This window comes from Talpa occidentalis, unplaced genomic scaffold, assembly GCF_014898055.3.
Source record: "Talpa occidentalis isolate TD23 unplaced genomic scaffold, MPIMG_talOcc4v2.1 talOcc4.7, whole genome shotgun sequence".
Classification (NCBI taxonomy): Eukaryota; Metazoa; Chordata; class Mammalia; order Eulipotyphla; family Talpidae; genus Talpa; species Talpa occidentalis.
The window spans coordinates 127,923,668-127,994,618 of record NW_023605083.1 but is presented as its reverse complement, the minus strand read 5'-3'; the positions used below and the strand labels follow the sequence as shown (position 1 = coordinate 127,994,618).

General features: G+C 47.3%; 1 protein-coding gene and 1 long non-coding RNA gene across 2 annotated transcripts; one reads left to right on the top strand and one right to left on the bottom strand.

Moving 5' to 3' along the window:
- Positions 1–40,174: 40,174 nt before the first annotated feature.
- Positions 40,175–44,694, bottom strand: LOC129144884 (uncharacterized). Its single transcript, XR_008549685.1, has 3 exons — positions 44,665–44,694; positions 43,761–43,880; positions 40,175–40,496 (listed from the first exon to the last, which is right to left on the bottom strand). It is a non-coding gene; the product is annotated as an uncharacterized LOC129144884 (long non-coding RNA).
- Positions 44,695–44,716: 22 nt separating this feature from the next.
- LOC119231036 (uncharacterized) lies at positions 44,717–66,571 on the top strand. The gene is made up of 5 exons (XM_037492659.2): positions 44,717–44,944; positions 50,646–50,836; positions 60,507–60,628; positions 63,916–64,089; positions 66,327–66,571. The coding sequence occupies exons 1-5, from the start codon at positions 44,877–44,879 to the stop codon at positions 66,555–66,557; spliced, it is 786 nt and encodes a 261-aa protein (XP_037348556.1). The 5' UTR covers positions 44,717–44,876; the 3' UTR covers positions 66,558–66,571.
- The last annotated feature ends 4,380 nt before the right edge of the window (positions 66,572–70,951 follow it).

Sequence of the window (70,951 nt, the reverse complement as noted above, 5' to 3'; positions counted from 1 at the left end):
GAGAGAGAATTCTATCAGTCTGGAACATTCCACAAAACAATGGGGAAATGAAAAATAGTCCTGTAGAAAGAAAGGTAAGAAAATAATGCCGTAACCATGACATTTTATGGAGACAAACCATTTTTCTGTAAAAAGCATAAATGCTGCTGTATGAGAAGCTGAAATCACATAAAATTGTATTTGTCTTGCTGCACAAACTGAAGAGCAATTTTGAGAATACCAGTGAGAGCAGCATGGGGGTGAGTGGGTCACATCATTCTGCTTCTAGAAAACAAGTATAAAATTGGACAAAAGCATAAAAACAGCCATTTTGAGATACTGTGTCTGGTAGAACAGTGCAAGTGTGTTACATTCCAACTGGAAACACCCCCTCCCTTCTGCCTGCAGCTTCAGCAGTGACAGAAGATGGTGAGGTCAGTTTGGAGCTGACAGCAAACACTCTGCACTCTTCTGCGGGAAGCAGGGGGCAAACTAGGGTGGCTAGAACTTTGATGGGGAAGGCCTAGAAGTCAGCTGGCCATAGAAGGATCAAGAAAATAAACACACCCTACGTGCAATGACTATCTACAAAGCCAGAAACACACAGGAGAAACCCACGATGGCCAGGCAAAACCTTGAAAGCTAAAGGGAGACTCCAGAGCTTGCTAGAACAGTGAATTCATTCCTCAACCACCTGCAGCATCAGTTCAGACTACAGAAGGAGCAAAAGTTCACCAGCTCAAAGTGTCTGGAGCATAATACCTGCCCAAGTCATTGAGTGATCCTCCCAGGTGCAGCAAAATTAAGGAGACCCCCAAGAAGCCAGAGTCAGTCTTCACATGGCTTTCCCCAGAACTGTGACCCACAATTCCTTCTAGTGTAACACACATGGTGTTCAGGTAGCTTTGGGGCACTTGGAAATAAGAGACAGAGCACTTATTATGAATCACAGTGACCTGAGAAGGAGGAAACTATGGGTGGGCATGGCCACAGACAATATAGCCACTAGAAGCACACAGAACAAGGAAAGACATGGTTCTCACCCAAAAGAGAGGGATTTGGAACCGTGTATGACATGGAAAGGGACCTTGAGGAAAACAGGAGTGCTTCAAGCTGAAGATCTCCTGGCTGGAGTCAGACACAGCAAGAGACATTTGACAAATATTGTTCTGACTTTTGATCTCCCAATGCCCTCTAACCAAAACAGTGCCATTCTGTGAAAAAGGACCTAGTTCGAAATGGTGGATCACAGCATACTGGACCTTCCTTCTTCCCTGTCACCTCTGTAGAGATAAGCCAACTAATCCATATGATGAGCCATGATAAGCAAGCAGAAGCAGAGTGTTCTGCCACCATGAGAAACTCAAGAAGGGTGCCATTCACAAGCCACAGCCTCAGAGAATTGTTTTGTAGATAATGTAACAAGCTTGGCTGAAGTGATGGAAGTCAAATCTGGCAGCTATAAAAGGCTCCTCTGGAAAAATATTGAGGCCTTCACAGAAATACTGCAATTGGCTAAAGACCTGGTTTTAGAATGCAGTCAGGGGCCAGAAGAAGGTAGCCAGCAGGAAAGCCCAGCTATTGTCACAGCTCAGGGACAATGTTGTTCAAGGGAAACACCAGCACCAATCCTGTCCACACCAACTCTCCACACACCAACAGCCATGGCCCCGCTGCTGAGCTCTCTTGCTGTCACAGCTGCTGGACTCCCAGCTGTGCCCCATGAAGACCACATCGACCATCCTTGTCACAACTCACCTTCTCCACGTTCACAGACTCCACTCGTGTGACTTCCACTCATGAGATGAGAGGGATGATTGGTCCACGGGCTTTCTCATGGGGCAGCCAAATTCTGCCTTCCCCAAGGCTTCCTCTGTATAAGTGATCTTACTTAGTGTCTGAAAGAGTTGTACTAAATTTAAGAAAACTTATATTACAATTGAAAAAATGGCTTGTTTTGAGCAAGTGAATGCTTCAGGGACTGCAAAAAAATGGAAGAAACATAAACACTAAAAAGACAAAGCTTCTTGGGAGAGAAGACATGGAAGATCACACTTGTGAAAGTAGGAGAGGATGAAGATCACTCAAAGACCACACAAAGCAGATTGATCACAGGCTTTTCTCGTTCTATTCTTTGTTGTGAATAAGGTATAAGACATTTTTCTGCTCTGTCCTCCAGGATCTCTGTTCTCCTCTTGATACTTGTCAATTATTATCTAGCTTAAATTTAAATATTTTGAAGATTCAGATTCTATTGAGATTTCCTTCTCTATATGAATAAACTATCCTGCACCAACATAAATTCACTAGACACAGTTTAATCTCAGATATTTTCTAAAGTGCCATTATGTATGTTTTTATGAAGGGACAATGAAATCACTCTGGTGGTTGATTCCATGAGTTCACTGATAGGTTCCATTGTGATGATGGAAGGATCTGAGTGAATAGTTGGTTGTATCTACTTTGTGGTAGTTGTAAACCACATCACTACTCACTTTGGAAGATCTCAAAGGACTTCCTGTACGCTGACAAGATTCATGTCCACTTTGTTCTAGTTCGAGCCACTTTTTAAGGGCACTGTGATACAGAGTTATGACGCTCAAGAATCAACAAAAACAAAAAATTATTGGATTTCAACTTTCTCTTTCAGCCTTTCTTGGAGGCTTTTGTCTCTTGTTTTCTCAGATCCAAACTTACAGTGTTTGTCTCTTTTCCAAGCACTTTCCTGAACAAGGGGCAGTCTACAATTTGGATCATTTGTCAAGTGAAGCTATTCAGTATCAAGAGCGAAATCTGAAATTTCACAAACATTGGCTTAAAAATTAGACACCAGGGGCCTCCCCGGTGGTGCATGGGGTTCAGCACCGCACTATGAAGCAATCCGCAGCCTCTGCAGCACAAGTTCAATCCCTGGCCTCCCAGGGAGCAACTCACATGGGGAGGCAGACCTCTCCTGTCTCGCCCGCTGCTCCCTCAGCAGTGCATTTCAGTCAGACTGTTCTGCTCCCCACTCTGTCTCTGGTGAATCCTCTCACTCTCTACACCTCTGGCCTGTACCCCAGCTCTTGTATGCATAAATAAATAAATCTTAAAAAAAAAAACTGAGATGGAGAGAGAGATAGAAACTGAATCTGCATTTCTGCACCAATCTTGAATCTATCTTCCTGCAGACTAGTCATCTCGTCTGGTACTTCCTTAAAGGAAGCCACATCTGTTCCCCACATTAGCAGGGTTTTTATGCTTCGCTACTGGTAAATTCTGCATTGAGTCACTAAGCTTCCTCACCCATTCTTCTCACCAGCCTGAACCTCTGTCCTTTCATCTAAGTCAGGTCTAACTTAGCCAGGGTTGTTTGCTTGTCCAGGGATGATTTCCCTGTGGAAAAAACTCCAGAAGCATCACCCCTGAGCTGGGCATGTTGACCAGGCATGTGGTCTGTCTCAGCCACCAGTATCTCTGGGATCCCTCTTGGTTCATACCTTCTGCCGCAGATCCACCCGCCCTTTTAATCCCAAAGGATTTCCAGAAAATTCCTCATTGCCAGAATTCTTCATGCCTAATGGACTCAACTAATACAAGGGCACATATCTGAGCACAGAGTCTACTGGATGTGCAGACAGGTGGGGGAGCTGGCAGACCCAGTGATGGGGTATTTCCGAAGCAGTGAATACGATTTGAAAGTTGTTTGTTTTTTAAAAAAAGTTCCTTCCATTGGACACAATATTTTGACATGGTCATTTTGCTTAGTAAACATCTCAATTGTGACATTTAAAAGAATTAAAGCGGCTTGAAACTCATAATAAACACAATCTATACTACTATGTAATCAGAAAATAAATAATTTTAATAGCTGCTTTTTCTGACATGAGCATGGCTCCTGATCAGGAAAATTGATTTCTGAAATTAGAGCAACTAGAGGAAAATTCTATTTTTTTAAATTAAACTCATGTTATGTGTCCACACAGATATGATCTAAGCATTGTGTCAGCTTCATCAAAAATTTGAACTCTTTATTTATTTTGAAATAATTTGGCTTCTGGCATATTAAGTGCCCACTTTCGCACAATCAGTTATTGGGCTAGTTCTTTTGGTTTTATTTTTTAAAAAAGATTTATCTATCTATGCTTACAAGAACTGGGTGTAGGCCAGAGGTGTGGTGGTGAAAGGACTCACCAGAGACAAAGCGGGGAGCAGAACAGGCAGACTGACTGAAATACACTGCTGAGAGGAGCAGCGGGCGAGACAGGAGAGGTCTGCCAGGCCATGTGGGTTGCTCCCTGGCCGGCCAGGGATCGAACTCACGCTGAAGAGGCTGTGCGTAGTTTCATAGTGCTATGCTTAACCCCTTGCACCTCTAGCGAGGCCCTTCTTTTGGTTTTAATGATTTTACCCTGGGTCATTTTTAGTGTGTGGCTTACAAAGGAAGTTTATTTTCAGTAAAATGTAAGTTACATTTGAAAATATCTGTATTAGCTAAGTATCTGAAAACCACCAAAAGTTCTTGGGCCCCTCCCTTAAGACACATTATCATTTTGTCTTTTCAGTTATGAATACTCTAAGATTATTTTCTTTACAATAGCAAAGAAAATTTTATCATCATAACATTTGAAATTTTGGTCAGAGGAGAAAAAAATAACACACGCATACACAGAAAATACCTACCATCCACTCAATCCACGGTATTCTCTATAAAATCTGAATCCAGTTATATTTGAGATTTGGAGTAATTGAGTATGTGCTTAGGTGGAGCAAGGAGGGCATAAGTCAAGACTGTCTTATTGAATTCAGAATTCAATTGTGTTGAAATACCATCTCTCCACCTTACAAGACGTAAATGAAAAAAGGGTTCTGACAAGTGGCTCCTCCTGGCACTCAACCCTACATATCTGGATTGATCTGGAAGGATGAAGCTAGCATCTGCTTAGATTCATGTTGCTTGAATCAGAACATATTTTGTTCATCTCCTGTTGTTGTGGGAATTTAGTGTTGTGGTCGCCCTGTAGAGATTAAGTATTTATGATGTTTCTTATTAAGTTGTTGACTTCCTGCAGCTGTTGAAAATTCTCTAATTAACATTGTCTAGAAACATTTGCCAAGTCTGATCCTCCTTTTGCTTCTCAGTGCTGCATAGAAATGATCAGCAAATCCATAACTCCGGCCAGTTTGGCAATTTAAAAGCGTGCAAATCCAAATTTATATCACTGCCATGAGTCAGAGCAATTGAACAACATGATCATCCCATTTTGTTTCAAAATTAGCTTTGAGAAAATTCTTGTTTTAAGAATAAGAAAATATGGCCTATCTGACCTTCTGGAAATGTGAGAAAATTAAAAGGTGTTGAGTTGTAATACAACTTGGCATGAGTGGAGCTGGGAAACACCATCACAGCACCTCAAACCAGGTCCAAGGAGAATCTCGTGTGTGGGTGAAGACTCAGAGCCCCCCCCTGGAGACCCAGCTGCAGTGCAAAGCAGTGCAAAGCTGTCCAAATACCACTACCCAGCAGGGAGAGCCCATCGGTCAGCACTCACAGCTAAGAGGTCTTCTCCAGGATCCATTCCAAGTGCCAGCCTGCCATTGTGTTCATGAAACCTAGTATGGCCTTGTTAACAGTTGTCAAGTGCACCGCCAGAGACTCTCAGCGAGTCAGGACTCAAACAACAGGCCACAAGGAAAACTGAAACCGAGCTTCATTTTTCCTTGTATTTGGAGGTACGCATCTTACCTCAAGGGGACACGCTGCATGATCAAGACCGAGTACAGAGAGTGTGATAGCATCTGGGACATAGAATCTCTTATTGGGGTTCCTGGGTGCAGTGCTTTGGGGTTTCCCAGGTAGGTTAATTCAAGCCAAAAATGGGGGAGAGGGATTTCGTCAGTTTCATGGTGTGGGACGTGTGGGGAATCCTTACTAAGAGGAAGGCCCGCAAGGCAGGGGAGACAGTTGCCCTCAAGGGGAAGTCGTCTCGGGAACTTTCATTGGCAGGCAGCTCTGTGGGCTGTTAACTAGGTCATGCACTTGCATGGGGGTGGGGGGTAGTGTCAAGCTGAGATGCCCACAGGCATCTGGGCCAAAAGTTAGCCAGGCAAGGAGTAGCTTAGCTGGGTGGGTAGGGATGTGGGGGAGGAGCAAGGCCAGGCAGGCAGACAAAGAAAGGCATGGCCTGGGCTGGAGAATGGCCCCATGACTTCCCTGGGAGCTCTGGGGAGTGGAAAGCCCCGCGAGTTGGTCCCCTTTGAGGCAGGTTTCTGTACCCGGTCAGTGGTGACTGGCTGTCTGCGGGTGGGCACAAGGCTCCTATTTGGCCAAAGGTAACTCTTGGGAGGAAAGAGCAGCTGTGAACCGGTAGCCAGCAAAAGCCCCGGCGGCCAGGATCTGCGTGCAGGGGCTCAGGGAAGTGGTCGGGGGCGCCAACAGCATCCACCGCAACGTTCGCAGGTACAGAGCCGGGAGTCCAGGCAGGTTGATTCACGTGGCTTCATGTGACAGCAGGGGGTGGGATGGTGACCTTGATCTTGACATTGAAGAAACCACTGTTCCTACCTCTGAGTTCATTTTCAGTTCAGACCCGCTCACAGAGCGATTTTGCATCTTGGGCAAAATGACACTTGGTAGCTGAGGCCTGAGAGGCTCGCTCCTCTTCTGGCCGGCCTCATTTTTCACTATTCGGGGATTCTGCCAAGTCAGAGAACACTTTTCCTGTTTATCATTGTGTAAAACAAGTCTGGGCCGTGGGTCCCCTTGTAAACATGTAAAGACACATAAGCTTCAAATACAAGTTATCAGATTGCCTGAACGTGTTCGTTCCAGTACAACAACAAATAATAACCCCTCCTGTGAGAGAATACACAATACATCTATTGTTCTGTGCCCCCAGTTCCTGGCACGGAGCCCTAAAACTGATGGATTTCCTCAGTGATTTCTTTTAATATTTGGTTGCTAACCCTGGTTGCTAACAGAGCCTCTAAATCTCCCAGAGTTTCTTTAGGGGACAGGCGCACCCTTTCTTTTATAGAGATAACTCTGGGTGGGCAACCATCGTTAAGGAAGCTTGGAGACATCAGATTCCCTAGATTTAAAAATGAAAAGGGGGGCCTCCCTGGTGGCGCAAGGAGTTAAGCACAGCACTATGGAGCTATCCGCAGCCTCTGCAGCATGAATTCGATCCCCGGGCAGGGAGCTACCCACATGGCACAGCAGACCTCTCCTGACTCGCCCGCTGCTCCCCTCAGCAGTGTATTTCGGTCAATCTGCCTGTTCTGCTCCCCACTCTGTCTCTGGTGAATCCTCTCACCCCCACACCTCTGGCCTGTACCCCAGTTCTTGTATGCATAAATAAATAAATCTTCAAAAAAAATGAAAAGGGGCCAATATTAAATACTCTTCTGTTCATACGTGAATGCAACTGAAAATTCCTTTGCAGGAAGGAATTTGTTAGTCTTTGCTCACTCCCCTGCCCACATTCTGCTGGAAAGAAAATCTTGAAGTGAATCAATTTATAGGCAAGAGTTTTCTCTCCATAGCTGAGTATCACTTTCTCAACAGGACAGCAGTTTCCTGAGATTTCTGTGAAAAGATCCTGCTTCTTCCCTTGTGTTTTCTCTTCAGGGTTTGAAGACTCTGTGTTTGAGGTAACATAAAAGCTGCTTGATGCAAAATCTTTGATCTTTAGATCTCAAGAGGTGATCCCTGTACTTTAAATATATCCCTGTCGCTTGGACCTTGGGTGGGCTTTATTCATGTGAAGGGAGCAAGTTTGGATTCCAGTAAAAGCTAAAAATACATGAGAAATTGGCTCTGGCAAATCCATGAGTTGTTACAACACCCACTTAGTATTCAACTCAGAATTTAAATTCAGCTTCAATTTTTTTTTTCCTGAAATAGTAGTCTGTGCAACTCAACTTAAAAAAAATCACCAGTTTTAAAAATCACTTCTAATCCTGATACTCCTGAATTCCATAACGGTCTAAGCACCCCAAGAGTTTACCATTGATGGGGCAGTCTATTAATAGTCATATCCCCTTGAGATCCCCCAAAATAAATGAAAACTGAATAGCCTTGTTTCTAGAATCTAAACATACCTCATAAACTCCATGTTGCCCCTCCAAATAGGAGGCCAAGCATTTCAACAACCTAAATCCAGTTCAAATAAATGAATGTCCCCCAAACCCTATGAGGTTATACCTGGTTCATTACTATGATCATTTCCAAGCCTCAATGCTTTAAATATGAAAACCACAAGCAGGAAGCTTTTGGTGTTGTCCTTTGTGAGATTCCTTTCACCTCTGTAATTCTAGAATTGTAGAATCATGACAAAAGGCAGAGAATTATATTTATGCATTCAGATGCCTTTAAGCTGTCTCCATACCAAGAAGGTAGTGTTTATTGGACAGAGGTTTAGGACTTCAGAAATTTGGATTCAGCTATTCACCCAATGAAGAACAAATACTTCCTCACTGTCAGTGTCGAAGATGTCATTGATTCACCAATATTTGTAAATGCTTGGGAAACATCAGCAAACAAAATACAGTCCCTGCTGTCTTGAAGCTTTAAATGGAAGGAGACGGTGAGTGAACAATAAGATACCATGTGAGGGATAAGTCAGATGGTGATGCCAGTGAAAGATGAAGCAGAATAAGAGGGATTGACAACAAAAGGCAAAAAGACAGCACATCACTCTTGAGTAGAGTGGTTAGAACAGACCCCACCAAGTGAAATCTGAGCAGAGACTTGAAAAAGATAAAAACTTAACCACATGGAAGAGTCTTCCAGAAAGAAGAAACAGGAGACAAGGAAGAGCATTGTCATAGGAGCATGGCTGGCACATACAAAGAACAAAATGGAACTTAAGTGGAGCGAGCGAAGGAGGAAGGAGTAAGAGGTGAGGTCAGGAAAATTCCAGAATAGTAATGCCATCACAAGCATTTTGACGCCTGCTCTGAGTGGCTTGGGGAATCACTGAAGACTTTGAACTAAGGCGGCACCCTGGCATAGTTGTGAAAGGGGCACTCTCATCGAGGTATGAGCCTAAACTCTAATTCTCTAGTATGAAAAATTGAATTCCTTTGATATCTGAGCAAAAATTGTTTGAAGTGATTAGACAGTCACCAGGGACTCAGAAAACTGCCTGATATTCATTGAAAAGAAAAGATATAGTCACAGGCCTCTTCCCCAGTAAGTCCCATCTTTACAATAAACCCATGGTAAGATTTGGATACGAACCGACCTAGTCATCCTACTGCAACTTTGCCACCTCGGAACAAACAGGAGTCCTTAAGACTCCCTTCCTGGGCCTCCCTGGTGGCGCAGTGGTTGAGCACTGGGCTGCGAAGCTGCCCTCAGCTTCTGCAGCACCGGTTCGATCCCCGGCCACCGGCGAGGATCCCACATGACCTCTCCTGCCGCCCGCTGCTCCCCTCAGCAATGTCCTACGTCTGTCTGCCTGTTCTGTTCCCTGCTCTGGCTCTGGTGAATTCTCTCACCCTCCCTCACTTCTGACTGTACCCAGTGCTTGTATAAATAAATAAACAAACAAATAAATAGACAAATAAATATATAAATGAATAAATGAATAAATGAATGAATGAATGAACAAATCTTAAAAAAAAAAAAAAAAGAAGACCCTTCCTGTATGTCAGACTCTTGGCAACACATAAAACCTATAAAGTGTTCCTCTACCCCAGAGAATTCCTCGAAGCTCTGACTTCTACTATCAACTCTGAATGGTCTTTTATCTGCTAACTATTTTCCTTCTCAACCTAGTCCTTTGAAATCAGTGATGAAGTTGCTTTCCACATTGTTTCTGGAATTAACATCAAGGACACCTTTCTGTATTCTTTCTTCCAGTTGCCATACTAAATTTGTAAAGGGTGCCATCTTTTGGTCTGATGTTTAAAATTTCCATGAACCTTCAATTCCACAATGCTTCTAGAAGCTCACTCTTCAGTGGCCCTGCACTAATAGAGAAGTATTGACTTTCTACCCCAGCCACCGGGGTGGCATTGAAGGTCTCAATCTTCCGAGAATCTGACCCAAGCATCTTGGAAGACACTGCTTGGACATGCATTCCAACAGGATGAGTTTTGCAAAAATGTAATGCCTGCAGATTGTAAGGCAGCTTTTCAGAGTCAACATTGTCTCTTATAAATATATTTAGTCTCTACACTGGGGACAGGTTCTACCCCAAGTGCTGTTTTTGCCAAGCGAACCAGAAGTCCAAAGTCTAGTTTTCAGCCTTTTGTACATAGTCCAAATGACATCAGTCTTGGAGTCTAAAGCTTATTCCACCACACAAGACTATAATTTTCCTCACTTATTTGAGCCACTACATAATTTAGCGTGTTCAATTTTAGTCTTGTCTTACTCTTCTAAGTGCAATGCATACTTGAAATCCTTTTCTGCATGTGCCAGATCCAATCAAGACTAAATAGCTTTATGTCAGAGTAACACTGATAATAAGATTTTATAGAATTTGGAAGAAAGTGTTCAAAGGCTGTGGAGAACAGCCAAAACACACAAAAGTTGGACAAGATGACCCATGAAGGCAGGGACATACATGAAGCAGACTCCTCATTTATCCAACTTTTTCCCTTAGGGAAATTTCTAGTACTTTCCAATTCTGGGAATAGAGTCTAAGCAGAAAGTAGCAGTTACAATGAATTTAGAAGACAAACTCAACCTTCAGGGCTTCAATGGTGCCTGCATATTAATCCTGCTTTAATGTCTAACACACAGTTCATTCTCAATAGAGACTGCGTTGTTATTATCAGAAGAGCAAAAAATAAAATAAGACGGCATAAAGCCACCTGGGTGCTGGATGCTTCTGGGGATTCTATATCTGTCAAGTGTCAGATCATAAATATTTTAGGCTTTACAGACCACAAATGACCTTGGTTGCACATTCTTTTTTCCATAACCTTATCAAAATATTAAAAACCACTCTTAGCTCATGAGCAATGCAAAACCAAGCCAGATTTGACCCAGACGTCAAGCGATCACCTTCCTTATGATATTAACCAGAAAGAAGTTCATTGGTGTCATAACCAAAGTGGTTAGGATCAGTTGAGACAGGTGTAACCACCCCTCCACATCCTCATACCCAGCCTTGTCTTGTCTCTCTCACAAATACGTTACGTTGAACCACGTGAAATAGCCTTTCGGTCATCCAAACCAGTGGAACGGTAGCAATTTCATGTGGCTGGATCTAATAGTCAAGACACACCACTGGAGACCCGAACCCCTGACTGTCTTACTGCCTTTCTGTTTACATCCATGAGATGAAAATACGTAGCTTTGATGGAAATACAAGGCTTGGCAAACCCAGTGTTTTGCATCATGGAAACAAAATGCATGAATAGTTAGAATTGGGGCGGGCCAGGTGCTTTTTCATTTATTTTTTCTTTTCAGCCAATGACCTTCACAAAGTATAGATGCTTCCTCCTGCTTATTTTCTTTCTTTTTTTTTTTTAAGATTTATTTATTTATACAAGAAACAGGGTACAGGCCAGATGCGCGGGAGGGTGAGAGGATTCACCAGAGACAGCGGGGGAACAGAACAGGCAGACTGATGAAATACACTGCTGAGGGGAGCAGCAGTGGAGTCAGGAGAGGTATGCTGTGCCATGTGGGACCCTCGCCGGCCGGCTGGGATCGAACCAGCACTACAGAGGTTTTCCAGGTTCTTCCCAGCTTCTTTCCTTTGCAGCTTTTTACCAGCTCTTTACCATGTCCCCATCATGTTCTCTCTAGCTTGCACGTGTTTGTTTTTAATTCCCTGAAGGGATGACACAGATGTCCACATTGCATGGTGCTAAGAATAATGGATCGCTCTGTGTAAACCCTCTGGAGCAGGAGAGAGCAGGTGGCATTCTGGAAACAACGTCAACTTGGGGCCAAGGAGTGCTTTCTCTGCCCAAACCTCACAGCGAGAACATCTGGAGCCACACACAGCTGTGGAAAGGGCTGGTTTGTAAAAATAGACAAAGCCCTATTGTATAATGGGGAAGCCGTGGGTTTTGTTATTGCAAAGTTACAAGTGCTCCCTCTTTTGTCATCCTTTTACGCAAGAAACTGGGGGAGAGCAACCAATGAACTCTCTTTGCATCTGCTTACCAGGGTCTACCATGCTGCCCAGCTGAGAAGTTAGCTTTTGGGGCAATCCTCCTACCTGGACATTTCAGGCGTCTGTGACATTCAACATCAGCTGCTGAATTCCTGCAACTGTTGATACATTTTTAGACATTAGAGAGAAGTAGCCAAAAGGCATTTATTTCTTCTCCTCCCTTAATGATCTATTTTACCACGTGCAGCCCAATGGTCCATGTGCCATTGTTATAGAACAAGAGTCTCTGGCCCATTTGGAACCGTAAAGGAAGCAGCGGGAAAGCTAATTCATTCTAGAGATCATTCTAGAATTGCTGGTAGATTGGGAGATGCTCTGTCCAGAGTGCCCAGGATAGAGGATGTCCCGAGGATACAGCACTTTATGTTTTGGACATACTGGGATGGATCTGTCCCCACTGGATCCTCCAGCAGCATCCCCATCTCTGGCATTTGGGGGTGTCCTGGGCCTGACACAGCAGTCCCATTTGCTGTCTCTCACCCTTGTCTAACTTATTCCCCCATTTCAATATGAACTCCTCTGTCTCATCCTTTTCTTTCATGCGCTTTAGCCTCTTTGATCCCAAATGCAAGAATGACCCACGACTCTGATTGCCCCAAGTGGGCGTGATGCTCAGTTGCACCCTCGATCCCCTCCTGTGTGACCGACCGCAGCTGGAGAGCTCGCCCAGGTGACACATTTCTCGCCACCCCCGCTGGTCCACGTTGCTGTCTGCGAGCTCCCAAAGGCCGGGCCTCTTCTGCAGGATCATGAGTTCCTTGCAGGACGCCCCCTTGGCCCACTTTCCTATCACAGGAGCTACAACTTCAACCCGGTTTCTGCCAGGACTGCTCATCTCACAGCTGGGAGCTGCCGGTGACCCTCCTCCCGAGGGCAGTCGAGACACTGTCCCGGGGCTCACAGCGTGACTGGCAGAAACTGTGCTGATTTGACCCAAAATGGCCGGGCTGCAGCTGCTCCTCACTCAGACTCTCTCCAGCTCTCCTCTCCCCGAGGAGCAGGAGCTAAACGGAAATCCAGTCAGGGATGGGGCACAAGTGCCCCCCTTCTTGTCGCATCCCCCCATTCTGTCATCATCTTAACATTCTCTTGAGACGCTCTCTCGTTCTTGACTTTAATGAGGGAAGGAAAATGCAGACGCCCTCGCGGAGGACTGCCTCCACCCCCCAGACCTGGACAGACTCCCCACTTCCTGAGAGCATGGAGCTGGTAATGGGGCTGGCCCTGCTACATCTTGGGGCTCCTTGGGGCAGGAGTTTGGGGTCTTTTGAGACCTACTTTTCATTTGTTTGCTTGTGCCGAGCTCCAGGCCGCCACAGCTGATATTTCAGCTCTAAGAACGAATCCCCACGTGCAACATGAGGTGATGAAACTTGATTTGTTGGGCATCATGGCTACCGTTTTGGGGTGTACTTCGGCCTGGGACCAGCTTCCACCCCCTGCAAACCTGCATGTCCCACACCCTGTATTTGCTTTGCATAAGCTCTGCCTCTTTCTCTCTGACGAGGCCCCGTCCCCTACACGTCACTTCCAGCCGAAGAGTCACTTTTCTGTGTTGTCTGATCTCTGTCCTTCTGTCTTGTATTATTATCTTTCAGGATTATTTTGCTCTGGGGGTGGTATTTTCTATTCTTTTCTCTTTTTTTTTAAAGAATTATCTATTTATGCATGCAAGAACTGGGGTACAGGCCAGAGGTGTGGGAGGGTGAGAGGATTCCCCAGAGACAGAGTGGGGAACAGAACAGGCAGACTGACCGAAATCCACTGCTGAGGGGAGCAGCGGGGAGACAGGAGAGGTCTGCCGCGCCATGTGGGTTGCTCCCTGGCCAGGGATGGATCTCGTGCTGCAGAGGCTGCGGACAGCTTCATAGGCTGCGTCTCAACCCTTCACGCCACCAGGGAGGCCCCTCCGTCCCCACCACCCTCCCCCTCAGGTGGCCTCGGCTGTCTTCACTGTGATGACGTTTGCCTCCAGCTGCCACAGTCCCCCCCACATGTTGTCCATGTGTTCCTGCCCATCCCCTCCAACTCCATCTTCTTCTCCAGCCTCCCGCCAACTCTGACTTGCTCTGAAGGAGGCACCCCCGACCCCTCAGGAGCTGTTGAGAAACTGCATCCTACCCCCCCCAACACACACACACACACACAAACACACACACAAACACACACACACACACACGCTCCTGCTGCCCCTCGTGCCGTGGGAGGTGACCGGCACTACCCCACCGTGTCCCGCTCAGCTGACCGTCCCCGCCTCTGTGACTCTAGCACCCGACACAGCAAAGGTCGGCGTACATGTCCTCTGTTGAAAGAAACAGGTTTCTGTGTAGTTTGGGTTTGTCATCAATCGTCTTGTTCAGGAAGAGCAGGCGCAGGGCCCCAGGGAAGCCCCCAGAGTCGTGCCGGCCCTTGATCCTCCGATGGCTCGGGGAGGGGGCCGGGGCCTTCCTGGTTTGCAAGCCAGGACCCCGAGCCCCCGAGACAGGAAGCAGAGGGCCCTCAGGTGTCCGGCTGGATGCGAACGGAGGTGGCTCGGAGCTCTGCGTCTCGCTGCTGAGCCGTTCGAGCAAGCAAAGGGGGTAGGTTTTGAGGGAGGGAGAAAGGAACATGGATGGGGAGAGAGAAGGCTGTCTGCCTGTGCATGGAGGGCATCGGGGCCTGCTTTAGTTGCCATCAAAATACCAAAAAGAACGTGACCCGGGACATGGGCCAGCTGCGGGCCCGCCTGGGCTCTCAGGAGACGCGGGAGCCGGGGGCGGTGTCCTCTCTGGACGCCTGGACCAGCATCCGAGCGTGGTGCCGCTTGACCCGGCCTCGCCTGCCCACGCCCTCCCCAGACGCCCACCCGCGGCCTCCCCTGAGGCCCACAGAGCATCATCCACAGGCACTGCTGGCCTCGCGCTGTCCCGCTTCGGTCAACCATGAGCCTTCACCGTCGGGGCAGAGGCAGCCCCAGACCGTGTGCCTCAAGGTTGCTGGCCGGCGGCTCCTGGGCCTGGTCCCCGCGGGGACGGTCTCTAGGCACAGCCAGACGCGAGCTGGGTGATTCCTTCCCTGTCAGGGTTTGATGGTAAACACGTATGTGGTTTCTGGACTCCAATAGTTGCTTACGAGAGGCCAAGCATCGTCCTTCTTGACGTGCATCCTCCAGAAGGGGACTTTAGAAGTGATAGAGGGGGGCGCAGACTTGAGGAATGAATGGTTAAGAGGCCACAGGCTGTGACGCCAGAACTCCTGCCCGTCTACTCCCTGGGCCCTTCGGGTCAAGCTCCCCCAGCCGTCCAGCCTCCTGCTCCTCGGTGCAGCCTTTGGCTGATGGAGGCGCCCCCTGACAGGCAGCTTCACACTGATGGGGAAAGCCAGCGACCAGAAAATCTCTGGTTCTTGGTAAGTATCGCTAAGTGTCGGGGAACGTGTCCCCGTCATGTCACCATCACCAATGTGAAGAACAATTCGGGGACACGTAGAGCTTTTCCTCCAGAAACACGATTCTTACTGACCCACTGTGTTGAATGACCAGCTGCTTGTAATTGTCAGGTGCTTTTAATTCACTTTGATTTAATGGACTACATTCATTTGCGTTCAATGGTGGAAACGAGAGCCAAGAAGAGGGAGAAAACTATCTCAAGCTGTGTCAGAAGCTGACCCCCAAGTGGCAGTGAATATAAAATCATAGCATATAAAATATAAAATCACAGAGCACGGAATACACAACCACAAAGTTTAGAGAAACTGAGGAAGTCAGAAGATCGCCTGACTCCTCTGATTCAGGTGTGCAAATCCGCTCTGATATCCAGAAGCTCATCGACGCTGGCGGCCGGGTAAAGCTCCCGCGTGGCCGGCAGGGCCAGAGCAGGCTGGTGTTTCCGTCGGCTCCGCAAGCGTCCAGGCCGCACACTGGTTGTCAGGGACGGAGATCAGCCTCATCCCAGTGCCGCTGTAAGTGTGTGTTTATGTTTTTATCTCTGGGTGTCCTATTTCTTGAACAGCCAGATGTTCAGAGCACAGCTGTTTCTTGAGTAACCTCCCTGGTTGCAGGCAGGAGGCGAAGGCCATTCTCCCCCAGTGCCTGCTGGCTGTGTTTATCCCCCGCGTCCTGTCCACGCTCAGAGCGGAGCTGTAACGCCTGTTGCTTTAAGGCCCAGCGCCGGTCTTAGGGCACCTTGAGTCAAGATAATGAATATTATTCCTCAGCAGGGGGTGACTGGGGCTGTAGTTCTGTGCTTTCTACCAGGAACTCAAAGCTGTAATCAGAATAAATTCCACTTGTCCTTAAACTACTTGCCATGAGCAAAAGGTGAGCAGGGGAGAGTGGGAAAAAGTTTCAATGCTGGGCCTCCCTGGGGGTCCAGGGGCGCAGTCTCAGTGCTATCAAGCTATCATCAGCCACTGCAGCATGAGTTCAATCCCCGGCCTGGGAGCTACCCACATGGCGCAGCAGACCTCTCCTGACTCGCCCGCTGCTCCCCTCAGCAGGGTATTTCAGTCAGTCTGCCTGTTCTGCTCCCCACTCTGTCTCTGGTGAATCCTCTCACCACCACCACCCCCCACATACACCCACACCTCTGGCCTGCACCCCAGTTCTTGTATGCATAAATAAGAAAAAAAAATTCAATGCCAAGGAAGCAGGGTCTCAGAATGATGGGGGCTTCCCGTGAAGAGGAAAAAAAATTCCCAGTTTCACCTTCCAGTGTAGACGGTCCACCCGGGGTTTAAACCCTTGCGCTCCCAGAACAGTCACACAGCACTGGCGCCTTGAATCATGGCCCCTGCCCCCCCATCTTCCCCTGCCCCCATGGCCCTGCTTACAGCTTTCATCCCCCAGCCCTGCTGGCAACTGGACGCCAGCCCTAGGGACACAGCGGGGCTTTATTCCTGCAAGGGAACAAGCGGCCCCTTCTCCGCAGAGGCTGCATCCTCGTGCTTAGGTCACAGACGGGGGTTCCTTCCACGGAACCCCATCAGCATTCGCCTCCAGACCCTCTGCGGGCTGGGACAATTCACACTTGTTTCCTGTGAAACAGCAGCTCAGGGCAGCACATAACCCCTGAACTGACTCAGAGGCTCTGTCTGTGGGGACCTTTCGGCCTGAACAGCAGGGTCAAGGGAGTCTCCTATTTTAATTGCCATCCGGGGGCAATTTTTTGGCCAGGAGAGATGGTGGATGGTGTCATAAATATTAACCCTAATTAAATCTTTGGATGCTTAATATTAATCAAATCTGAGTGTGCAGAAATGGTTCAAAGACATGCATCACCCCCACAAAATCTCCACGAAGTCTGACTTGTCATGAAGGGTGTAAGAGCCCCCCTGAGTGGGCATTGCTGAGCGGGCATTGCCGAGCGGGCATTGCTGAGCGGGGATACAAATTCTTGGTGCTGCTCATTTTAATCTCTGGTTCCCTTTGTGGGAAGGGTGGGGTTTTTAGCCTAGTTCTGGGTCTGGCATGTCTCATTTTTAGCTGCTCTGCTCTACAGGAAAGAGGAGACATTCCCTAAAGTATTGTGCTCCCTAAAGGTCTGCCCATGTCCTCCCTGAGACTGGGCCACTGGCTGACCCTGTCATTGCCTCATCTGTCATCAGCCCCAGATCTCAATGTTGCAAGATCCCCATGAGCCAAATTCCATGAGCCAGAGGTCGTTGCAGTCAAAGCCTCTGTCTGCATTAGAGATGTCTTCATCCTGCCCCATGCCTCGCTGGGACTTCATCTGGAGCCTCAGAATTCTATGCTGTGGGGCCTCCCTGGTCGTGCAGGGGTTAAAGTCACTGCAATCAAGCTATTGGCAGCCATTGTGACACGAGTTCTATCCCTGGGCAGGGAGCTGACCCACGTGGTACAATGGACCTCTCCTGTGTCCCCCAGTGTATCTTAATAGATCCGCCTGTTCTGCTCCCCACTCTGTCTCTGGTGAATCCTCTCACCCCACCCCACCCACCACTGACCTATACCCCCATTCTTGTATGCACAAATAAATAAAAACAAATCTTTTAAAAAAATATAAACGTGAAAGCTATAAAATTCTCCAAAAGGAACAAGGTATAAATCCTAGTGACCTTGGATCAGGCAATGATTTTAATTTATTTATATTACACCAAAAGTGCAGACAAACACGAAAACGCTACCACTGGACTTCAAAATTACCATTGTTTGTGTGTCAAAGGAGACAATCAAGAAAGTAAAAAGATAATTCACAGAATGGGAGAAAATGTTTGCAAATCAAACATGACTAAGGCCCAGTCCTCAATATATGTATTTTAAAAACCTTGCAACTAAAACAAGAAAAGTAATTTTAAAATAGCAAAAGGTGTTTTAAGCAAGGTAACAGCAGTTTGCAGCACTAGCTGTGATTCATGCACGGGCCCAGGGTCACCCTCCCCTTAGATGCCCATCCCTGCACCACGCCCTCCACCAAGACACCCCCAGGCCTCCATCAGAGTCCATGGGGACCCCTCCCCCCTGTGCTTCCTCGCTCCCCTCCTCATCCTGTCGCCCCAATTCCACAGTCACATTTCTAGGATTTATTGTTGGTTGATTTTGTCTGCCTCTGTGTTCCTCTATATTCTAAATATCATCTAAGATTTGTCTTTCTTGTGACTTGCTTCACTTAGACATTTCTCTAGGTGAGATACGTAGACGGCCACAGGTCCGTGCCTTCGACATGAATGAGCACTCATTGAAAAAGTAGATTGTGAATAAGTCAGCCGGTTAGCATTATCGAGGGGTCACAAGCAAAACAACCACGTCACCTGGGAGTCTAAGGACAAGTGACAAATGTGATCCCTTTGTCCAGCGTGAGCTTTGCAAATAGATGGCATGTCTCCCCTCTGGCAGCGAGATTAGTTCCTGTCCTGGGGAAAGCGTGGACCAAATGTTCTCGAACATCCTTTCCAATTCTTAAATTCCATGAGAATAAAAATTGTCAAATGGTCCAATTGTAGAAGTCAAGAAGTTTTTGTTCCTCTAAGGCCACGTGAAAGGTCATCGAGCCGGAATCATGAAGCTGTTTCTTTCTAGAAATGGAATGAAAAGGCCTCCTCCGGATCCCTACCCCGACTTGTTATTTGCGACAATAAAAGTGCTTTGTGTTCATACCTTTCTCTAAAAGGACATGGGAAACCGTCTCTAAAATTCCCAGAATGCACATACGAGATTTTTTTGGCCTGTTTTTCCCAAAGAAAGACGCGAGTTTTCAGGATGTGAAGGATATGAATTATAGTCTTTTACAATATTTGGTGGTCTTCCAGTTCTGCTTTGGACCTTTGACCTTGATGTGAAAAACAGCCACCCCTTGTTGCCTCTAAGAGGCAGAAATAAGTTTTCAGATTGCACCACCTGCTGGTCAGATGTGGACATCAATGAGGCTCCAAGTCAGCTCCGAGAAGCTGGAAAGGACCAGTCTGTCTCCCAGAATCTCACCGGCCCTTGGGAGGTGACAGCTTGGACTGCATTTGAACTAGACCCTGGGATCCCCACCACTAAATTGAAGTGGGTTAAATCTCTGGAAAGGGAACTGGAATTCTAAGGGGAAAGGTACCCCCTTCTAAAATACTCTTAGCTCCCCACATCATCAGATGTACAAGCCATTTGTAGTTGTTGTGGGTCTGGGTCTGCTATTCCTAAGTGGCCTGTTCGGCCACCATTTTGCCACCTGTAGTTCTAAATCCTAAGCAAGGTCAAAATGGCCTGGTCAGTTAGGTACAGGAACCCAAGCCTGCAAAATGCCTTTCAGATCAAACAAGAGCACAAAGCTGGATCACGCTGGGAAGGCTGTGCATCAAGAGGTATGACCAGAATGCCCGGGGGGCCAAGGACCAATGTATAACAAGGGCCCCCAAAAGCTGATCAGTGGAAAGCCTTGTTGATAAGATTGAAACCATGGCCGGGGGATTAGGGCGTGCTCTCAATGACAATATGGAGTCATCAAGCAGATGAGAAGTGCCTGGAGGGCAGACTCACAATCCCTGACCTTCTACATTCTTCCCCTTTCTTTAATCTCCTTCCCCTGATCTCCTTCCCCTTTCCTCTTGCTCCTCCCCCTTACAACCCATGATACATGTTGTGTATCAATAAAAAGGCCAGGATCTTGCTCTTCGGCAGCATCCTGCATTATGTAGCCTGCTCCACGACTCCCGTTTCTTTATCAGTGCGGTGTTGCCAATGCAACAGTTGTCACTGAACTCAAAACTTTTTTCTGCCTAAGAAAGAAAGAAAGAAAACCAGGAGCCAGAATCTGAAGGGCCCAATCTGTTTATCACATGGCCAGGGACCCAGTACGAGGGAAGGGTTCCTTCCAGAGAAATCCTTCACTTTTCACAGGCTTTGGGCACCCCCCCCTTCCCGTGGTGCGCTTCCTACATGTTCCACCCATCTACCCTGAGCCTAAAAGAAGACTGAGTGACCACCTTGGTTCCCGAATGCCTGCCTCAGTTTCCTCCAGTCAATAAAAGGACACAGTTTGAGGAGAAGAAAAGTCGTTAAATTTGTGGACAAACTGAGGAGGGCGGCAGACTCGTGTCTGAAAGATGCCGTCCTGCTCTTTGGCAGAGGGCAGGGGTGTTTATACAAGGGAGTAAAAAAAGGGGCGTGATGGGCAAGGGTCTGGAGGCGTCTGGAGATTTCTGGGGAGATGTGGGTCGGTGCCAGCTTGCTTTGTTGATAGCTGGTGTTTTCCATATTATCTTCTTAGGAATGTTCTTGCTTTTTAAAGAAAACAAGGTTGTTAAACAAGGAAGGTAAATAAAAGAAACAAGAATGCTTATCTGGTGGGGGAGGGAGGGAGATACGTATCCTTTGATCATGTGTCACCCTCCTGTTTTTCCCTAGACATACATCTTAGTCTAAATCAATATCTGTGTGAAAAGAAGCAGCAAGGAAAAAAGAGTCCCCCAAATAACAAATTTTCTCTTTTTTGTTAAAGATTTATTTATTTATGCATATAAGAGCTGGGGTCACAGGCCAGAGGTCTCGGGGGTAAGAGGATTCACCAGAGACAGAGTGGGGAACAGAACAGGCAGACTGAGTGAAACACACTGCTGAGGGGAGCAGCGGGTGCGGCAGGAGAGGTCTGCCGTGCCATGTGGGTATCTCCACTGCCGGCGGGGAATGAACCAGCAGTGCAGAGGCTGTGGACAGCTTCACAGCGCTGGCTCAACCTCCTGCAGCACCAGAGAGGCCCAATGTCATATGTTTTTTAAAGCTGACCTATAATTGACACATAACACTGTTTTAGTTTCAGGTGTTCTGCATAATTATGTGCCATTTGCATACATTGTAACATGATAATCACGTCAGTCTATTCATCACCTTTTCTCAGCAACTTTCAATTGTGTGATGCAGTATTATTGATTACATTTCCCATGCTCTCCTTGACTTATTTATTTTGTAACTGCAAGTTATATCTCTTGATCCCCTTCACCCATTTTTCCCACCTCCCCCCAAAGATCACCTCTCCTCCAGTCACCACCAATCTGTTTTCTGTCTCTGTGATTTTGGTTTGGTTTGCTTTGTTTTTTAAGACTCCACATAAAGTTGAAATCATATCTCTCTGTGTATATGACTTCTTTTACTTAGCAACAGGCAAGTCTGGAAGGAAAAGAGCAAAATCAAAACCAAGATAAAAAAAAAAAAAAAGCTGCCATGTTAACCCCCCACCCCCAGGTCTCTCACCCACGTCTGTGTCACCCAGCCCAGGACCAAGAAGCAAGCGCAGCTTCTTCACGTGTCTCTCGGCTCCATGTGCCTCCTCCAGGTCTCCTTCTGGCTCTCCATCCTGCTTCCTTCCTTCCCCAGGCTCCTCTGCAGCTTCTTCTCCCTGCTCAGCTCCACCCCCCCTTCCGATGGAGCAGGGAACCTAGAACCTCCCCTTTTCCTGGGCATCCCCCTGTTACAGAATCTCTTTGGTTCCCATACTGCATATGGGTGGGGGGGGGGTGTCTGCTGGTTTTTAATGTCTGGGTTGCTGGCCTGGAATAGTGTGTTCCCTGAAGTGTTTGGGTGGGGAGGATTAGGCGCATTGTAATCAATGTCTGCAGATTTGCAAATTAGTTTCTTTGACACTCCTCCAGGGCTAAGCAATCTTCCTGGAGAAATGCGGTTTTCTTTGCACCTCAAGAGTAGTTCATCTTAAACTGGCCACATTTCTACTTCCTTCCACTTGAACTTCATCTTCCACAGAGAATTCCTCTGCAAGGATTGGGTTCTTTTTATTTTGCTACTTTAAGCGTGAAAAGGATTTAGTACCGAGTCCTGAAAACCTATTCTAACAGCCATGTGGCGCCTCGGAGACGGAGTATAAGGTCAGGAACAGGCCACAGTGCAGGTTTTCTGATCCCATGCAGACCGGGTAAAGGAGGAGTCAGAGTCCTCAGTGGTTTTGCAGGTTTTTATTGGGGTTCAGCAGGTATGTGGCAGGCAGGGGTGCTGGGGGGCTGGCAGTCCTACCAGCCCCCAGCAAATCTTCACTCTATCTGGGCTCTCTGGCATTCTCTGCTTCGGGCTTCTTCTCTTTCGGCTTCTACTGGCGTCCCCGTGACACCACCCTTAAAAAAGCACAGTCTTAGCCCAGGTGAACCCACTTCAGGTGCCCGCCATCAGGCATGCATTCAGGATCACAGGGTTCCCTCATCTATCCTGATGGCGGGAGGGCAGAAAAGCCTGATTTTTTATTTTATCCTACACGGAGACAGTCAGGCTGTTGGGAAAACAAATCCCATCCCCTTCCAATCCAGAAGCTCAACCCAAAGGGCCATCCAGGTGAGGGATAGTTCTGATTGGAAGACTCGTTTCCATAAAGATTTCATACAAGTCTTCATTTTCAGACGAGGATGCTGGGCCGGATTTCCCCAACCCCTTCTCTGCTCTGCTGTGGGTCAAGGAGGTTCCACTGACACTTGTGCCCGCGGTGCTCACCAGAAGGACCAGGTGATTGCCCATCACAAATTGTTAATTACCCTCTAGCAGGACTAGGTCAGACAAGGGCGAGAAGTTAAAAGGCCAAGATGCAACTTAAAGCCTCCTTCATGTTGTGTTGCGTCGGGACAACACCACACTGACAAACAGGAGTCGTGGAGCAGGCTGCACAATGCAGGATGCTGCTGAAGAGCAAGATCCTGGCCCTTTTATTCACACACATAATTGGTTGTAAGGAGATTAAGGAGTTTAAAGAGAGGGGAAGGGTGTAGAAGATTAGGATTGTGAGTCTGCCCTCCAGGCACTTCTAATGTACTTGATGCTACACCCTAATCCCCAGCCATGGTTCTAATCTTATCAACAAGGTGCTCCACTGATCATCTTCTGGGGTCCCTTGTCATACATCGGTCCTCGGCGCCCCTGGGCATTCCCGGTCATACCTCATGATGTATAAGTCGGGAGTAAGTGTTATGCATCGTTCCTCAGCCCCCTGGGCGTTCCGGACATACCTCCTGATGCACATGTTATGCATCAGTCCTCAGCGCCCCCAGACGTTCTGGACATACCTTGTGATGCACAACCTTCCCAGTGTGATCCAGTTTTGTGCTCGTTTGATTTGAAGGGCTTAAGGGTTTGGGCTCCGGTTCCTAACTGGCCGGGCCATTTTGACCTTGTTTAGGTGACAAAATGGCGGCCGAACAGGCTGCCTAGGAGTAGCAGACCCACAATGTTGGACTTTCTACGAAGAGGAAGACGCGTTGCCACCTGTACTCGGTCAGCCTTGGCCGCGTGTATTTAAGACACCCTCTCAAAGGAGTCCCTGCCCAGCTGATGAGTCTGACGTGTCTCCAGGGACTCCACGCATCTTCTCCAAGGTAGATGTGCTGACGGATGATGTCCTCGCTTTCCTTATTCTCATTTTTCTTCATCTAGCTGTTACCAGGTGAAGAGAACAGACCCCAGGGAGGTAGGCCCAAGTGAGCAGTGCTTGGAGGCTGTAGCGTAAGGTAGAAAGGATCAGGCTTTTCTGCCCTCCCGCCATTAGGACTGATGACGGAACCCTGCGGTCCCGAATGCATGCCTGATGGCGGGCGCTTGGAGTAGGGTGTGGGCATATGTAGGTGGGTACACCTGGGCTGAGACTGGGCTTTTAAGGGCAGCGTCAGGGGGACGCCAGCAGGAGTAGAGAAGCAGAAGCAGCAGCCAAGAGAGAAGCAGAGCCAGCAGAGAAGCAGAGCCCACCAGAGAAGGCCGGAGAGCCCAGAGAGAGTGAAGACTTGCTGGGGGCTGGGAGGCCTGCCAGCCTCCCGGCCCCCCAGCACCCCTGCCTGCCGTGTACCCGGTAAATCCCAATAAAAGCCTGCAAAAGCCACCAAGGGCTCCAGGTCTCTCTCCTTTACCCCGTCTGCTGGCTCAGAAAACCTGCTCAGTGGCCTGTCCTGCCCCTTACAGAGGCACTGGTCGCTTTTAGGATTCTGGAAAAAACCCAAGACTAGAAAGCAGAGGGGATCCTCTGGGACAGGATTCCCCCAAGTAAATTTGCCATTTCATTTCTCCTGGAACTTTGGCCTTTCCGGAAGGCCCTGCCTCAGTTATTCAGCAATACTTCATGGGGTCACCAGAGAGTCTTTTCAACCGGCGTTTTCTGTTGTCCTTTATTGGAGTCTGAGTTTGGAGAGCGGGGCCCTTGGGCTCCCTCTGGGAAAGGTTTCCCCAGAGCTCCCCTTTCAGCGACACGCGGCGAGTCCCCCAGGAGAGTTTCTCCACGAGACAGAGACAGGAGATACATGCAAAGAGCAGGTGTATTAGGACAAGGGACAGAAGGATGAAGGACACTGGCATAGACACAAGAGGGCGGGAAGAGCTGCCCCAGAAGGGACAGATTTGCTGAGAGAGACCTGCATGGTTGCAGGCGGGCGGCCTTGAGGGGAGCAGCCTCCACTGAGGGAGGTCCGTGAGGAGAAGTCCCGGCAGGTGCAGGTCACGGGCAGGCAGGAAGCTGCTGCCCTTCAGGAGAGAGTGGGTGAAAATGTATCGGGGTTGCTCTACAACAAAAAGAAACACCTGCATCATCACAGGTGGGCAGTGGGAGGGCTGCCCAGCCGGGGCAGAGACTGCACTGACAGAGTCTTCTTCTGCTTGGGAGGGGTCCCCCCATGTGAGCCTTCGGTTAGTTGCTGATTTTGGATAATTATGCAGAATCTGAAAGGGACTGGAGATTCGACAATGGGCTCAATCTCCATATCTTTACCCTTGGATGTGCCCTGGATACCTGCTTGCGTGTTATGCTTTGTAATCTAGGCGTCTGTGCTTAAGGATCTTAGTGTCCTAAAGATCTTCGGATCTTCATCTTCGATTCTGTCTGCGCCTGAGGGTCCTAGTTTCCATCACTGTGTTGACGGTTATGCTAATCCTTTCTACCCCCACCTGCTGCATGAGCCAGGTTTCTGGTCTGTGGCCTCCTTTCCAGTTGGTTTTCTTTTTCGTTCCTGTCCTCCATCATTCTCCTTCAGACTTATAACCTCACCCTTTGTCGGCACTGCCTACGGGGTGGATCCTCTGGAGGGAGAGAACTCTAGTTCTGCACAGTCCTTATCCAGATAAAAAAAAATGAGCAGGGTAATTTGTGTCAATCCCAAGTAGCCTCTTTCTGTAGTGAGCAGGGAAAGCTGGAGTCGAAGGCAAAAAAAAAAAGGAAGGTTAGAACTTCAGAAATTCTTAAGACATTAATTATCAAATGGATGGAGTATAATTCTTTACTCTCAATGACAAACCTCATGATTGTCGTGGGGAGAAGACTGGGGTGAGGCTGGAGGCATGGGTGGGGGGAGGGGAGAGCAAGGATTCACCAGAGCCAGGGCGGAGACCAGGACAGGGAACCTTAGTGAAATGCACAGCGGAGAGAGCAGCAGGCAGGACAGGAGAGGTCCGCTTGGCGAAGGAGGGTTTGGGGCTCCTTCTTATAACCTGTTCGCTTGGGCTTTTCAGGGCTGGGGAGTCCGATGGGGCTGGTTAGTGGGGGGATGTCTGGTCTTGGGCGCTGACCTTTGACACAGATGTGTCCCGGCCCTGCTTCTGCTTTTAGGGTCAAAGTGAGCTGTGTTCAAGGCCTGGTTCCCATAGCAACCTTATCAATTCTTTTATCTATTCAAGCCTCTCAAACTTCCTGCTGGGCAGGGGTGGGGGCTTAGATTTTAAACTTCTTAAATGATACCACAACATTGTTGTGGCTCCAAATCTTCCCTTGGCCCAGGCTTCTGGGAAAAAGATTTCCTGCGTGTTCTGTGAATTCCAAGAGTCTTTCAGAGGGGCCCCTAACTAGTTCTCATTGAACCCTCAAAAAGGTCAACTTCAGAGGACCAGCTCCTCCTCCCGCCTTTCTTTTTATCCGAGGATCCCATCCAAATCTCAGACACCGACCCAGCATTGCCATGCACCCCAGCGATCCCCCAAGTCCTGTGGCTTACCCTTCCTGAAAATAAATCTCTTAATGGCATACGTACTTACTCTGCTGGTTCTATTTTTCTGGAGAACCCTAATGGATCCACTATCTCTCATTAAAATAATTCAGATGTCATCGAAGTAACCCAGGCCTTGCTGTTCTGCTTAGTTGCAAAGGGGAACCCAACTGGTCCCATTCACCCCATCTCAGAACTGATCGCCCCAGTAGGGGTGCAGTACTCCTATTCACCTCAAGGTGGCGTCCTAGCTCTACTCATAAGAGACCAGCGTTTTTCCCCTGGAATGCACGACAACACCATGACTCAGCAAAGAGGGAGCATAAAATTTGCACCAAGACTTAGCCTACATGCCCGGTGCACATAGTTTGCCATCACTACCAGCACACGCAAAAATCACTTTTGCATGTGTCCTTTGTCGGGGCTCCCATCTCTTTGGTAGGCTGGATGGTGCTCTAATTAAACCAGCAGTTGGGTAGTCCCCGAAACCCCCCCAGTGACTAGGAAAGCCCCTAGGGTAGGAGAGCAGGAGGGCCCCACACTGGTGGAAGGTTGCCTTGCCTTTTGTCTTGCTACATTCTGCCACAGAAGAACGGGCCCTGCTCATTGTTCTAGGTTTTCTTTCTTTTCAAGTTTTGGGGTTGTAAGCACTGGAGGCAAGGGTGCGGCATGCCTGCTGCCTGCCTTGGTGTTCATGCTTGCGGGGTGACTCAGCCGGACCCCAGGATGCCAGCTGCTGCAGCCTGGTGAAGCACCCTCCATCTGTGCCTGCTCAGTGAGCCCCTTGGTTAATCCTCTGCTGGTCAAGACAGTACCCTAGCATGAGTCCCTGTGCCTCACCACAGACCACAAAACATTTCACAGCATGGGGAGGCTCAATCATCATAATACTTGGCAAGAAAAGGTGGAGGTGCCATTACTTTTTAAATGTCTGCCTTGCATGTGAAGAAACAGAACAGGAGCTGAGCTTCAGCCAGCAAGGCATCCGCCTTTTCTCTTAGTCTCGAGCTTTTCCTATTCACCGGGGCTTCTGTGCATATTCACAGCTGTTTATATCAGCTGGCAGCAGCCCTTGGCCAGATTTAGTGCCCTGGTCCTTTGCTCATCCACCTGGTTCGTCCTCATAACACCAGTGCCCTGTGATCGGTTTATTAGAACATGGTGATAATGTAGCTGCGATCCTAGTCTTGTTTCTTAACCATGCTCTGTATTCAAATGTCCTTAAAGAGAGATTTAAAAGTTTGAAAATGAAATCAAGCCAACAAGATATTTTTTAAAAGGTACTGGGTCAGTTGATAAAGATTGGTAACTAATTAATAAAGATCTTTTTCAAGGAAACCCCATAAAAGTTCATCACGGATCAAGGTTTTGCTGTGTTCCAGGCACTGGGCCAAAGCCCTTAGATAGATTTTTCTCATCAAATCTTCTTAAAAACTCTTTGAGAGGGTGTAATCATTTCCCCCAATTAAAATGGAGAAAACATGGAGGGTTCATGGGGCTGAGCAACTCACACAAGAGCACAGTGTTATGTTTGTGGTCCTTGTTCATTTCCTTGAAAACTCTATGTGGATAAGGTCAAGCGTTAACAATCCTGAAAAGGAAGAGAGAAAACCTGATGTCAACATTTCTTGGATGGCCTTTGCAAGCCAAGGCTGTTGCAGGCCGGCCGTGCTGGCTGGTTGACCATCTGCCTTTGCAGCCAACCATGGATTGATGTCACTAAGGAATCCTGAAAAAGATGGTTTTACTAGGGTTCCTAGTCTCACCTTTGAGGCTGGTGCGGTCTTCAAAGGAGGGAGGGGGCAGGTGTCTGAATGGAATCCACAGCTCAGTGACCTTCTGTAGGGTCAATGAAGTCGATCAGGCGTTTTATGCCATCGGCCTCTGTGGCTATCACATGCGGCCTTGGTCTCGTTAATATAAAAGGCACATGGGTGTGGAGCACACGTCCCTGAGGAAGGATGCCTGAGCATGGGTGTGTGTGCATGTGCAAGTGTGCACACCCTAGGAGGGAGGGGATAAAAGGGTGGGGTCACTCTGGGGAAGGGGCCTCAAGTTGTCTCCCTGCTGGCTGCTTTCCCCTGCTCACCATTAAACCCTGTGAAAATGATGCCAAGGACTCCAAAATTCTCTTTCAAATTGCTAGAACCAATAGTGAGCCTACCTGGTCTGGGATGGTTGCAAAACACCTTCCCTTTGGGTCTCCCTGGTGGAGAAGGGGTTAAGTCTCAGCACAATCATCACTATGGCATGAGTTCGATCCCCAGCCAGGGAGCTACCTACTTGGCACAGCAGACCTCTCCTGTCTCACCCGCTGCTCCCCTCAGCAGTGTATTTCAGTGGGTCTGCCTGTTCTGCTCCCCACTCTGTCTATGATGAATCCTCTCACCCCCTGCACCTCTAGTTCTTGTATGCATAAATAAATACATCTTTTTAAAAAAAAAAAAAACTTCCCTTTCCTAAGTTGACCCTGGCCACCGTCCTGTGTGTCTGTTCTCTTATTTGAAGTACAGACATATTCAATAATTACGTCTCTCTAACCAGAGCCCTCAGGGTCTTGTAGATTCCAAAGCAGAGTCCTATTATCAGCGTAAGTTGCAGTCACATGTGTTCCCATTCAAACTAAACCCTTGTGTTTATCCGCTGGGTTTAAGAATCAAGGGTGCCTGTGTTGGTGGTGAGCAAATTGGAGTGATGATGGAAACAAACCTGCTCTTTGCTCAAAAAGTGGAAATACATTGTTGAAAGAGATTCTACCATTAACGAATGTGGCAATTAAAAAAAAATTCCTAAATGTTGCTTAGAAATTCGACAGACCCAAGGGGCTCAGCTTCAACAACAGGGAGACTGGGGTCTACTACTGGGGGTGCCACCAAGTGGGAAAGTAGTTGGAGAAGCTACTCAACTGCCCAAACCTACCTAGCAGGGCTACCGAAGAGAATAACAGCACCTGGAACAGGTTTGATGGCTGCTGCCTTTCACTCTTATAATTACTCTAGATTGAAATATCACAGCTTGCCTTGATCTCAGGTGTATGCAGAATGCTCTTGCCATTGATGACACCACTTTATATTTTTCTAAATGGAAACATCAAATGGGAGTTCAACCAACCAGCTGTCCACCCAGCTATCTCCCTGGCTCAGCTCTTGGCCTTGTCTGTCCAGTAACTGGAATGGGCCTCCCTAGGTCGACATGACGTTACACATCCCCCCTATTTGAATCCACATGGACCATGCTCCAGTCTCCATGTGAAAGCCAAGCTCCTTCTCCTGACCTAAAAGAGGAACACACCCAGCTCCAGCCCCTTCTTCTGCTCCCTCTCTCTTGTTTACCATGTTCCTGTTCTGCTCCTTCAGCTGACCCTTGGACAACCAACATGCCTGCTCTTTCCCCAAATCTCTGCAAGAACAGCCGCTTCTCATCTCTTATCCCTTACCTGGAACACACATCCCTTTTGTCTGACCTACTACCTGATTTATTCTTCAAGTTCTTACCACTATCTAAAAGCAGAGTATTTATTTTTCATTTGTTTACATTTTTAGCATCTGCCCCATAATTATGTTAAAACTAATGTTTTCTAATCATCTACAGTAACAGTTTCTTGTACTCATTGAATATTTGTTGAAATTAATGGATAGGTGATTTCAAAGTCTGATTGTGTGTGTGTGTGTGTGTGTGTGTGTGTGTTTATTTACTAGTCTGGAAAATTGACACTTTCACTTTACAACATTAGAGTGATTAATCGAGAAGTGACACTACCAGTTTCTCAAGACAAGTTTATTGAGTGCCCATTTGTGGAGCAAATAAGTATCAGAAACTAGAGTGAGCGAGTAGCCAGAACAGAGGCAAGTAAGCCAGCAATAAAATGATGTCATTTTGAATGGAATAAATTACAATCAGAAATAATTGGACCGGATAAGAAGGCCCGAACCTAAATAAGAAGACCCCAAACTTTACTGGAGAAGAAATTTCATCTTCTGCCACAGCCCAAGCTGTGAATTCTCTCTCTTGCGCCTTTGCTCACCCTAACTCTATTTCTCCTTCTGTCTTTCCCAACTTAATCCCATCACACATGCTTTCAACCTGCATATTAGCCTAAGAGCCCTTCCTCAAGTTCAGGAATGTCTCGTAGAGTCAACTGAACCCCAAATTAAGTTCCGTTAGATTCACTTTCACATCTTTATCTTAATTCATAAACTCTTAGCTTCCAGTTCTCCACATTGCAAATCTCATTCTATCACTTCCGTCCTTAAAGCCATGCTTTAATGGGGAAAGTCCATATTCTCAAACATGGCTCAAAGGGCTTTTTGCATATCTTTCCTGCTTCAGTATCCACACTCACCCTGACCGACTCCCCCGACGCCAACACACACGTGCATGCAATATCTCCCCCCCCTTCACACTCTCAATTTTTTTTTTAAGATTTATTTATTTATTTATACAAGCACTAGGTACAGTCAGAAGCGCGGGAGGGTGAGAGAATTCACCAGAGCTGGAGCGGGGAACAGAACAGGCAGACTGACGAAATACACCGCTGAGTGGAGCAGCGGGCACGGCAGGAGGGTTCTGCATGTCATGTGGGACCCTCACCCGGTGGCCGGGGATGGAACCTGCACTGCAGAGGCTGCGGGCAGCTTTGCAGCCCAGCGCTCAACCACTGCACCACCAGGGAGGCCCCAAACTCTCAAATATTTTTATTGCCTGGCCTTACCCAGTTACTTCAGTTCCTCAATACATCTTGTCTTTCTCATCATCCTTGCGGCATCCTGTTCCCTCCACGAATCTTACAGACTCAACTCAAGCATCTCTGCATTCAGAGACACAACAATGTCCCGATCTATAAGCAGACTTCATAGCTTCTGTCTCGTTTCTTTCCTAAACCCTCCCATATGACATTTTGACTATTTGATTGTGTCTTTTAAGTTATACTGAGTGTTCCTTGAGGGTAAGGCTCATGTTTTATTTATCTTCTTATTCCCCAGAGCTCTAGTGAGTACTCAATAAATATTTATTAAATGATCTGGACAAAAATAAGATAAAAGTCAATTGTTGATTCTACAAATGCCAGAGACAAGCAAGTGTCTTTCTTTGCACATAGATGAGACAGTGCTCTTCCTGAAACCATTATCCCTGTTCTACAAATAAACCTTGGCCATCAAATTAAAAGGATTATAAATGGAGTGAATCATGGTCAACCTTCTACTGTATATTTAATGTCCAGGTACATAAGCCTGGACATTAAATATACAGTATTTAATGGTACATAATCCTCTTAGAAGTGAGTTAGGCTCTTTGGGGGAAGGAACTGAAGTTCACACGTGAGGACAGCGACACAGATGGACATCCTGTTCTTCCTAGGGATTGATGGGGTGGGGGGCAACATCCACAGTAAACATCCACAGGCAACATCATCCAGAACACCATGCAAACAATGGCTTCTTCTTTCTTGGGTTTGTGGTTCAGGACCGTCTTTCCCAAGCATGCCCACGATTATTGTGCTGAAGGAGTCTTATATCAACTCGGTCACCCTCTGGAGCAAGGAAACTCCTCCCTCTGTGTGCCCAGAAGCCTGGCCTCCTCCTTGAGGCTTCCTGTACTTTGTCAATCTGCCCAGATAGGTCAAAGCTAACTTGCCCCAAGACCCCACTGTGGAGACTTGTACAACCACAGTTACCACTGGATTAGACTCTGTGACCGACATTGTAGGGTTTTAGGGTCACACTGATGGGCCATGCAGAAGGCATGGCAAGGATAGGTTAGGTCTCTAACCTGGTCCCCAGTGACATTGGCTGTTATTGACCTAAGTGGTGGAACTAAGAAGGGTGAGATGAAGGAAAAGGAAATACATTATCCCTCAGAGCGCAGAAATGCCCAGAGGCAGGCAATGGGCTGCAAAATCAGCTCCACAAGCTACTTCCGCTGCCGCACCAGATGAGCTTTGCTTACTAGGCTCTTACAGGTCAAGAGAAAGACTTGAAGTTTCCTCCAGCAATATGGTCCCTGGAAGCTTAAGTGGCTCCAACATGTCTTCAGTGTAATGTCTAAATAAGAAACAGAACCCAGGGGTGGAAGTAAGCACTGAAGAACTGAGAAAAGGAAATCCATGCACAGCCCATGTCTCCAAGGGTGTAGGCTGAGAAAGAAGGAGAGAGGATGCTCATCTGTGCACAATGACATTTGATAGCTCGGTCATTTCTCGGATGTGCAAACTCACTCTCTACTATCTGAAAATCATGTTCAAGTTGAGAAGGTCAAAGGGTAACCTGGGGGGTGGGGTAGGATATCAGTCCTCAATCCCCACCCTCCACCGCCCTCCACTTTTCCAGGAGAGATTAATTTCATAGCCCTTCTCAACCCAGGATAGGTGTTGGGCTGGGGGAGGGAGGCTTGATGCCCTAAGGCATCTGCTGCTGGTAGTGAATTAACCTCGCCCACTTTGCCTTTGGGATAGTTCTCACTCTGCTGCCCTTGGGAGGATGGAGAAAACAATTTCCTGTAGGGAGTCAGTGCATCCACAGAACCCAGGTTGAAAAAGTTTGCACTTAGAAAAATAGATTTTGTTTCTTAACCAGAGCATCCCTGTTTGAGGACCCAGGTTTTTGATCATGCATCATGGCACAGCGGGGAACCCCATGGAGTGGTGTTTTCTCACCCTTCTGTGTAGATAGTAAACACTTGGTTAGATATAATTCCTAGATGTTTTCACATTTCTGATGCTAGCATGGAAGATACCATTTATTTTATTTTGCTTTTGCTTCCCAATTGTCTGTTGAAAATTGTGGAAATTCAGTTGTTTTTTTCTATACTGGTCTTATAGCCACTAAACTTGCTCCTTAAAATTGTCTACTTACAGATTCCTTTTTCATTTTCTGCATACTTATAAATTGTATGCATACATGGTGCCTTCAGATAATAAGGATTCAGATAATAATTCAGATAATAATTACTCATTCTTTTCCAACTTCATGGAGTTTTCCTCCATCTTTTCATTGCACGGACTTCCAATAGAATATTGAGTAGAAGTGGTAATAGTAAGCCTTCTTGTCCCATTCCTGAAAGCCAAAGAGAACTTGCAATAACTCACCATTAGGTAGGATGCTTGCTATAAATTCCTTGTAAATAACCTTTATTGGATTAAAGTGGAATTTTTTGCCATAGTTTATAAAGCAGTATCATCACGAATTAGGTATTAAAGGCTATCATATGTTTATTCTGCATCAATTCAGTTGGCCAGATGGGTTTTATTCTTTCTTCTGTTAACATGGTGAATTACGGTATTAAATTACCAAATGTTAAAACAAATTTGCATTCCTGGATCCAGACATGCATGCTATATTATCCTTATGTACCACTGGATTTGATTTGCTAATGTTTTGTTTAAATTTTTGACAGCTGTTTGCAAAAGAGATGTTTTTCCTTTCTTGCGATGTCTTAGTCAAGTTTCAGTGTCATGGGTTCATAAAAGAAAGCTGATAAAGCAGCTCAGAATTTTTAAAATCTGAAGTGTTTCCTTTTGTACTTTCCTGGAAGAGCTTGTCTAAAATTGGTGTTAACTCTTTCTCAGACATTTGGTACTAATCTCTAGCACAGTCATCTAGAATAGATTTCTTTTTATGAAGTTTTTAAATTACAAATTCAATGTCTCTAATAGTTATAAGGCTATTCGGATGATCGATTTCTAGGTTTTGGCAATGTGTGCCTTTTGAGGAATCGGTCTGATCACCAAAGTTATCTAACATGTGTCGGGAGAGTTTGTCGTATTCTCTTATTATTGATATCTTCAGAGTCTGCAGCGATAGCTCCTGTTTAAATTGGTGGTTTTTAGCTCATTCTTTTTTGCCTGTAAATCTTGAAGGAGATTAGTCAATTCATCTTTCCAAAGAACTAGATTTTTCTTTTCTTCATATTTTGGACCATATGTTTTTAAACCACTCTGCCTCTTTCTTTATGCAAGGTCTGCTGGTGACAAATTCTCTGCATTTTCCTTCACCTGAGAATGTCTGGCCTTCACTTTCACTCCTGGAGGGTATTTTTCACTGACTATGGAATTGTCAGTCCTTTCAGCACAGAGGAAATATCCTCCCGTTTCCTGTGGGCTTCTGTGTCTTCCAATAATTAACCATTTCCAAATTATAGTAAGGGGTAGATTTTTCTTGCTACTTTCAGGATTTTTTCTGCATCTTTGTCATTCTGGAGTTTGATTATTACATGTGTTGGCAAAGCTTTCTTTGGTGTGGATTTACTAAGCCCTGCCTCATCAGTGGATGTGGCATGAAATTCAGGCCCAGGATTGCCAGAGTTTCTGATTTTACAAGGGGAGTGAGAAATATGGAGTTTTTTATTTGAAAACATCTGATTTTTTTTTTTTTTAGTCTTCCAATAATTTCTATTTCTTTCCACCAAATTACTGAGTTAAAACACGTCTCCTTGGGCCTCCCCGGTGGCGCAGCGTTTGAGTGCTGGGTTGTGAGGCTGCCCGCAGCCTCTGCAGCACCAGTTCGATCCCCAGCCACAGGGGAGTGTCCCACATGGTGCGCAGACCTCTCCTGCCGCGCCTGCTGCTCCCCTCAGCAGTGTGCTTCGGTCCTTCTGCCTGTTCTGTTCCCCACTCTGGCTCTGGTGAATTCTCTCACCCTCCTGCGCTTCTGACTGTACCCAGTGCTTGTATAAATAAATAAATAAATCTTATAAATAAATAAATAAATAAAATAGAATAAAACACATCTCCCTGGGTGTATGACCTTGGGACTTATTTGCTAGATCCTCAGTGGGATTTTCTTTAAAGTTGTCAAGTAACTGTCTTTGTTTCCCCTGGTGCTCTTCGCCTGGGCTTTCTTTTGACATGAGATGAGGATTCGTGCTTGTATCTCAACTTGCATTTGTCCAGTGTCCGCCTTTGTCCAGTGCACATTTCCCATTCTTTTTGCTCAAACTCTCTGAACATTTCATTTTAATCACATCTCTTTTCTCACCTTAGAGTCATCAAAACCTTAGAGTCAGGCTTTGCTTTGTTATCCAGTCCCATCTCAAAAGTGATGACATCTGCCCAGGGGCAGCTGCGGACATGCTGGAAGGGGGTCATCTTAATTTGCTCTCAGTGACCCATGTCTGGGCTTTTACTCTGGCTGCTGAGAGCCAACAGGCAATGAGAAAAGGTGCCTCCAGCAGAGATTCAGAAAGCTCATATAGTCAAGGTGACTGTGTGGATGGGGCTTGGTAAATTTTTTTTTAAGATTTATTTTATTTATTCATGCATACAAGAACTGCAGTGTAGGCCAGAGGTGTGGGGCAAGGGATGAGAGGATTCACCAGAGAAGGAGTGGGGAACAGAACAGGCAGATCTACTGAAATACACTGCTGAGGGGAGCAGCAGGGAGACAGGAGAGGTCTGCTGCACCATGTGGGTCACCTGCCTGGCCGGGGATCGAACTCATGCAGCAGTGGCTGTGGATAGCATCATAGTCCTGAGACTTGAACCCCTCCCTGCACCACCAGGGAGGTCCCCAGGCCTTGACATGTTTAATACTCCCTGGGGTATACAACTTTCAGTACACTGAATATTTCAAAGATCAATTTCATTTATGAACAGGTACATCCTAGGCTCCCTTAAAAGGAGACATTGGAGAAGAACCCCATGGTCCGTGCCTTCCCCCTTCTTTCTTTCAGGGCCCAAGTGAGCAGAAAGCCAGCTGGGGTGGTGGGTTCATGCTTCCCATACACCCACTGGCACCACCACATTGCTCAGCCACTGGCTGCCAAGCAGTTGGCCCAACTTCAAGAAGTGGAGAGCTCAGGCATGTAAGACGTTGCTGCCCGAGGCAACTGGAAAACTCCACTCTAACTTTGCCATCCTGCAACTCACACTGCCAAAAGGCAGAAGGAATCCTAAGAAGTCCTATCACAGGCTTCTGCTGCTTGGGCCAAAGCAGGGAAGATTAGGAAGGAAGAGCTCTGTCCTCCCTCAGCACTGCGGCCCCTCTCCTGTTTCAAGTGCACTGAATCCACTTCCTTCCTCCCTGTGCTTTCCAAGCCCCACATTTAGATCAAGACGGGCAGGAATAGGTGGGGGGTGATGCCAGGAAGTGATAGAAGGCACAGAAAAAGCAGAGCATCTCTTTGGCAGGCTGTTGCTGGGATAATGGACTCCCCAGCTGAACTTGCAGGCACCTGGGATGGAAAGAAACATCACCCCTCTTCCAGCATAACTGAGGATTCAGAGGGATCAGGTCACCCTGATTCCAGCCAACCTGAGCTGGCGAGGATCCTAGACAGTGCTTCCTCAGCCCTGAAGGCCAGCTGGGTTTTGTAGAGCACAGACCAGCGAGGCAGTCAGCCCAGACACTTGATTCTCCACCAGGTGCCCTGTTAGTTTCCATTAGAATTTTCACACTGAGAAGCCAGTGATTTCAGTTTCAGTTGCTCAAAAGCCCTTGCTGAGGCTCTAAGAAGTGCATTTTGATGAGCAGAAATGTATTGAAGACAGACTTGGATTTGAGTATTAGCTCTGCCATGGGGGAGACCCGAGATGATCTTGAATATGCTCGTAAGAAGAAAATGAGATATGCAGAGAGTATCACTGTATTAGGGGTCTCGAGAGAAATAAAGCCAATAGGATATGTGCATCTATATAGCTATAGACATAGTTGCAGTCATACATAGTTATAATTTTATATATAGTGACAGACATATATATATATACACACACACACATAGCTATATAAGAAAGAAATTGATGGATTTATTTTAACAATTTGGCTCATGCTCTTATGAAGTCTTGGCAAGTCCAAAAGCTGTTGGGGAAGGAAGGCAGATCAGATTCAAGAAAAATTGGAAGTTCAAGCCCAAGTTCTAGTGAATGGAAGAGTCACGGTGGCAGAATTTCATCTTGCTCCAGGTTGCACAGCCTTTTGTTCTACTCAGACCATCAACTGATCAGACGAGGCCCACCCACATGATGGAGGGCAATCTGCTTTATTCAAAGTCATCCATGAAAATGTAAATCCCACCCCAAAACAACCTCACAGAAACATCCACAATAATGTTTGACCCAATCTTGGCAGCATCGCCCAGCCAAGTTCATACAGAAAAGTCACCATGACAACCACCAACGCACATTAGAGAATCAGTAAACACAAGCCCCTCCCCCTCAATTCCCTGGTACTTGAACCACTAATTCCTATTTCTCCCATCATTCTTATCCTTTTCCTCTGTCCTGGGCCCTTTGGTTATTAATAGACTGTGGTACTGCTGAAAGAGGACCATCTCCCAGAGTCTTGCTCAAGGAATCTTCTACATGTGTTTCCAATCGCTGTCTGCTGCTCTCGACAGTCCTTGTCCTACATGGCTACCTCCTCCTCCTGGTTCTGCTGGCCTAGGCAGTCAGCATTTGTTCACACCGGAGGCCTTTTTCATGTAAGAGCAGTGCTCTTCCCTCCATGTCACTTATCCCACTCTGATGAAATTAGTATGCATACAAATAGCAGTAATCATGGACAGCAAATAGCCAAGATTGATTTTAATGTCTTCCCTTTTTTTTAAGTTAATGTTTTGATAATCACTCATTCCTCAGTTCCATTCTCTTCTATGTGGCTTCCTGGTGTTTGTTATTGAGAAAACAGAACAAATGGCATCCTCTCCTGGCTCCTCTCCCCTGCTCACCAACCCCCACCTCCACCACCAGCTGCCTTTGGCCAAGTCAGTGGAACTTATTTTGCAAAGCTTTTCAGGCGTATGTTTTTCTTTAACAGATGTGGAGTGAATGGAAATTTGTTCTACGCCATCAGTGGCCCTCTGACCAATGATCAGAAAAAAAAAAGGGATTTGAGGGGAAAAAAAATTCTCAAAACGTGCGAAGATTTTTGTGTGCAGATTAATCTGTCTCTAAGAGATGCTGTGATGGCCATGTTTATAATTATGGAATTGGAGGAGGATCATTTCTTGAATACACAATTATACAGGGACCCACTCTGGTGGCCGGGAGGGCACTTAAGGATAAAGAAATTATAAGATGCACAGACCCATGTTGAAGCTGGGGGAAATTTAGAAAACACCTAAGACTAGCAAGCAAGGCCACTTGAACTAGTACAGAGAGTCCAGCACAACCAGACTGGGAAGACACCCTGAAAGAGTCATCCAAAGCGAGCCTCCCTGGTGGTGCAAGGGGTTAAGATGCAACCTATGATGCTGTCCGCAGCCACTGCAGCACGAGTTTGATCCCTGGCCAGGGAGATACCCACATGGCACAGCAGACCTCTCCTGCCTGGTCCGCTGCTCCCCTCAGCAGTGTATTTCAGTAGATCTGCCTGTTCTGCTCCCCACTCTGTTTTTTGGTGAATCCTCTCACCCCCCACACCTCTGGCCTGTATCCCAGTTCTTGTATGCATAAATAAACACATCTTTTTAAAAAAAAAAAAAAGTTATCCAAAGTGTCTCAACCTCTTCTGCAGGCATCTAATTCCTACCCCAGATTAACTCCTCAGATCAAATCCCTCCTCGATTCTGGAAGATTTCCCGAAGCACTCCAAACCACATGCCAACACTTCCTTCACCTAACTCACAGGGAAATGCATTGCATGCTCTCTCCATTCAGCCCTGCACTATCTAGTAAACTGGCACAGCTTTATCTTGCTGTGGATTAGCTGTTCTAGCCTGGAATGTCTTGTTTCTCTCTTTGGATTGAACATATTTGAGGGTGCTCTACATGACTTATTTCTCTGTGCCCTTCAGAGAACACAGCCTGGTGAATGAAAGGATCACTCAACGAAAGTCAGTTGATTCATTAAAAAGTGTCATATTCCACCCACACATCACCAGGAAGCAGCCAGAGAACATCCACCCTCTGCTTGGCAAAGGTAGGAATACCAACCACAGTCATCCTAGGAGCAGCTGGCAGTTACCGAGAGCTGGTTCTGTGCTGTTATGTCTTAGTCCATTCATACTTAGTGCTTATAGTTTAACCCATTTAATGCTTACTAACAAGTCCACGAAGTCAGCACTTTTGTGATCTCATTGTACAGATGAGGAAACTGAGGCACAGTGATGCTGGTTCTATAGCTCAGCAGCGCTAGAGCCAGGTTTTCAGCCCAAACTAACTGATTCTATGGCAAGACTCTTAACTACCATGCTCTATTTAGAAATACTGTTTTTAAAACCCTAAAAAGTAGACAGATGTGTCTAAATCCACTTTGGAAATATTCAAGAACCATTTCATGTACCTGATCCATAGAAACATACAAGTTCATGTGTGAATAACTTGCTGACTCTTCAGTATATACAGAATAGTCTAACCATCTCCATTTTCCATGTGTAGCCTTTCAAGATTTCTCCCAACTTATTCTAGAACCTTCTCTGTGCTGTCCAAGACCTTTACTCATTCTATTTTCTTCCTCATAAGAATTTATCCCCCTCTTCCATGCAGAGGGTATCAGTAATTATGTCATTTTTAATGACTTGCGTCACTGCATTGGTGAGAAGACGTGGGGGCAGGACTGATGAACAAGTTGACCACACACCACTATCCATCTTCTGTTCCAGCTGAAAAGAAATATCTACTCCGTGTTGGGGTGTGAGGCATGTACATCAGGAGGAAAAACAAGTTGAAAATTACAGTTTCACATCTACATATAACACTAGAAAAAAAATGAGATTATTATGAAAATGACTGAATCCAATCCAATTTATTTTTAAAAAATAAGTCATCCCCATTTGGTACTTTATTATGAGTGGCAAATTGCTGATGACACATTTCACAATTAATTGGATCCACCAGAGTGTGTTAGCAGCAAGGCTGGAAACCACTGCACTGCGGACTTGAAAGGCTCTGGAAGTCACGGACTGTGTCTTCTTGATTCAAAGGGTCAAGCTCTGAGCTCCAATCCAAGGAGGAGGTGACAAAATGTGGATGGCGTTGAGCCAGCTGTCACAGTGAGATCTGAAGATGGACGGCTTGATTAGCCAGCTCCCAGACAGCACCCAGAGTTTGGGCAGTTGGTAAACAAGTGCTGGCAATGCCCCCTCGGGCACGGAAACCTGTGAGCAGACACTCTACATAATGGAGAATGGAGGAAAGACCCATCCCCAGCCTTCAAGGTGGGTGTATGAGAGACAAGACCAACAAATATGTAATCAGTATAAACACGAAGAGAAAAATACAGTAATTCCAAGAGTATGTTGAGGGGGCAGAATGAGTGGGTAAGGTGGGAGAAATGGACCGCAAGATCGCCAGCAAGAGGAGAGACTGCTTGTTGTGTCTCTGGCTCACCTTGTAATTAGGACCAGAGAAGAAAACCCCAGAAAGCAGTCTGGGATGGATGTGGGGTGCACGCTCTCTACTGGGGAGAAGGGCAGGGATCAGCAGACTTCAGATTTGGATTTCTTAAAGCTGATTTTATATTATGGAGCTCTCAGTGTCAACCCAGTTCACTAAACAGGGGTGACCTCTCCTCCCTAGGACCCAAATTAGTGTCTTTCTCTATGGTTCTTTCCAGACCTTTCCTGGGGATGGTGCCTACTGTTCTTGGAAAGGAAGACATCTCCACATTTTGCAGCTGTGGGGCACTGGCCATCTCTAGATCATCTTGCCACCACCAGTTTTGAAGGAGAAATCTTTGTGTGGAATGTGGAGCCTGAAAGTAGGCATGTTTGTCCCAGGGCGAGATGCTGAACCACAAAGGAAGGGCAGGCGGATCCCTGCTGGCTTCTCTCCTAGTTACATTAATTGGTGGTGACGTCAGGAGCAAGGCAGGGTGAGGAGGACCCTTTCTGCTAAGAGGCTGTCTTCCCCATAATCATTTATATCCACTGTGTTATATAAATCTCAGGAAATGTCATTTTATATGAAAGATTCTTATTAACTTCTTGCTGCGATATCATCTTCATACACTGAGTAAGTCAGCAGATTTCCCCTGTTACATATGACAAGGCCCCAGATTCTCAAGTGACACAACTTGATGATGTTTTAGTGTGTCCCCAAATCTGGAAAATCTGTTCCTAAAGAATTAACTCATTCTACTGTGAAGCTTTGCCAACAATCAATTACCTACCAGGCTAGTAGAAAAATATGGCGTGTATCTCATCCCCTAAGGATTTAGGATTGCTTTTGTAAAAACAACACCATCAGCAAATTTTTATTTAGGCATTTACTTAAAAACCCATCGTTTCAATATTGGGCTGTGTTTACTTTTATGAACATCAGCGTGATAGATTAAAGTTTGTGTCCTCCCCCCTAAAATTCCTCTGTAAAATCCCAGCACCCAGTAGGATGGTATTGGGAGATGCAGCATTGGGAGGAAGGAGTCCATGAAGGGATTAGTGACCTTATAAAAGAGCTGCAGGGCCTCCCGTGGTGGCGCAGCGGTTGAGCGCTGGGCTGCGAAGTTGCCCGCAGCCTCTGCAGCGCAGGTTCAATCCCCAGCCGACGGTGAGTGTCCCACATGGCGCAACAGTCCTCTCCTGCCGCGCCCGCTGCTCCCCTCAGCAGTGTTCTTCGATCCTTCTGCCTGTTCTGTTCCCCACTCTGGCTCTGGTGAATTCTCTCACCCTCCCGCGCTTCTGACTGTACCCAGTGCATGTATAAATAAATAAATAAATCTTTGAAAAATAAAAATAAAAGAGATGCAGAGAGCCCCCAGCCCCTTCCACACAGCCACTTGGGTACGAAGAAGCAGGATCACATCAGACACCTAATCGGCCAGCGCCATGACCTAGGACTATGCAGCCTGTGAGAAATGAATGTCTGTTATGTATAAGCCATCCAGTTCATGGTATTTTATTATCACAACCCAGATAGGCTGCGATATTCAATCTTCCCTGCTACAAGTGTGTTACATTTTGCTCAGAAATGAGAGAGCATGACATTGTCCCCAATGTTTAGGTAGAGACTGGGGCTCCCATCCTCAGCCCCCCGACTAAGAAGTTATACAATGGACAAGCATGAGTCTCCTCATCTCTCTGCACTTCAGCCTCTCCCGCTTCAGGAATGGAAATAACTATAATTTCCCAGACAGCATTGTTGATGAGGTCAAATAGGAAAATGCCCATGAATCTCTTTTGTACAGCAAAAGGTCTACGATGCTATTTACAGCACTCCTGTTGGTATTTTTACCCTTGCTGTGATCATGGGGAGGACTGGCCAGATTCGAGGGGGTCATTAAAATCCAAAACTCAGCATCAGCAAAATCCCACTCCTTTCATGGAAAGGTCATGGTGTGCTTTGCACGATGTAGGATAAATGGAGACAGTCAGCCTCTCACACCATTATCCCAACGCAGAAGGCTCTTGGGAGCGTGGGCCCAAGGCGCGCTTGCCTGATGGTGCACACCTGGAGCATGGTGTGGGCGTGCGTGAGTGTGCACACCTGAGCCTGGAAGAGGAGCCTGTAAGGGCAGCATCACTCAGAGGCTGAGAATGGCTATCGGGGAACAGCAATGAGAGGACAAGTGACTACAGAGAGGCAGGACCATGAGGTGACAGCAGAGAGAGCCCAAAGAGAATAGTTTACAGATTCACTGGGGGCTGGGGGTCTGCCAACCGCCCGACCCCCTGGCCTCCCTGCCTTGCCAGCCTGCAGGCTCACCCCACATTTGGCATAGGAAGAGCATTAAAGCCTGAAAAAGCCACTGAGGGCACCAGGACTCTCCTTTATCCCTCTGCCCGAATTGCTGCTCTACAGACCATTTAGCTTTGACCCTGGGAAAGGTACTAACTTCATTGCAAAAGGCCTGAAAACTTCCTTGGAGACAGTATGGGAGACTGGTGGTTTTATTTATGAGTGTGTCCCTCTGTGTCAATGAAGCTGACCTTTTCTTAATTCTTCCTTAAAGACTAAGAGTGAGTTTGTTTTGTTTTGTTTTTTAAGATTTATGCATACAAGAACTGGGGTACAGGCCAGAGGTGCGGGATGGGGTGGTGGTGAGAGGATTCACCAGAGACAGAGTGGGGAGCAGAACAGACGGATTCACTGAAATACACTGCTGAGGGGAGCAGCGGGCGAGACAGGAGAGGTCTGCTGCACCATGTGGGTTGCTCCCTGACCTGCTGGAGATTGAGCTCATGCTGCATTGCCTTTGGATAACTTCATAGTGCTGTGCTTAACCCCTTGCGCCACCAGGGAGGGCCCTGTGCATGTATATTTGTGGGTGTCACCTGCTACCATGACAACTCAAGAGCAGAGGCCCTTTAAACATAACTTCTCTCTCCCCCTCTTCTAGAAAGGATCATCACAAGAAAAGGTCTCAGTACTCACTTGCGGTACTCACAAAGCCCCCCAAACATCCTCAGCATTGAGATATTTACCAAAGTTGTTAGATGCCTTTATTCTTCCCCAAAGTTGTTTGCGTCTTCAGTCCCCAGTTGCTCCATCACACAGAGGATGTCCCAGTTTGAACAATGACATTCTTCACCTCTTTGGAAGACCTAAGCAAAATCTTGGTTATTTTTTGAACTCTGTTTCCTTTTGAAGAGATTTATATTTGTGCATGATCACTAAAATCCAGAATACACCACAGAAATTGTGCCCCACTGAGCCTTCTCTTAGTAAAATAAGCTCTTTGTGGCTCCGAATTTTCATTCTGTACTTCATGGATGTGTTCAAATCTATTTGTCCTTAACGGTAAAGGCACAATTTGTCTTTTGTGACTGCAAATGTCATTCATTCATGTTTTGGTCCTCCTATGTTTGCATTTAAACTCTCCCACGTCAGTGGAAACCGTAAAGAGACTTTTGAAGAAGAAATTCAAGAAAAACAGTTCTTTTCACTAGTTCCATTTCATAATGAAACCTCTACTTTGGGCTGAATGCATAACGCCTGGCTGAGTTGGCCCTCAACATGTTTTCGTTGAATGACTAAATGAGAATGTCTAAGCATCTAGTTGGAGTCAATAAATTAATACATTTTCAAGAAAAGAGTTGATTCATTTCTAAGTTAATGAAGTTACTATGGAGTAACTTCAATGAGAGCTCAGAATTTTTTGGAAGCAGTGATAATTTGGAGACCTGTTTGAATGAAGAGTAGTATTTAATGAGCCTACTGGTCAACTAACACAGATATTTTTAAATAGAAGAAAAAGGTACTATTTTAGTTCGTTGTTGTCTCTCATTTTGTTAAGCTAAGGGTCTGAAGGTAAAGATCAATTTTTCTCTAGGTACATAATTCTATCTTCTGGGTTAGTGATATAAGTGAAGTTGTACCATGGCTAACCTAATGGAATTCCATCTGCAACATTCTTCCAGAAGCATCATAATGTCCACATTCCAAAGAAGCCTATTAGTCCCAAGTCAGGGTCTAGGATGCCAGAGAAAGGATGGCAAGGAATCCCCATGAATCCTGGGATTTTTTATAAAGGCAAAGGCTAAGAAGTAGGAAATAGTGAAGTTCTGTCAACACTGTCAAATCCAATCACCATCCGAAGAATGTCCCATTTCACTAACTGGAAGTTCTCTCAAGTAAACAGGAGCATGTTATCCTACGATGATGTCAGGTAACCAGATCGTCTCTCTCTCCCTTTGTGTTATCCAGGACAAGCGGCTGGGTTTTAGCAACATGGTCTTTCTTCTGGAGAGGGTCTGGATCCTTGGATAAGGGAATATTTTTTAAAAAGTGAATGTCTGTGATAGGGTAGAGGGAATGAGGCGATTTTTCTTTCTGTATTCATTTCCTTTAGTAGTATTATATTTAAAATCATTCAGCAAGCATCAGCAATGGTTGTGTTAGGTAAAATCTATTCACCCGCTAAGCTTACTGTGACTCAGGGGTTCAAAGGCAAAGGTCCAGTGTAAAGGATCTGTCTTAGACATCAAAGAGAAGCATCAGAATCTCGTAGGACACTGGGGTATCCCGTAGATGAAGTTCGTCCTCATTGCTTTCTCTCACTCCAGAGTTCATGTTCCTCCTTATGGCAGATAAAATAAAAATTGCCAATTAAGAGTAACTTACCCTGTTCCTGTGTGCAACATTTCACTTCGAGATTAATTCAGCCTCATTTGGGTAAACATCCAATAGACTCAAAGGCTATTTCCTCCATCACTCAAGGAGTCACTTCCCCACCAAGTGCAGAGGAAAGCAGGCATATCCTCCTGCCCGGGTCCTTGGGACCTCGGTTCTGGACTGGTCTTCTCCCGAAATGTCCTGGGCTGGTGTTCACTTAGATGGCTGATATCACTGACTTTGTGGGCATCCTGCTGACATTGGTTGCTGAAGCCTAAGGTCTCTGTGGTCCCTCAAATCACCAGATCCCTGCGCTTTGTGGCCTCTCACTTCCTTGCCTGACCACAGGCCTATGCCAGGACACAGCTCTCCCAACACCTTGGTGTCCTTTCACCAGAGCAGACAGGACCCCGCCTGGGAGGATCCCTCGCCCCTGGGTGTTCCTGAGCCTCCAAAGAAGCCACATGTCCTGAGCCAGGACATGCTGACTTTCCATCCAATCCCTTGGGGTCCCTGTGAAGATTTTAATGACTTGTCACCCACTGCCCCAGTTCTGCTGCAGCCTGGGGGGTGGGGGGTGCAGGACAGGGATCCCGGGAGCAGAGGCAGGCACTTCTTGGTGACCAAACTGCAGTTTTACCCTCTCTGTATCACTTTCCCATCTCCTGTGGCAACATTTCTTCCTCTTCCTGTCTGCTGTGACTTTCCCAAGCACCACTTCCTCTGCCCACTTGGCACAATGGCTCTGACCCTCCTGGATCTAGCTGGGCTCTATAAAGGAAACTGCTAGGAATTTAGAACACTTGTTTCTTTCCACACAAAACCTGGCGTCTGCCTTGCTTTGGATTCAAAATGCCATTTTGAGACAAGGATCTTAAAATAGCCTCTGTTTTTTGTTTGTTGTTTTTTTATTTTTATTTTTGCTTTTTGCCTTAACAATCCCAATTTTCTCCAAGTCAGTGCAAGCTACACCTACTGATGACTTACTGTAGGTAGGATAAATCCAGCTGACTCCCCATCAGGACTGGCGGCGAGCTGTGGGGAGGGATACATGTGACCAGATGTGTTTTCGCAAGATAAGCTTATAATCCACCCTGCATAGGAAGGATCCTCACTTTTTAATTTAATTGCTCAATTTAAATGTTCTCATTCGATTTGAAAAATGGGTAAGTGAAACATACCAGAAGCTCCTAGTTTGCAACCTTCGCACGCCTGTGACAGAGAAAAGGCATCCTAATCCCTCTCTACCTACTGCTGAAAATGCTTGTCAACAGCCTTTCTGGGATCACAAACCAAGACTGTTTGCTTCCTGTCAAACCACAGCGATTATGTAAGTAAGTTTGATAATAATGACAAGAGACACTACTTGTGGTCACCAGAATGAAGCATCATGCTAAGAACTTGCCACGTATCACATCACTTAATCTCACTACACCCCTGTAATTTCCATACATGTCTTAAGCGCAACTTGCAGATGAACACACTGATTCAAAGAGATGAGTTACAATCCCCAAGATATAAAATAGAAGAAACAGCCAAGCTCAGGACTCAACTCAGGCCTTTGTGATTCCAAAACTTTCAGCTTTCGCAACTAAAAGCAGACAACTCGCCCACATAACAGAGATTCTAGACACACAAACCAGAAAACCACTGGGACCAGCTCTTCTTCCAAGTCAGTACCAGAGATAACCTCAAGATAATGCATTTCGCATGGCTGTCTGCTCCCCAACCATCCAAATATAATGCTTCCTAAAAGAACCACGGACGACTTTAGAACATCAAACAGAAAATGAGATAAGCAAAGCAAAGCAAAGCATGGGACGGGGCGTCCAGGGAAGTGGGCAGGTGGAAAAACAAACAGAATCTGCTGAAAATTAATAGGAAGACAGAGAATTGACTGAAGAAAAGCTGAGAGGCGACTTGGCTCGCTCTTTCACATTTGATTTAAGAGAAAAATGTCATTTTTAAAGAGTAACTTTAACAAAGAGTTCCACTTGCTGTAACTCAAAGGACAAAAGGACAATATCAAATAAGCAGATTTTATCAGCTCCCAAGAGTAGCTCCAACACCCTTTTCTCTCTTAATCGTGACTCGTCCTCCTTTCTAGATGCTTCCACCATCTCTCTCACATCCCTCTGATGTCCCTGCACCCACAACCACTAGCATTTTTATTCCAGTACAGAACTAAAGTCTGATCAGACAAGAAGTTGCAAAGGAGAAAATCCATGATTCTGCAGTTCCATATGCCATGTCATCCTCTCGAATCTACTGCCAATCCTTGAGTCATTTCTAGTTTCCCCAGCTGAGTTGTCTCAAACCCCTTGCCTGTTCTTCCAACTGTTTCTGTCATTACCCCTAAAGTTTTAGCAATAAGATATAAAGTGTGTCCTTTCAAGAGACTTTATTGCCAAAAGACAGCTTGGTTACTACATGGAGCTTAGGAACAGGTCTCGCCCATGAAAATGTTCAATTCCATTTCTGTTCCCCACCTTCCAGCAAAGCTGTCCTTCCTCCCCAAAGATCTCCCGTCTCTGTAAGTAGCACCAGCATCCACACTGGTACTCAAGTCAAATACCAGTTGGTCTTTCTCGTCCTCCTTTTCCCTGGCACCCTCTCACCAGCGCATTGTGAGTCCTGTCGTGTCTACCCACAGAGCCTCCGCATCCACCCACCTCCCAGTGTCGGGGCTGCAAGCCAGCACCATCACCCTGGCCTTCTAGCTTCTCCCCTCTCCAGTCTGTCCTTCACAGATCTCTAGCTTAATCCTCATGAAACACGAGCACGGCACTGCTTTGCATCACTTCTAGCATGAAATCAAAAATCCTCAGCATCACCCATGAGGTCCTGCCTGGTCTGGCCCTGGCCTTGCTCCATCCTCATCTGAGGTCACTTTCCCTCTTGTCTATTGTAACCACACTGGTTTGTTTTCTCTTCCTTAGATAGTCCAAGCCCTTGACTGTCCCAAAGCCTTTGCACTTATTTCCTCTGCCCGGAATTCCATCCCCATTTCTATTTGAATGATTTATTCTAATCCTTCTGGTCTCACTTTCTAATTCCTTTTGCCCAAATAGCCTTTTCTGATCACCTAATACAAAAGGGCCTTCCTGACAGTGTCTCTCTCTCTCTTTCTCCTCACGCCCAACCCTCCACCGCCCATTCATTTCCTTTCTGGCACCGAGCACAAACAACAATGAACTCTACTTACATATGTATTATCCTGCTCCACCCCTAACACCTAACACAGAGCCTGGGACATAAGAGAACAATAAAAATGAGTGTTGAATGAACAGTGCCCACGACACCAGTCTCAAGCTCCAGTAAAGCACACCCATCAGTTCCAATGTGAAGAGGAACTGTCGATGCCTTGTGTGTGAAAGCAAACAGCCAGTTCAACTTATAAAAATGTGCTTTCAGTTAAGATCACAGAAGATATTCTCTAACTGATTATGCTGAGCTGGGGAGAGATGCAAAGATAAACACATTTAATTTGAAACAGATGGAAATCTGGTCAGCTCCCCGCAGGCTACTTGACTTGGGGCCCTTGAAAAAGAATTCTCTTCTGGTCAGTGTTTTATGGTACAAGTTAAGTGCCAGGATGTGTAGGACATCCGGCTCCCCAGCGGTCACTTGATGGCCCAGTTTTTCTTGAGAAGGTCTGGCTTAATTGGTCCCCTGGGCCCATGGTCATCTGCATCCATCTCTGGTCTGGTGGATGCTGATGTTCAACAACAACTTTATAAGCAAGAATCCCAAGTGGAGGGAACACTCACAGTTCCTTGAGTTGGGCTCTGGAAAAATGTATACTATGTGCATTCAGTGTAGATTTTCTTTTTCTTTTTTCTTTTTTTTAAAGATGTATTTATTTATGCATATAAGAACTGGGATACAGGCCGGGGCGGGAGGGGCATGGGGGGCGGTGAGAGGATTTGCCAGAGACAGAGTGAGGAACAGAACAGGCAGATCGACTGAAATACGCTGCTGAGGGGAGCAGTGGGTGAGTCAGGAGAGGTCTGCTGCACCATGTGGGTAGCTCCCTGGCTGGGGATCGAACTCGAGCCGCAGTGGCTGCAGATAGCTTCGTAGGTTGCGTCTTAACCCCTCGCGCCACCAGGGAGGCCCCAGTGTAGATTTTCTTAATGGGTCAAAATATGCTAGAGATTGTCAGCTCCACTACCCAGGCTGCCTCCTAGTCTGCCTCACACAAGACAAGAGAATTCTTCAAAGCGAGCAGAGGCTCTTCTAAAACCACAACTTCAGAAACCAAGTTGAAAGTCATAAAAGAAAATGATGCAGTTTGTTTTTTTTTTTTAATTTGGGATGGTATAAAGAAAATTTCAAGTGCCCATCCACTATCCGGGAGGATAGTCCCGTGTCTGGTGTTAATCTAAGGCTCCCTAGAGGGGCACTGTTATTCTGAAATTGTTAGCCATTTTCTTGTGACCCGCTCTAGAATGCTGGCTGCAGGTTAAATTCCTTTGGGTTTCAGGGCAAAAACCCAACAGAGATGTGACCGCTTAGTGCTTCTGCAGATACGTGAGACACAAAGAAAAGTCACACGCTGCTCCCTGAGCCCTTACGCAGCAGAATGCTCCACAAAACACAGACGCAACTTTCTCCAGCACAGAAGCTCCTCACCTCCTGTTCCTCTCTGACTCTGGTCATCACTGGGGTTGACTCAACATGCCCCACACCCCAACTCACCCTGTCACAATTGAGATCTTGAATCTACTGCCTTTTGTTTCCCTCCACCTTCACCATGCTTTGTCATCCATCCATCTACCCACCCTTCCATCCACCCACCCACCCATGCATCCACTCACCCACCCACCCGCCCACCCACTGCTTTCACAATACAAAAAAAACCAATAATTGATATCATGGGGTTGGAGATACAAGCACAGTTTGATATGCAGGATAACTCTACCCCATATTAGCTGTGTTTCATCCATGTAAAAGAATGGTTTCCTTTGGGGGAGGGGGGTGTGCATGTGTCTTTGGTGTCACCTCGGGACCATCAGACTTGGGACACCTCTCCTCCCTTGGTCCTACTGCCCAGGCCAGCCCTGCACTCCTCTCCTCACTGCTCTACGCCAGAGGAAGCTGAGAGCATCAGCTTGTCTCCTCCCAGATGTAATAACTTCTCATGAACGTGGCACCTCCAGCTCAGCTCCTTCCACTTAGGACCACGGGGCCGCACATTTGGGGGCTGTTGACTCGCTCAGAACATCACCTCTGATGGTGGCTTTTATGTCTAGAGTTCCCCACGAGAGGAAGAGGGAGAGCAAGAAGCCAGGGGGTCGGCCCCAAGAGCAGCCTGGCAGTCGGCTGCTGCAGAACGGGGAAGGGGCCGCAGACCTGGAGGACAAGGCCAAGGAGACAGGAGCCGACGAGGTGGTGGAGGAAGGCCCCTCTCTCAGCAGAGCTGAGCCCAGAAAAGACACCAAGGGTAAGGCCAGTGCCGGGCATTTGCAGACCCCCCTTGACTGATGACACGGGGTCCTGGAGCTGCAGTTCCGGGGAAAGGTAGCACTGATGGGATAAGACATGACTAATACTAAGGAGGAATTCGGGTTCTAAATAGCAAGTCGAACTTGCACTGGGAAAGCTCTCATTTCCTAGTTTAGATCTACTCTGGAGCTGGGTCAAAGAGGTCTGCTGCCAGCTAGACCCAAGGCCACGCTGTGTCCTGGGGCCCAGAGTCAGCCTCCTCCTCCCAGACCCTGATTCTTAGAAGGAAAAGCAGAGCTCACCACTGGGGACAGCTGGGCTCTGGCTAAGGGCCTGCGACACAACTCCCCTTTCAGTGCCTTGACTGCTACAGACTTAAGCTCTTCCAAACTGAGCTCTCAACCCAGCAAAGCACAGACCTGAGCCCCAGGCACAAGCCAGGAAGGCAGTAAACAGCCATCAGCAATGAAGTGTCCCTTGAATACAAGGAACAAACGGTGGACCCCCTCAAGCAGGGGGCGGTGGGCCCGGCACTGAGGCGCAGAGCAGAGACCCCACCTATCTGTAGCACGGGGTGACATATCTTTGCAGGTGGCTTTCCGAGGTCTAATTTACACCCAGGTTAAATGGGTGGGATTGCCTGCCCTGTCTGTGCTGAGTAAATTGGGGGGTCGGGGGGCACAGAGGCAAGCCATCTTTGCATCTGTCTTGCAAATTTATCTACATGATGTTTATGCCAAGTGAGCCTCATGGATAGAGGAAAATGCAAGGGGTATTTTTAAGGTGAAAAGTTCTTTTTAAGCCTCATTTTTAAGCCTCATTTACTAACTGGAAGATGCAACCCTTTCTGATCCCTAACACAGAGCTATCACTTACTTCAAGTGCTAAACAGAGTGAAAAAATACAATTGCCAGAAGGGGATACATAAATTCTCCTAATTATTACCAGAGCCCTATTCACACGGAATTAGAAAAGCTGCTTAGCTGTGCCCAATGCTGCTCACTTTTGGAAACCAGTTTCAATTTTCTTAAACATCTTGGTTTTAGTCACCTTCAGAGCAATACAAGCTGGGAAGATGTGAACCAGATAAGGCAGAGATTGGAAAATGGACCTTTTGCAAAACTCAGTTGGACGCCCCAGGACTAAGGCTAGTAATTAAGGGGAATGGTAGAGTGAGGATAGAGAAGAGATGGAGCAAAAGGACAGAGAGGAGAGACCCTTTATGTCCAGATAGAGAGCTCAGCCTCTTGAAGCAAAGCAAGTCCACCATCTTTATTGCAGACAAGTTCAGAATTGGCTGCAAAAAGACAAGTGGGAGGCAGGTGGGAGAAACTTCTGGGCTACCCCTGAGACTCGGCGACACTCTGCTGGGGTCTGCATGTGAGCCCCCAGCTTTCCCAGACACCTGCCATGCTCTTCCAAATCTGCCAGTTTTTGTTCCCTTCTAGTTCCATTGAGAGATCAAAAAATCCTTTGCTTTTTAACCTTGGTCTCATGCAAAGTCAGCGAAATGGCAGGACGTGAGGGGAGAGCATAGAATACAAAAATGGCTTCGCTCTTTCAGAAGGTAAATATTTACTAAGCACTCACCAGGCACCGGGCACTGTCCCAGGCATTGAAAGGAATGAAACCAATAAAGATGATCAAAAATTGAAACGCAGAGGCTGCATTAAGGGACCCCAGTCCATCTTCAGTTCATCTCTGGCCTTTCAGAACATGTCTGGGACGGTGGGGGTGAGCCCAACTCCCACCCAACTGTGGCCCAGCCTGGGCCAAATAAATCACCCCTGGAGAATGTGGGTGCTTCTCCCTAAGACAGTAGTGCTTTGGAAACTTTGCAAATACTTATCCTAGGAGCCTGCAGTTTAGAATCCACAGGCTGTGCCCATAAGAGCCTGTTTCTTATTTTCTTCCCACTTGAAAGTGATTAGGATTTTCTTCCATTTGGGGGGTTCCTACCCACTTCTGACCCTGAAAGGCTCAGGAAATTACAAAGCAAGTTTTCCAACAGAGGCTTTTACCAGCGTCAGACCGACCTACACAGCTGCCAAGCTGCTCTCGCTATATCTTGCAAGCCTGATGCTGTGCAAAGAAAAAGGGGCCCGACCTGGTCAGCCCGCCTGGCTCGGAGACTGGCCAGCTGGAGAGCAAGGTGGCTGTCCTGCCTGAAGGGGCACTCCCAGGCCCACGGAGCTTCTGCCAGGCACGAGATCCTGGCAGGAAATATCCACAGATCTCAGAGGTACCAATGGACAATGGAATGTGTGTTTGTGTGTGTGTGTGTGTGTGTGTGTGTGTGTAAGGGGAGGGAGGATTCAGAAATGTTTAAAAAGAAACAAGCTTGCTTGGAAATGTGCGGTTTCCACAGCAATTTTTGGAATCTGAGTGCAGAGACAAGCAAGGGTGACTTATCTGAAGAATCCACAGCCGCTGCTCCCCCGTCAGAAGCCATGTGTTGTATGAAATCTGAACCGCAGCCCTTGCATATAACCCACCCCTGCTCAGGGGGTTTCTGGGGAGATCTGGAGGATTGCAGATCAAAGGGAACATTTGCTCCAATTTGTCAGAATCAGCAAAACACATCATTCGGACCAATATTGGGTAACTGCACATCCTGCCCAGACACACTCGCCGAGCTGGGTGGTTTAAAGCAAAGCGCGACTGGCTTGCTGCTTTGCAGAAAGGAACAGATGATTGAAAGAAAGTAGAGAGTGAAGGGTCCAGGTGGCACGTGGTGCCCAGCACCCCAGATTGCAGTTTCTTGGTTTTCGCTGGGGTTCCCTGGAGCTCTTTAGACTCAGGACATCAAAGAATCACATAGTTGGGAAAGATCTTGAAGGTCGTCATCTGACACGCAGAGCCTGACACTAAGAAAATTCTAACTGAGCAGAGGAGTCACGTGTGGATGTTTGCTGGGCCTGGCATGCAGCCCTGTGTGCCCCAGTCCATCTGGGCTGTAGCACCGCCAGGGACAGAACCATGGACTGAGAGGCCCACCTCATCTCTGCAGCTGTGGCCAATCCAATTCCAAGCCCACATCCAAATCGGCCTTCTGGAAGTTTCCATCACAGGTTCCAATTCCACCCACTGGAAATGGGGCAAATGAGTTTGCTCCCTCCTCTACATTTGCCTCCAGAAATTTGAAAATAACTGTTCGCCCTCCGTTGGATTTATCCTTCTTCGGTCTAATTATTCCCCCTCTTCTGATATGGCCCAAATAACGAATGACTTGAATTTGAGTTTTCTGCACTACCCCCATCATTGTCCTCTGAATGACCTACATCTCTTTTTTTAAAGATTTATTTATGAATTCAAGAACTGGGGTACAGGCCAGAGGTGCGGGGTGAGAGAGGATTCACTGGACACAGAGTGGGGAGCAGAACAGGCAGATCCACTGAAATACACTGCTGAGGGGAGCAGCGGGTGAGACAGGAGAGGTCTGCTGCGCCATGTGGATCAGCTCCCTGGCCAGGGATGGAACTCGTGGTGCAGTAGCTGCCGATAGCTTCATAGCGCTGAGACTTAACCCCTTATGCCACCAGGAGTTCCTTCCTTTAACTTCTTTACACCATTATTTCATCACTGGTGTCTTTGTTTTCTATTGCTCTGTAACAAATTACCATAGACTTATCAGCTTAGATTAACACTTGCTTTTTATCCCCCAAATTCTGTGGTTTAGGGATCCAGATGCAGATAGCTGGGTCCTCTGTTCAAGGTCTCATCTGAGGCCAAGTCACTGGGGAATCTTTGTCCTTGTCACTCTGGAACACACCCTGGCTAACCAAGGCCGTAAGGCCTGAGTCAAACGTCTAGAGCTGCTTTTAAAGGGATCACCTTCCTAGGGTCAGTCCCACCCAAGATCAGCTTCCTTTGATTAAAGTCAACTGATTAGGGTCTTTAATGACATCTGCAAAGTTCCTTCCTCTTTGCCATAACCACTATCATCATGTGTCTCAACCCATCAGAGTTGTGGGCTTGGCCTCTGCTCAAGGGGAGATTAGATAAGGCATGCATACGAGGGGGCAGAATCTTAGGGCCAACTTAGAATTCTGCTATTACACCTTATTATTTTTTTAATGTTATTCTTGTCTTTTTTTTTTTTTTTTTTTGTGGGACCCTTGCCGGCGGCCGGGGAACAAACCGGTGTCGCAGAGGTTGCGGGCAGCCTCGCAGCCCAGCGCTCAACCACTGTGGCACCAGGGGAGGCCCTTTTGTCTTTTTTTATTTGGTTTTAAACTTCAATTATATATATATATTTAAATTTCATTTATTTATACAAAAGCTGGTGTACAAGCCAGTGTCACAAGAGAGTGAGAGGATTCTCCAGACTCAGAGCAGGGAACAAAACAGGCAGACGGACTGAAAAACACTGCTGAGGGGAGCAGCGGGAGAGACAGGAGAGGTCTGCCATGCCATGTGGGTATCTCCCTAGCCAGCCAGGAATCAAACTTGTGCTGCAGAGGCTGTGGACAGCTTCACAACACTGCACTCAGCCCACTGCGCCACAGGAGGGGCCTATTACTAAACCTTATTAAATGAAGATCCTGTCTGTAGGACCTGTTTCAAATGCTTGGCTAGAAGCATTAAGTGCAATGGTGAACACAACAGTAAGACCTGGCAAGAGGCACTGGTATATTATTTTAGCATTTTTTAAAGATTTATTTATTTATGCATACAAGAGCTAGGGCCCAGGCCAGAGATGCAGGGAGTTAGAGGATTCACCAGAGACAGTGGGGAGCAGAACAGGCAGATCTACTGAAATACACTGCTGAAGGGAGTGTAACAGGGTGGTCCCCAGGAAAGGGGGAGGTTCCCTGCCCCACCCAAGGGAGGGTGGAGCTGAGCAGGAAGAGGAGAAGCTGCAGAAGAGACTGAGGAAGGAAGGAAGCAGGATGGAGCCAGGAGACCTGGAGGAGGCGCATGGAGCCTAGAGACACGTGAAGAAACTGTGCTTGTCTTTTGGTCATGGACTGGGTGACACAGATGTGGGTGAGACCCGTGGGGAGGTGACCATGGCAGCTTTTATCTTGATGTTGATTTTGCTCTTTTCCTTCCGGGCTTGTCTGGTTGTTTGTGACCCTTTTCTGTGGGTCCCCACTGGAAGATGTTTTAGACTTGTGGTAGACTTTGGGGCCTTGTTCTGGGCCGATCCCATATGGATGGACTTTTACCCACGAGGGGATGGGTAACTTTGGGTGCTTCATTTAGAAACTAGACTCTTTGCCTTACCTGTATTGTTTCCTAGTTTTATTAAAGAGCCTTCCCATTAAAGTCTCCTATGTTTTGTGTTGATGCGGCGGATGGCAGAACCCATTTAGTATAGGCAGGTTTGCGGGGTTTGGGCTGCCCCTCTCCCTGTCCTATAACAGGAGCAGCAGGGAGACAGGAGAGGTCTGCTGCGCCATGTGGGTAGCTCCCTGGCCAGGGATCAAACTCGTGCTGCAGTGGTTGCGAACAGCTTCATAGGTTGTGTCTTAACCTGTTGTGCCACCAGGGAGGCCCTATTTTAGCATTTTTGACATCAGCACCGTGGCAGACCCCATAAGAGGCTGGGGATTCAGGAAATAATAGTGCAAGCCTTGAAATAATAGTGCAAGCAAAGAAATCACAGCCTTTCTGTGTCACTCCCCACCCCCACCATTCAAAAGTTGGCAGAAAGCAATAAAACTTTAATCCAACGAAATGACTTTTTGATATTCAAGAGTCAGGACTTTCTGGGCTGGATGAAAGCTCTGTTAAAAATCAAAAGTGCTGACTGCGTTCAAATGCTGCAAGCCACGGGATTATTGTCTCCACCTGAAAAGATGCCTCCAGAGGAGCAGCTTTTAGAGGTTATTGCTTCAGCACAGGTGAACTCAGCTCTCTCGCTGCGGTTTTAGCTTCGGCTGCACATATTTGAATCCCCCAGAGGGCTCCTCCAGAGTCTCACCTGCCAAAACACAGACACATTTGACTTGGGATACATCGTCTCATTGGAATTTTTAAAGCCCCTCAGAAGTCTCCAACTTAGCCAGGGATGAGAACAGCTGCTATAGCCAAAGCTTGACAATTTCTTCATGATCTGAAAGCTAAATTCCTCTTGGTGAGAAGCTGCTGAAGACATGATGAGCCAAGGAAACAAGAGCAGAAATAAAGCCTGTTTCCTTTTATTCTCAGCTCAGAGATTGAAATTCAACACATGTCCCACCCTTTCAAGTCACTCTCCAAGGTCAGAACTATTTTATCAGAGACCCCCTGGGTGGGGGCTAACTTGCCCACGGTGCCAAGAAAGCTGCCAGTATTCAGCATGGTCTCTGCTTGCATGTTCTATGTTTTCTCTGTCAACAAGATGGATAAAGCGCCTACTATGTGCCAAGCTTTGTGCTGCGTACTGGGGCTTCAAAGATCAGTAGAACCCAAACTCTTCCTTAACGAATTCAAGAATCCAAATGCCAACATGCAAAGACACTTTTGTACCAGAGGTAACGAGTTTTGAGGATGGAAGGCATGGTAATAGAGATTTGAGCTTCTATGTAATTTTTAAAAATTATCTTTTAAAAAATAATTCCCAGTCTTCTATGAATATGTATATCTCTCTCCAGGGTTTAGTCACTTCCGGAGAGCAACAACCTCTTTGCCTCTCCTATTCCCCAAAGCACAACCTTCCCCACCCAAAAATACCACGATTATTTTTGGGTAGAAATAGGAAAAAGGGCATAAAGCTGCATCTTCCTCCTCCATCCCTCTGAATCTCCCAGGTCCTTCCACCTTGAGACCTTTCCTGAGCTGGATGTGGGATGGTCCCTGCTACCTGCTGAATATTCCCTGCTACCAGCAGGCTACTTCCAAGGCTGCAGAAAGAGGAAACTTGGTGACTAAGGCAGCTTCAGCAAAGCCCAAGGAAGCTGGATTCTTCTTTTGAGATAACACTTAACCAGTGGCAGCCGTTTGAGACAGGAAGCTGTGTGTTCTCCGACATTGTAAAATTAAGACTGGATTCCGTTTGCCTGGAGTTGAAGGGGAACTTTCCCTCCAGAATATGGCAGGCTGCTGCAAAGACCTAGGATGCACACAGCGGGCCAGTTCTCCTGGAAAGAAGCCAGAAGTTCCAGTTCAGACACAAGTGCTCTTCAAAACCCTCTTCCTCTTGCATTCGTTTTGTAAGCATTTATTGAGAATCTACTATGTGCAAGATGCTGCTTGAGATTGTGCTTGTCCCCCACCCCCTCCCACCGATGACAGCATTTTAGAATGTCAGGATCTCAGTGTGGTCTTAAAAAATTAAGTGTTTTGGCAGGCTCCAGAAAGAGTCATTCTGAGTTGTTTTTTTAATACCTACTCTGGCATCCTGGGAAAACTGCTGTGTGATGCTGACTTCAGTCTCTATTTTTAAATTCTGTTAGAAGAGCAATGACTGTGGGTTGCTGGAGGCACCCAGCAGCCACACCAGCCATCATCACCCAGGTCTCCCTCTGGCTCTCAACAGCATCATATCCTAAAACCCAGGGGAAAGGAAATGGATAGTACCTTGGATGCTGGCCTACTCAGTATAAAGGAAGAGCAAGAAAACCTGCAGATGGCATCTTGCATTATTTGCACCTTTGGTGCATGTGTGTGAGAGAACAACTACAGGCATGCATTGCTTAATGATGTCTGGGTCTGCCTACTGCCCAGCCTAGGTGCCCAAAGCCTATAGGTCTGGGAAGGACGCACTATGATGTTCACAGAGATGGTCACCTAATCCGTCATTCAGGATAGACTACACGCAGGCAGAACACATCACACCCTGGAAGCTGGGCAGCATGAAAATGAATGATTAATGGATACAAGGATGAGATCATTTACTCTAGGAATTGGTTCTTCTTATTTTTTAATAGTAGGGAGTCTTGTATCCTTATGCCGGTTTTAATGTGGTCACATAAAAAGTTTGGTATATTTATACAATGGAATAGTACTCAGCAATCAAAAAAGACAAACTCATGCCATTGGTGGCAACATGGATGGAACTGGAAGGGATTATACTAGCCGAAATAAGTCAGAAGGAAAAAGATAACTATCAGATGGTTTCATCTAAGTGGAATATAGAGAAACGAAACAAAAGGTCAAGAAAAAGACAAAACTATCAGGCTGACCATAGATCAGAAGCATTTAGCAAGGCAGGTAGTGGGGTCAAAATGGGAGGGAAGAAGACAAGGGACAGGCCTTCCCAGAGGCGCAGCGGTTGTGCGCTGGGCTGCAAAGCTGCCTGCAGCCTCTGCAGCACCGGTTCAATCCCCAGCCACTGGCAAGGGTCCCACATGGCACGACAGACCTCTCCTGCTGCACCCGCTGCTCCCCTCAGCAGTGTACTTTGTCAGTCTGCCTGTTCTGTTCCCCGCTCTGGCTCTGGTGAATTCTCTCACCCTCCCGCACTTCTGACTGTACCCAGTGCTTGTATAAGTAAATAAATAAAGTTTTAAAAAAAAAAAAGAATACAAGGGACTATGGTGATGGTTCATGGGTGGTATGGTGGTGGGAGAGCTATGGGAACTGCAATGATGTAAGAAAATAGAAGAAAGATAGATGATAGATAGATAGATAGATAGATAGATAGATAGATAGATAGATAGATAGATAAGCAATGGACTGGATGACTTCAAGGTCCCTGGGAACCCCAGATTTTCTAAGTGGGTTAGTCCGGTCAGCCCGGGCTTGGGTCACTTAAGGCTTGTTCTCCAGCCAGGTATCTAGCAGACACACAGATCTTGAAATTGCTGAGAAATTTCAAGCTTCTGTCTTTGAAAGCAGCACTGTCCCTTTGTGCGTGGAAATATCCTCTCATATAGGGGTCAGCAAACTATGGCCCAGCGGCCAACTTGGTCCTGCCCCCGGTTTTGTCCTGGCTTGCAAACAAAAACTGACTTTCCCATTTTTGAATGGTTGGAATGAAAATTCAAAAATTACACTTTTTAATGGTGAATTTCAGGCTGTATGGACGCATATTGATTCTCAGTGACACACCCCCGAAACTTACATAATTAATAATGAAATGTTACTTCATTAAAAATGAAAGTTAAGCTCTAAAAGTGATAATAAATGACAGTTTCATAATCCCCCCCAAAAAAACCAGTATTTTGTGACACATGAAAATTATACGAGAGTGTCATAAATAAAGTTTACGTCCATCAGTAGTGTCCATAAATAAAGTTTGTGTTGTCTGTGGGCTACAGCTTTGTTGTGGTGTCATCACTCACTTGCATGTTCCCTAGAGCCTGAACTATTTACCACACAGCCCCAGAAAACGTGAGCGGGTCATCCCATTCACTCTTTAATTAACCTAATTAAATGACCCTGCAGAGGCCCCAGTGATCTTCTCAGTTAAACACCCAGAGTGAGAATCAACTCAACTCAGGTGACATTAACCAAGTGACTTACCAACAATGCACCAGGCGCAGAGGACTGGCCGCCATGCTTAGCCCCTTCTCAGCTTCCAGAAAAGCAAGTCACGCACTGTATAGGCTCCGTTTATCTCTAAGTAGAGGTTTCATTCTCGGCTATGGGCTTGCGGTCAACTTTCTCCTCAGTTGCATGAGCCGCTTCCCTGTGATGCTGCCGGGTCAAAGACATCAGCCCTGGAAGAGCTGGGGAAGGAGGCAGGGCCATGGCTGGATGCTACAGTGTGCCATTTCTCTCCTGCTTCCTTGGAACAGACTGGAAGCTGCCGATCTCCCTGGGGCCTGTTCAGCCACCTGTGTTCTCGAGTCTGAGCACCAACAAAGCTTTGGGACACAGCTGGGAACTATCTCCTCCAAAGAGCTTCCAAATACATGACGTAAGTCTTCCAAGGACCCCCCGTTTTCCTCATCCTTTGCAGACAGAGTGAGAACGTGTCCCACACAGAGGGGAAGTGAGCAAAGGAGGTGCCAGTGCGAGCAGAGAGCAAGAGTCGATGATTCTTGCTCACTGCTCTCCCCCGTCCCCCCCAGTTCTGGGAAGACCAGGGCAAAGAGAGAAAATAAGACCCCAAAATAAGTCCTAATGCTTTGTAAACTTTGTAAGAGAACTCTGAAAGGGGAAAAAGGAGGAATCCTTAAGACTGGACAAGCCTCCCTCTCCCCTTCCCTTGCTCTGAATTTCTTGAGGGCCTCTGCTGTGTAAGACATCGCAAGTCTTCATCCCTAGTGCCTCACCCTCTGGTTAGCAGACTCATTTTGCTTTATGTGAAAGGGATATTTTTGAAGTTTGGTGGTAATCTAATCCCTTCTCCCTATTGTCTTAAAATCCAAAGTGGCCTTCTTCATAATGTAATTGCTCATTCACCTGACACTTCTGTGTGACCACCTCCTACCTGGCATATAGTCCCTGTAGATGGATAATCCCTGCAGATGGATAGTCCCTCTAGATGGAGAAAACAGGCCTGTTTGCAAAGATTTCAGGGTTTAATTGGGTCATGATCAAGGAGGGAGACGCTCCATTAAGTCAAGTGGGGGACATAGAACTTGGGGGTAAATGGTACAGAATCTCAGAAGAAGAGAAGATAACTTGGGGTGGGTGGTAGGAGAGGTAGAGGTGACCCTGCCTTGGAAGCCAAAATCAGTCCTGAAAGATGAGTAAGAGTAAGTCAGGGAGAAGCAGAAGAGGAATGGAGGGGGTGGTCGAGGCAGACAGGGGGTGCACGCAAAAATGGGCTCTGATGTCAAACTCATGGCAGTGAGCCACCAGGAGTCTGCACCACGCTGAGCAGGTCCTCTGCTGATGGAAGCCTCTTAGTTGTGGAAGCTGGCAGCCTCTTGAGGTCTAGGTTGGAGCTCACCCAATATCACTTCCAGCACATTCTATTGACAGCAAAGCAAGTCCAAGTCCCATCAAGACACAAAGGGGGAGACAGATTCCATTTGTTAGAAGATAGTGTGGGGCGCAGGGAGCTGCAAATTATTTGTGCACACTTTCTGTGATCTACCACACCGGGACTGTTTAGGCGCTGGGACTCACAAAGAACAAACCAGACAAAACTCTGCCCTCACGGAGCTGTGCTCTAGAGAAAGGTCACAAGTCAAATCGGAGGGGAGCAGGGCCAGAAGAGGCCAGAAGGGGCGGCCTCTCCCATCTTCGCTGCAGACCCAGCTGCTCTGCACAGCCCTGGCCCCGTCTGGCCTGGCCCCGTCTGAGGCCCATGGGTGACAGAGTGGACCCTGGAACTGCCTTCTTGGAAAGAGTCACCCCCAACCCTGCCCAGGCTACATGTATGAATTTAAACTTGATGCAAGAGAAAGTGTCAAAGAGACCTTGGAAAAGTCCTGCTTCCTTGCGGGGTCTCAGTTACCCCGGCAGAAAGTGGGATGCGGGATCCTTGAAATCCCTCATTGATTTTCCTCAGTCCCACCATCTCCTGCCTCACAGCCATCATCACAGCGCTGTTATCCCGATGGTGGAGGCCGGGAGAAATAAAACTCACATCTCTGTTTCCTGCTGTGTGGGAGGCAGGAAATGGCCTAACCCCCTAATTGGGATGAGGTTCCTGTGGCGTGTCCAGCCAGCCACCCACTCCTCAGCATGTCCCTCCCCCCCAGGTGTCCAGGCCAGAAGGAGGGCACAGCTGGAACCCATCCACCTCTGTTGGCAGCCATGTGCCTGCCTCTGCAGCCTGAAAGAATCAAGATGTGGATGGAGACAGCTTTTGCAGAACCCCCTGTGCAAATGGCAGGAGGTGGGGAGGGCCACAGCCCAAGCATGCCTGGGGTGGGCCTGCGCATCAAGACCCTCAGCTGGACATCTCTCTCCCCTGGTCACACATGGGCACAGCAAGAAGAGATGCCAGCTGTGATGGAGACATTGAGCCCAGGCAGAATGTAGGACCATGCTATCAGAGCAAAAAGACTAGCCCGGGAGAAAGTAGGTGGTGAGAAACTGGGGGATCCAGCCCAAATCCTGGGTCAAAGTGCTTGAAAGTCAGAGCGCTCAGCTGTGAAGCTGCGAGCCTCCTGCAGGAGCTGCCTGCAGTAAAGAGCTCACTGCTGACGCTGTGGTGGGTGGGGGGTAGGGGGTGCAGCGAAGGGAAATGGACTTGGGAGGTGGTGTCCAGGCACCCAGGCTGTTGTGTCTCCCCAGGAGCTGCAATTCCATTGCTCCTTGGTTTCTAACAGAGCTGAGATTAGATCAAGCTAGGAGCCTCCCTCCCACATCACATCCTGCGTCTGGGGAGATGGCCGTCACCCAGGTCATTCTTCAGTGACAATTTTGCATAAGTCGCACCTTTTTTTAAAAAATATTTATGTATATAAGAACTGGGGTACAGGGCCTCCCTGGTGGTGCAAGGGGTTAAGCACAGCACTGTGAATCAATCCGCAGCCTCTGCAGCACGAGTTCAATACCCAGCCAGCCAGGGAGCAACCCACATGGCACAGCAGACCTCTCCTGTCTTGCCCGCTGCTCCCCTCAGCAGTGCATTTCAGTAGATCCACCTGTTCTGCTCCCCACTCTGTGTTTGGTGAATCCGCTCACCCTCCACACATCTGGCCTGTACCCAGTTCTTGTATGCATAAATAAATAAAACTTTAAAAAAAATTTAAATAAAAAAAAAGAACTGGGGTACAGGCCAGAGGTGGGGGTGGGGTGTGTGTGAGAGGAGTCACCAGAGACAGAGTGGGGAGCAGAACAGGCAGACTGACTGAAATACACTGCTGAGGGGAGCAGCGTGCGCCACAGGAGAGGTCTGCTGCGCCATGTGGGTAGCTACTTGGCCAGGCATGTGGACAGCTTCCTAGTGCTGCCACTTAGACCCTTACACCACCAGGGAGGCCCCATAAACCACATCTTTTTAAGGCTGAAAGAAAACTCCAATTGCCCCCTTAGAGGCGGGTGACGAGCCCAGGCCCCGGGGTGAGCGCTGCCGTCACGGCTGGAGCTCAGAGCCCTGATCCTCAACCTGCTGCCTGGCTCCTCACAACAAATTCCAGGGGTTGACCTTCCCACCTCGCAGGGCACAGAAAATTAAGGCAGGTAAACGGAAGCCCCAACCTCGGCAGGCACAAGAGGTGTGCCCAAGGGCCGCGTGTCCTCGAGTCTGCTGTGTGGGGGTGACCTGCTCCTGGTGACCTGTGTCCCGGCCCCTCTCTGCAGGTGCACGTGTCCAGCCTGCCCCAGCAGAGCCTTTTCCGGCGCTACATGGACATGAAGGCCGAGAAGAGGATGGCGGGCCGGAAGGAGCGCCGCAGTCGCTTCGGAGACACCCACACGCGCAAGTGCTATCAGTTTGGGGAGATCTTCTCCCCTTTCCAAGCCCTCGCCACCACAGTGAGCCCGGTTTTCTGTCCTCAAGGGCTTCCAAGTTCTTTAGTGAGACAGGACTGACCCGGATTCTTCCTCCCCTTGAGGAATGTATCCTTCTGGCCACAAAAAGGCGGCGAAACTGATCACCCTCACCCTCGGGGTCACCCAGGCAGGTGTGGGTGTTTCTCCCTTCGCTGGTCTGCAGAGAAATGGACTGGTACCACATTTGTTCACTGCAGGCCCGGAGCGGGGCAGGGAGGGAGGTCGGGAGAAAAGAATCCCTCTACCACAAGACACTGGATCGAGACGCCCTGGATCTAGTGTGCGGAGGTTTAGGGGGGCCCTGAAGGCAGGTGGTCTCAGCTGTGAGGTTCAGATACGCGGTCTTTTGCAAGGCAAGAGGAGAGGGGACCTGGGAGAATGGGGGAGTTCTAGGGATTAGGGAAGATGGTCTGGCCCCATGCCGCCCCCTCACCTGTTGGCTTCTGGATGCAGATCAACTCAAATGGGACGAGTCAAGGTGACTGTGATAGTGAAGTCCTCAGGGTCCTTCCTAGATGCATAATCTTGGTCTTGTTTCTAAGGTGCGAGCGGGCATGTGAATAAGGTGGTTAGGATGGGGACTCTGGGCTTGCAGTGATTCTACTTCAGGGGCTCATAGATAACTTGGAATTTCTCTACTGGTCATCTGTCCGCATCCTCACAGCGTCCGTGTCCCAAGCTTGTTTGCGTCCTGGGCAGCCTAGGTCTGAAGGGGGCCGGTGTGGTGCTGACCCATTGAGAGCTCAGCCGTGTGCTCCAGGTGTGGTGCTGACCCGCTCAGAGCTCAGCTGTGCGCTCCAGGTGTGGTGCTGACCCGCTCAGAGCTCAGCTGTGCGCTCCAGGTGTGGTGCTGACCCACTCAGAGCTCAGCTGTGCGCTCCAGGCCCGGACAGGGACATGTATTCCTCATTCTCTTCCGAAGCTCAGAGTCACCTGGGCAGTTCATCACGCTGATGCCCAACCTGCTCCTCCACCTGTCAGTCAGTGGCTCGGGGATGGGCCCCAGTATCAGAATGATTCAAAGCTCCCTGGTAGGGTGACCAAGTTGTTTCCAGCCCACCCAGGATTGACTTTTACACTTTTTCTGAGACTTTCTATCTTTTAGCACTAAAAGTCCTAAGTCCAAGGAGACCCTCCGTTCTGGTTTTAAAACCACAAGGTTCAAGTGCCCAGAACCAGGGCAAACCACAGGGCAGAACATCCTATCTAGGCTGATCCCAATAGCTCGCCATGTTTGAGAACTTCTGCTCACTGATCTTTCTAGAATCTGTTCCAAAGTCCTCATATTTTTTTTTATTTTTTTTTAATTTTTTTTTATAGAGGCATGCTTTATTTATTTGTTTGCTGGTTTGTTTGTTTGTTTTGTTTATACAAGCACTGGGTACAGTCAGAAGTGTGGGAGGGCGAGAGAATTCACCAGAGCCAGAGCGGGGAGCAGAGCAGGCAGAAGGACCGAAGTACACTGCTGAGGGGAGCAGCGGGCGGCAGGAGAGGTCTGCACGCCATGTGGGACCCTCCTCCGGTGGCCGGGAGCAGCCGGGGATCGAACCGGCGCCGCAGAGGCCGCGCGCAGCTTCGCAACCCAGCGCTCAACCACTGCGCCACCGGGGAGGCCCCAAAGTCCTCATATTGCAGCTTGCTGCTGCCCATCGACTCATTCTCTGGCCAGCAGAGCTTAACCCTGTACGCAGCCCAGAGCTAAGGTCTCTGGGGAACCTGAGAATGGACATCTCAGCCCTACCCTCAAGGAGCTTCTAACCTGCTGGGGAGACGAAATCACATGGCCCTACACAAATACCATGAAACGTTAATAAGCACGGCTTTGTGAATTGAGAGACCCAGGAGGAGGAGTTCAGAGGTGTCCAAATTTGAGCTGCTTTCTGCTAAATCCAGTCCCCCAAGGTTTTGCTCAAGAACAGTCTCCAGACAGGACACCCTGTGACTCACAGTGCTTTCTGGAAAGAGCGACTCTCTCGTGTCCAGGACCCAACAGCATTCATGCATTAAGTCCTTACCATGTGCCGGGTAGAGTGCTGAAGACTCTAGAAAGCCTAATCTCAAGACCTTCACCATCTCAGCATGGTGAATGACAGCTGAGATGTGGTTAGCAGCCCAAGGTCACCTTTCATCAGCTGGGGAGCAGGAGGTAAACCTGCAGGGCAGGAGCAGGTGAGCAGGTGTCCGACCCACATTCTCTTCCACTATTCTCTGCCTCTTAGGAGATGCGAAAACTGGTGTTTCCCACAGACCTGCCCATGAGTCCACGGCTGCAGAGAATGGGCATCCCTTGTGCCACAGAAGGGAATCTCCAGGATTTATCCTTGTCTTCTGTAGAGCTGGGCTTGGGAAAGAATGACAGCATCCGCGAGAAGGAGAAAGCAGCCAGCCACATGAAAACGCCTTTATTCCCCCCGATAGTTAAAGCAACAAAATCAAATGACATGAAATAATAAACCTTGCAGAATTTCATTCTCGCGGCATGGCTTTGTATTAAAACCATGAGAGACGAGGGACTCATAAATGCTGAGACGTTCTCCAACCTGACTTAACATTGAGATGGCTTGAGGAATCCCACCAGCAGGCCACTGTGTGGACATTGGGGGGAGGGTGAAACGATCAGGGACTGCAATAACCAAGTAGAATGGACTCGCAGGTCCATTTTCTTAGAAGTCTGAAGATGGAGGGAATAGTTAGAGTTCAATGAATCAAAGACACCCCCCTCTTGCCCTTCTCTAATCTACCATCACCAGTGTTGGAATAACCTCAGATTTAGCTCCTCATGATCACACAATGGCTGCCACTGTGCCAGACACCTCACTTTCACATGAGCACATCAAACACAGAAAAGATAGGCTTTTCGTGTTACATACACAGGAGAGAGAGAGAGAGAGAGAGAGAGAGAGAGAGAGAAGAGAACCTCTCACAGAAGCTGCTCAGCAGATGTCCAGCAATGCTCGTGGTGTGCGGTTGGTATGGCTTCCCCATGACATAACTACAAGGGAAGTTAGGAAGGCAAGTATTGTGATTCACTGAGAAGTAAGTTCTATCCACAGCAAAAACCATGTAGGGAAATAGCTGATGGGAAAGTATTCGATTCTGTCCTAGGGATACACTCACTGGTTTGCAGTCCACTCATTACAATGAAAAATTTCCATGAATGCTCTGTTAAAGTCAACCTTATACTCTTTAAACATCAACACTAAGGTTGCGCCTAAGAAACTTCCCACCTTCAAGAGTTTTCGTTTTCCTGTGGTTTTAAAAGGAATATTAAAAAGGATAATGGAAACTAATCAAAGAAACACAAACAAGAAAATCACAAGTTCCCAAATTGCATTTAGACACTATGACTGTTTGCATCTGGGGATTTTAAATTGCTTTTCAATCTCTTGCCCTGATTGATAATGTTGGACTTGCCTCTGGGTTTTTTGGTTTTTTTTTTAAAGATTTATTTATCTATGCATACAAGAGCTGGGGCGCAGGCCAGAGATGCGGGGGGTAAGAGGATTCACCAGAGACAGAGTGGGGAGCAGAACAGGTGGATCCACTGAAATACACTGCTGAGGGGAGCAGTGGGCGAGACAGGAGAGGTCCGCTGCACCATGTGGGCTGCTCCCTGGCCGACCGGGTATCAAACTCGTGCTGCAGAGGCTGCAGATTGCCGCACAGTGTGGTCCTTAACCCCTTGCGCCACAAGGGAGGCCCAGCCTCTGGTTTTAGATCTCTCCCCTGTGGTTTTTATTGTCTCTTGCTACCACTGTTCAACATCCCTGAGAGTCTCATCTGTCCACTTCCAGCCCCTCCCACACTCAGTGACCAGGGAAGCCCCGGGTAGCTGTTTGCATCACAGCACAGCCCCCAGGCAGGTGGCCTGTGCTTTCCTTCCCTCGAGATTTTGAATACACTAAACAACCACAAAACAAACACAAAACCGATTCTTTTTCTTAATCCAATTTTTTTCACAGATTCATCTTTTGTTGAACATCATGGTTTTCTTTTAAGATTTATTTATTTATGCATACAAGAATTGGGGTGTAGGGCAGAGAGAGGTGCAGGGGGTGAAAGGATTCACCAGAGACAGAGTGGGGAGCAGAACAGGCAGACTGACCGAAATGCACTGCTGAGGGGAGCAGCGGGCAAGTCAGGAGAGGTCTACTGTGCCATGTGGGTAGCTCCCTGGCTGGGGATCAAACTCCTGCTGGAATGGCTGCCGATCGCTTCATAGTGCTGAGACGCAACCCCGTGTGCCACCAGGGAGGTCACGTCATGTTTATTTCTGGGCTATATGACAGGCAGAAGGCACCACCGTCCCCCTCCTTTTTGGCAGGAGCCCCTTTGTAATCTGGAATTAATCCGATTGTCAACTTGCCTTTCCTCTTACTGACACCATTTGCAATGACAAAAGCAGAATTTTATATTTTCTTATTTCCCTTTTCTCTTAAACCAGAGATCCAGAAACTCTAGGGCTAAATCCAGCCCTGCTCTTGCTTTTGTAAATAAAGCATTACTGGAATACACACACGCCCATTTGTTTGCTGGTGTCTAATCTGCTTCGGTGCTACAACAGCAGAGATGACACGTTGCAATAGACTCTATGACCTTCGGGGCCAAAACTATTTACTATCTGGCCTTTTGCAGAAAAAGCTGGCTAGTCTGTCTGAAGCCAAATTCCCCTTTACAATTTCTGCCTAAGGAATTGCACTTATCTCTGGTTTTTCAAAATTCCTCAAGTCTAGGTGACTGTGTCCATCTAGAATTTCTGTTGTGATTGCCAAGTAAAGTCACAGCAGCACGGGCAGCTATGATTGGGCGGCTGCTCCCCACATCCCCAGCACATGGACCTGTTCACTCCCACCTTAGAAAGTGGTCACTTCACAGAGGAGGAAGCAGAGACTCTGCAGGCTAAAGAAGTATGACTAATAAGTGGTAGAATCAGAATTTGGACCCAGGAGGTGATGGCTCCAGGATCTCTGCCTCACCATTGTGGGGGCCTGCTTCACCCCTGGAGTAATCCCCTCTCCCCCCCACGCTGCCCTCTCCCTGAAGTTCCTACTCAGCTCTACCTCACCAGGTTAAGTCCCAATTCCAAGACCTCTGTGTGGTTCCTCCACCTCCTTAGAGCTCAGATCACCAGCAAAGGAAGTCAAGGACTTATTCAGCCATCTCTCCAGAAAAGCTGCTGGTGATGGCCGAAAGCTGTCGCCATCACAGTGATGTTCAGTCAACACAATGCCTGGATGGATCCTAGCTGTGTAGACGCCACATCAGTGAGGTTTATGTAACTTCACTGTTTACCCAACAATGAAATCACCAAAGGACACAGTCTCAGCAGGTATTCCTGGCACTAAGTGACACCCGAGGGTACTCCCCCCTGACTGCAGGTGAATTTTCCATCTGTATTACACTATCCTGCCTGTTTTATGCAGTCTGTGTGTGTGTGTGTGTGTGTGTGTGTATAAGTGTCTGACTTTCTCTCCTTATTCTAACTGCCTTCGCTGCACCTACTTCCACTCTGAGGATCCCACACGGGAGGGCAGGCTCTCTGTGGGTGTCAGTGAGGACTTGACACAGACATTACCCACCCGGGAGTGTTTCTTTTAAACAAACTATAAGCTTCCACCCAGAACCCATGCAGAGAGGAAGCTCAGGATATGTTGGTTGATGCAATTATTGGACCATTACAATGGAATGATAACAATAAATATTGGAGACCCATGGAGATTTCTAACACTTGCACTATGTGTAAGCAAGATCTCCATGGACAAGTTCCCTTCTCCTACAGGATTTAAGCAAGGGAAGATTTATAGGTGAGAAATAATAATTGCATCAGCTACCCTAGCCTGAGAAATGACTTCGTTCCAGGGACTAGTTTAAAAGCTTCAGAGGAGTCACCTCATTTAATCCACACAATTATTCCACTGTCATAATCTACAATTATTTGCTTTTTTTTTTTTCTTTGTTTCTCAGGTGTAGTCCCCATAGAATTTCCTCGAGTGGGGAAACCAGAGTTTCAAGAGAGGAAACTCCCTCTCCCACACAGACATATGTCCGAGCGCCCTCGACAGCCCAGACGGGCTCTCCTGCTCCCCCAGAGCATAACCAGCTCAAGTCATGGGAATTGAGATTCCAGGCCGTTGAGAGCCACCCCCACGTTACCCCATTCTGCCCTGTTTTTCGCTCCTAGCTCTCTTGATAAAATAACCCAAGCGTACATGACAGATGCTAATGGGCTCATCTGTCGCGGCTGGCAGATAACAACTTTCCATTTGCTTCTAGAACTCATCATGAGCATCCAAACATCAACCTCCAGCTGCTGAGTGGGGCAGGGCCCTGGAAGCTGGAGCTTGGGAAGGGTGCGAGTACCTGAGGGGAAGAGGTTAAGAGGAACGGAGGTGCAAAGTGACACTCCCCAATTCCTTTTTTAAATTTATTTTATTGTTATCGAAGTACCCTTGTTCTATATCCTTCTTAGTGTTTGGACTGTATAGGATCACCCTTTGGGTGCAGTCACTGGTCCTTCCACCATCAAAGCACCCAGAGTCCTCCACCCTTGTGCTCTGCCCCCCTGCTAATGCCTCCCCCTCTGAAAGCCCCAGATCTATGGTCACCTTTCAAGGGTTGGTTTTCAAGTTTGTCTTTTAGCAGTCTTTGTTTCTCTGTATCCCACTTATAAGTGACGCCATCCGGTACTTATTTTATTTTTTTAATTATTTATCTTTATTTATTTACACGTGCACGAATTCGGCCGTAAGCCAGAGGTGCAGGGGGTGAGAGGATTCACCAGAGACAGAGTGGGGAGCAGGACAGGCAGATCTACTGAAATACACTGCTGAGGGGAGCAGTGGGG

Bases quoted from the DNA above. Each gene is read 5' to 3' on its own strand.
- LOC119231036 (XM_037492659.2), top strand. From the start codon at position 44,877: ATGTCCCATTTCACTAACTGGAAGTTCTCTCAAGTAAACAGGAGCATG. The intron at 50,837-60,506 runs GTAAGGCCAGTG...TCCTTGGAACAG, and splicing joins GCCCAGAAAAGACACCAAGG to ACTGGAAGCTGCCGATCTCC. The intron at 64,090-66,326 runs GTGAGCCCGGTT...TCTGCCTCTTAG, and splicing joins TCCAAGCCCTCGCCACCACA to GAGATGCGAAAACTGGTGTT.